Genomic DNA, 72,089 nt, shown 5'->3' with positions numbered 1-72,089 from the left:
TGTACATGTGAAATGTTCATCGCACATATGGCGGCCTACACGTGAATCTGGAACTAATCTAATTATGGGTATTGTGCTCAACAGCAGTTAATACAATATGTTTGATATATTCTTAATAACACATTGAGTGTACGTAGAAAAGATATATTAATTAGACTGGAAGATTGAATAGATATTATAACATGTCAATTCCTATATACGTCACGAACACGCAAACTGGAAAACGGGCTTTGATCCTGGGCATTGATCATGCACTTTAGAAATAATCAGGGTCATAGCTATAAGCTTACTACTTCGACTTCGAGGTGTGGAAATGATTGTGTCCGGGGGGGGGAGGGGGAGGAGAGTGATATAAAATATATAGACATGAATTCAAAATCAAAACAGAATTTTAAACCGTTTATACTGATGTGGAGGGTATGCCACTCTAACAACATGCTGTTACGTCACAGTTCGCTATCTGCGGTGACACAAATGTATACGTTTGAATATTAGTTTTCTTTCATTTTGGCGAGTCTTGTGAATTGATTTATATGTAATAGCCACGTTACGTGCAATATGTATAATGGTGTATATGTTGTTCAATATACCGTTCTCTTGGTGGAGAGACGTTCAGAAGTGATTCTAGATAGTTTTAAAAATCAGGGGGAAAAGTTTATATAACAAATTCTTTATCAATGACTAGAAAAGTCGACGACGGAGTTGTGAATTGATGCTTCAATTTCGATCGAGGTTGACGTGCATGTAATCGTATGATAAATCGAAGTGTATCAGCTGCAGTGGTGACTATTCTCCCAAAAATAAAAACAATGTTCTCAATATATTACATATTAACTGTCACGGGTGTGTACTGAAGTCGTTACAAAGGTACAAAGTGCACTTGAATTGATGAGATCACCGTACCAGGTTATCGCTGATAATAAGTAACCACGTAGGCATGCTGGCTGAAGCTCGATGAAACGTTAGATCACGAAGACGAAAAGTCGGGCCAACACCGCTCACTCATTATCACTTGATACATCGCCATCACTTGCTCTGCTCATGAGACCAACTTCGAGCTCTTGTTCGACAGAATACACCCTCTTCGTTCGCATGCATATTGAAACGATTCCATAGATACCGGCCATAACGAAAATATTGGCAGCTACGTGCCAACAGAACGCCATCGTGGCAAACATCACATTTGCATGGCTATCTTCGTCCCATTGGGCATTATTTGGTGGGTAAAGCATAAACCCAACATGCCAGAACCACGTTCCCTGTACCATCGACAAACCGCTACGAAGAAAGGGTAACAATTTGTCCTTTTTCTGCCAAACTTCTGCCAGTGTGACCAATGTGGTCATGGCGACAGCTATAACCAGCATATAGTGAACAGTAATATCGAGGAAGGTTCGCCCATGCACGTGAAAATAAAACAATAGTCCCTCGACAAAAAAACCTAGTGCAAGGAAAAATGTTTCATATTCCTTCAGACCTGTTACACATGTACGTGCCATGACAAGAACGGCTCCATAAATGCCGAAAAACACATACATGGTGCAGTGTTGCCATTCGGCTCCATGGACGAATCCGCTACCTGGTGGGTTCAAGTTGGTATTGTATTCAAACATCTTCCACTTCTTATACGGCCATGACTGTTCAGCAATAAAGCCAGTAAATGTCATCAAACATATTATTATGCCTTCTATCAGTTCGGGTGAGAGATTAAGCCTTGCAATCCTCCTCGCCCATTTACCGTGACTTGTCTTTTCCAGGTTTTTCCCCCTGTTATTGGCATCTCTTATGAATCGATATGAAAACTTGATAAACCACCAAATCCCAAATACAAAGAAAAAACTGCCTGGTAGGGCATGTCCTTCGAAAGTACCCATCTTTAGTATTACACGGTTAACTTATGAAGTCGATAAACGGAGGTAGAAATGAGGATTTAAAAGAGCATTGGTGGCACTGGTTAATTCGATGTGCACTGTTTGATCCAAGCCCTGTGTCACGGTTCACTGCCTCTGACAGATTCCCCCTGTCGTGCCTGTAGTATAGTACTACTGTACAGCATGCTAGCAGTGCTCGAACGAGCTGGTGCCTAATAAATATACATATTCATATATGCAAATACAACGTGTGGGTTATCCGCGCACAACCAATGCGCAGAAGGGCTAGTTTTGTAAGGTTTCACATTGTTCTTCCTGGTTCACAATCTAATTTCATAGACTAGATTTTCGCCGTTCTTTCCGTTATTTCCATTACCGAGTCTTCCATTTCACCATGTCAGGCACAATAACAGCCAAGGACGAATTCGTAATCGGTGGAAAGTACAAACTGATCCGTAAAATCGGCTCGGGATCGTTTGGAGATATCTATTTAGGGGTGAATATCCACAATGGCGAAGAGGTTGCTGTGAAGCTCGAACCACGTAAAGCGAGACATCCTCAGCTGTTGTACGAGAGCAAAATCTATAAAATCCTCCAAGGCGGTGTCGGAGTTCCACACATTCGATGGTACAGTCAAGAGAAGGATCACAACGTTCTCGTGATGGATTTACTTGGGCCAAGCTTAGAAGACCTATTCAATTATTGTTCGCGGAGATTAACTCTAAAAACAGTACTGATGTTGGCTGATCAAATGATCAACCGAATCGAGTACGTCCACAACAGAAATTTGATACATAGGGACATCAAACCGGACAATTTTTTAATGGGTATCGGTAGGCATTGTAATCAACTGTATTTGATAGACTTTGGTTTGTCCAAAAAATATCGCGACAGTCGTTCGAAACAGCACATTCCATACCGCGATGACAAAAATTTGACAGGCACAGCCAGGTATGCCAGTATCAATGCACACTTGGGAATTGAGCAGAGCCGCCGAGATGACCTCGAATCGATGGGGTACGTACTAATGTATTTTAACAGGACTAGTTTGCCATGGCAGGGATTGAAAGCAGCCACCAAGAAACAGAAGTATGAGAAAATTAAGGAGAAGAAAATGTCTACACCCGTTGAAGTTCTTTGCAAAGGACATCCTCAGGAGTTCTCCATTTATTTGAATTACTGCCGTGGGTTGAGATTTGAGGAGACGCCGGATTACATGTACCTACGTCAATTGTTCCGTATCCTCTTCCGCACACAGAACTTCCAGTACGACTACTCTTTCGATTGGACAGTACTACGGCAGAAAACACCACACCATTCAGCGACACACAAAGGTCTTAGTCACGTACACGTAGCAGCAGCAACGCCCATCCCTGCCACCACAACACGCAGACATTCTGGCAACCCAGGTAGAAGCAGCAAACGATAAACTGGTCATGAATGAGGACAGAGGGCGACAAAATGCCCCTCGTGTCATGAAAACATTTACACATACTACCGCAGGTGTTGTGAACTTTTGACTGCGATTACCACGGATTATATTCCAAACGATTTTTTCCTTCATGTCTATTGCCACGGGAAAGGGGAAGGGGTTGCCATGTACATAATACCATGGAGGTAAAGGATTGTACCGCCATGATAATACTGACCCCGGGATAGACAACCACCGGGAAAGATATGAACGTTTGAAAGTAATACAGTCTAGTCTGACTATGTTAAAGAAATCCGTCTGTTGGTTTGTGGCAAATAATGGTCACAATAACGCCATATCGTCCTTAGCAATGCTTTTGTAATGTTTTGTTTTGTTTTGTTTAATTCTTGTTCTATTTCTAATTTTGCATTGTTCATTGATGACGTCATAGTTTTTTGTTTATTTAATAACTAAAGGGGTTTACCTGCCAAGATGTAAAAAAGCTAGTCGAGGATTTGGAAAACTTCAATCAAATACTCAAATAGCCAATTGCAATTTTTGTACCTGTCAAATTTTTTTTTTTTTTAGCAAGTTGGTAACACAGCAACATGTAAAATATCATGCCGAAACAAAACTTAATATCTAACAAATCGAGTATGAATGTTATTTAACTTGAAACTGACACTTTACCTGGGACAATCGTGCCATTTGGTTTTTTATTTTGTGTGCTTTTCAATATATAGTTGTTAGTATGTTTTCATACATATGTGATATGGAAAAGAGTCACTTTATATGGCTCTCCAAAATGCTGCCATCTTAGGCTTCTTGTGTACATGTAAACCTTCATTGAATAAAACTACAGTACAATGTGGACGTTCCATATTACAACAGATTTGGGAGCTTTAATATGTATTTCCATACTAGGAAGGTGTAACGTTTCAATTGTCACAGATGGCCGAATACTTGCACAATTTAAAATATGTGTATTAGATGCAGTATAGCGTACCTATGTTCACCCAAACACAATGAAGCTTACAAATTTCTACACGTTGCTATAGTACGTTGGCAATATGTATTGTGTATTTGTACTTTGCCCTACACAATTTTACTGTAGAAGGTCGCTTGAATAGTTTCACAAGAGATGTAATCCACGCATCGCACAATAATTATTGTTTGAACTTACGTATTATTGGCTACTGACAACATATGACATGACCTGTGCAGCTGTTCCAAACATTGAACATACACCATAAGCTTGCTATCAAATATAGAGACCAACTAAATCGCCTGATTTCTTTGAATTATCAATGCAGTTCACCTGACTGAAAACGAAAATTACATAATAGTCGGTAATACCCTTCACGGATCGATTTGAGTATTAGAGAAGAAGAGCTTACAATTCATAAAAAAAACCGCCAATGGAACGTTAATACGACAGTGAATTGGACTGGGAACCCGCCTGACAGGAATGCATGACCCCGAAAAGTGATACGTTCCTGTCGTGTCGTATTGCTTGTCAGTATAGAATAATAAGTGTGAACATAATCTGATAACACTGTTATTGTCTCGTACTTTGATGAATCATCTATCAGGCCACACGCATATGAAACCGTGTTCGACATTACATTTTGACACACATAACCTCGGAGGAGGTTCGTTTACAAGCCATATTAATTATACATACACATGTATGCAAATTAAGTCGCTCAGAAGACAGGGTATGAGTCTGACTGTTGTGACCTTATTGACGTACATTGTATTTACATAGTTGTCTGAAGTACAATGTGATCCAATAACGTCAGAGTTACGTTATTACAATATACTCTTTGGCTACGCACATCTTTAATACCTTTTTGTCTTCTTTTTCTAGTCTTTTGTTTACGTTTTAAGTGCATGTATTGTGTGAAATTCTAGATTCATCTTGACTTGTGTTCTTGATGATCACGGTGTACCAGAGATCGACCGTGACAGTACAATCGTGACGTTGCAACGTCTATGGTGCAAGATAATGTATTGAAACGCACTGTTTTGAATGGGGCGACAACTATAGCAAAATAACACATTGAAATTACCTGTCTTCTTAATAATGTAAAACATATCTAACCATACTAGCCAAACCAATACTCATACAGGTACATATCTAACCATACTAGCCAAACCAATACTCATACAGGTACATATCTAGCCATACTAGCCAAACCAATACACATACAGGTACATATCTAACCATACTAGCCAAACCAATACTCATACAGGTTTACTATAAGTATCCGTTCAATTATTTATACCAAGAGAGACTTGAACATGCCTAAAATATTTCAAAATGATTTGGACGGTTTGAATAGTCGGTGTGTGTGGGACTGCTATCATACCAAGCTGATGTAGTAGTGAAAATAAAGATGTACACATTGGTAACACAGAGGGCAGGTTCATGGCACTTACACACATGCATGATTATATGCGTTGACTATCCAGTCGGACATTTACAGTGTAAGTTAGTATACGAAGAGGAGCCTATTAGTTTCCATCGATAGACGGTATCAATAGAGTAGTAATTAAAGAGCAGACGTCATGTGAAGAAATGATTATATCACTTGAATACATTTGCCAGGTGTTTATCACATATCAAAACAAACCCCTGTCTGACTTGCGCTTTTATATACATATAACAAATAAAACGGTATATACTAACACTAGATGGTATACACTAGTATCATGGTCAAGTAGAAGACAGGAAATAAATAAGTCATAAATGTAGGAATTGAGAGATCAAGATCAGCTGAAATTAATAAGACAATTTTGCCAGTAATGACTTAGTTTGCTCTGTGTTATTAAAGTTCAAGTTTATCCCAACTCCCAAAATAAGACTTTATTGCACAGCTATATGAATACTATACTAAAGAAGTACCTTGTTCAAAATACGAGGAGATTGTACATGTTTCAACACACAGACACACGCGTTCACACAAATGTAACTGTGTTGTTGAATGTGATTTTGTATCTACTATTTATTTGGGATGGATACACACACACACACACACACACACACACACACACACACACACACACACACACACATATATATATATATATATATATTATCATTCGCCTAATCAATGATCGCCGAAGAAGCTTGAAGCTACAAGTAACGACTTATAACATCGTTATTCTTTGGATTTAGTATATATAATTATATATATACCGATTGATTTCTTGAACTTGAATTCTTGAATTCTGAAAAGGAGCTCAGACGCTTCGAAATATTTTGGTGAGAACTGTATGGTTCGCGCTATTATTTATAGACAGAACCTCAATGTAAAGTTAAAATCAACGATGATCGATCGTGTATTAACAGAGGGTTCATTGGCTTGTAAATCATCTGTGATGTATAAGTATAAAACCCTGACAAAGGTTATAACTCATAGCCGAGGGTCCATTTTGGCCAATGTGGTATCAGGGTAATTACATTAAAATAGATTTACTGAGCAAAAGGTCGTGTCGAAACTTATATTGGCCAGGGAAATTACTAGTAATGCGCGATCGGTCATGTCAGACGAGTAAGATTACGTATAGCGTATTGATAGGGAGACCAAAGGGATCGGCCATGTCAGACGAGTAAGATTACGTATAGCGTATTGATAGCGAGACCAAAGGGATCGGCCATGTCAGACGAGTAAGATTACGTATGGCGTATTGATAGGAAGACCAAAGGGTCTCAGTTGATCAAAAACGAAAAAGTTTAAGCTATAATTGTACAACTGACTATATATATTTTTATCTTAGTTTGTAGAAGAAAAAATATATTTCAGGACATTTGTGAAATACCAATCGAAATAAAATAATGTCGAGGAAATATCGTTTTCTGGGGTGATACAAAATGCATGAAATCCTTCCCTCGCACGCTTTGATCAAAGCTGTGGTATGTTATTGAAACCAATATACAGGTACATGTAATGTGTATATGTCTACAGAACGATATATCGGCATCGTGATTTCGTATGTTAAAGTCAAGGTCAGTCGTGAGCTAATATTCTAGTAGTCCGGATACCAGCTGTGGTCTAACCACAGACCGTAGTTGGGGTCCAGACTAATGTTCTAGAGGTGGTCATATTAAATGCAAAATAATGGCGTTATTAGGCGTAAAAAATGTGTGGTTCCGATTACATTCAATTTTAAAATAGGTGGGGTAGGTAGATTTTTAAATTTTATTTTATTATATATTTTTTTTATGTGTGTGAGTGTTTAGTTCAAGTTTTCCATTTTTTCCCAAATGGTCTCTGTGTTATTTATTTCTTCCTATCAGATATAAGCTTACAGACATTACAGATTAGAAGAATAGTTTTATATTGACGCCAGTTTCCACACACACTATTACTTGCGAGAATTCACGATTTTTGCGATTTTATTATTATGTTTCTCGAATACGTAAAAAAAGTTTAGGGTCGGCATGAAAACTAGGTGGGGTCGGGTAACCGGAACCAAACAACTTTTTTTTATTTGGCCTTAGGTATTTCCAAAATATACCGTCACCGGTGAAGTGTCAGTGCAAACTCCTTTGACGATATGTTTTTGAATATTCGTAAATACCTAATAACGCCAGCATTATTTTAGAATATTAGCTCATAAGTGACTAGTACCTTGTTTAAAGTTCAGACCACAGTTTCTCTATCACTGTGCTCAAACCATCAACAAAAATTTAGGGTAAAAGAACAACATATTGAAGACGAACAACAGTGCCAGCTCCCCTAGGCTTGTCGAGGATAAGTATAATATGGCCTCTTTATATGGTCTACGTGAATCAAAACTTGAAAAGAAACGTATAAAAGAAACGGCCATGCAAAATGTTGAGAAATATCATAGAACTTGAATAAAGAGCTTATGAGTTTATTATCACGGATAACACATTTACTTTACGTGACAGTTGAATTGGTATACTGGTTCAGTCACCAAACAATGAAATAAAACAATAAACGCATGTTTTTGCCAGCTATGGTCAAAGCAATATCCCCCTGGAGGCCTTGGGAAACTTGAATCAACAAGCCCGTTTTATTGAACATCCCAGCTCCCCCCGATTCTGATTTCTTCCTATATGTGAAAGCCCCAGAATCAATGGTATAGTCTCGAACTCTGCCACCACATTGAAGGCATTGGTCGTTTCTAACTACAACCACCACAGCCTGTGACATTGTAAAAGACACGTGCGTTACATAAATAATTTCTGTGTTTGGATCTAGAGCTGAAGGCCAGAACTCCTGACGTTGCCTATTCTCGCAAACCAGATGTAATATTTCTTCCGCGGTGTCTCGGACGATGTCTTAAAAAGAGGCTGTGGTTTACGACGATGAACGTGACACTGTCGGGACCTATAGGCTATGTCAACATATCCCCATACCGTCACATTATCCCAAATATCTTAACAAAGTGTTCCCCTGAACACTCCTGTGAGACCCACTCTTCCCCCTACACCATGACTGATACGTTCTTAATAACAGTACATGGGATGTTTCAGCAGTGGAATGTATTATATCGGTGGCAGCGATTGGATACAAACCATAAAATAATAGTACAAACTTTAAGTTAAGTAAGACAATGAGTCAAAGTAAAATCTGCCCCTCCCCTATTTATATTTCCTAAATGATGGCCATTCCCACAAGAACCGACTGTATATTGTACAGAAATTTAAATCTTGAAACGAACAAGCTTCTTGATTCTTTTAGGTACTATACTGGTACTGCAGAATGGAACAGTTTACCAACTGTCACATAAGATAGTCTCGGTCTAAAAATGTATTCAAGAAATCGTTTAAAATCTAATGCTTACCAACAGTGAAAATACGTGATGTAAGCTTATATATTTTTAGTTGTATTATCGTTTTTAGAAGTTATTTTAATGTTTCTTTGTATATTTCAAGGCCTACTGCCATTTTGAAATAGAGGACCACAATGAAAGCAAATGTCGATTGCTTTCTTGTGTTATCCTCGGATGTACGTTTCTTTTGATTTTTTATACTATAATCATACTATTCACTTTATTTCTGTGTTATTTTTGTATGCTTTACCATGCTTAAGCTTGCTATGGCATGTTGTTATGCATTAAAGATTGATTGATTGATTGATTGACTATTGCCAAATAAACTAAATCTGAATTATAATTACTAAAGGCTACTTTAATATCGTTCAATTTCATGTTTCACACAATTATAACGAAAGCGGTAAAAATTGTCAGACTTTTATGATGATTAACGAAAATTCCCTAGTCAGCTATGTTTGTGAGTCATTATGTAATATTACCTCTGCTGCCGGGACAACCCTGTACAACCTATATTTAGAATATAGGATGACCGTCGTAAGGTATGCCATTGTTGATTGGTTTAAAGTAGTGGCATTGATTGGTATCAGCCAATCGGATGTAGTCTTGTTCCATAATCAGATAGTCCGCCATTTTGGGATTCCCATGAACAACAGATTGTCAGGTCCTCCCCTGCACATGTTGTTGTGAGCACCTTTACCGATACTACACCGATTTAGTATAAATATCCACGATGCTGACGAAATTCACATTCAGTTTGAGAGCAACGATACCACTCACACGAACTCATAACCGCTATCAGGATGGTTGTACAAAGCGATACGGATCAACAGAAGGGGTTACTTGAACTTTTCGCTGAACGACTTGTACGCGACTTGACACCATCTCAAATTCTCGATCGATTCACTGTGGGAATAACAGGGAGTGAAAAAGAACACATTCGAAAGGTAGAAGACCGGGAGTCACAGGAAAAGGCTGCAGAATTACTGGTGCGTATGGTCATCGAAAGCGAAGTACCGGGAATGTTTGCTGAATTTCTAAAAGTGTTGGAACATTCTGACGGTAGGTTTTGGATAAATAATTGACACACCGCCTCCTTTTACGAGTAACACGCCGGGGGGGGGGGGGGGGGGGGGGGGGGGGGGGGGGGCAAAGGTTAAGATATCTCTAAGTCTTGTCTTGAATGGTGATGTCGAAGGCGATTCGATGACAGAAGAGGGTAGTGCATTCCAATTGTTCTGGTAAAAAAATGAGTTCTTGACAATTTCAGTTTTTGAATCAAGGTGTTTATATCTAGCTGGAGGGGGGGGGGGCAAAGGTTAAGATATCTCTAAGTCTTGTCTTGAATGGTGATGTCGAAGGCGATTCGATGACAGAAGAGGGTAGTGCATTCCAATTGTTCTGGTAAAAAAATGAGTTCTTGACAATTTCAGTTTTTGAATCAAGGTGTTTATATCTAGCTGGATGGAGTCGTGTAGACAAACGTTTCTCACTGAGAGTGGTGAGAGACGTTTGTGCATTGACTTTTGACACGCGTACAGATCATCTTTTCTGATTTTGTATAGAATCGTAAGTCTAGCCGCTTTTCTACGGGTTTGTAATGTATGATTTTCAAGCATAGTTGTTACACTGCTATGTCGATTATAATCACCACAAACGAATCTGGCTGCAGACCGTTGTACTTTCTCCATCTTTGTTATGTTCTTTTGTATGTATGGATCCCATATTGAAGCAGCATATTCAAGTGTTGGTCGTACCTACAATTGATTGATAAGCAAGAACTTTGGTTTCTTTGGCGCAAAGTGGAGATTTCTTTTCACAAGGCCCATGACAGAATTTGCTTTCTTCACTGTGTTGTCGATATTAAGAAAGCTCTACGCAAAGGAATGGGTTTGAATCAACAGGTGTAATTTCTGGTTACATAACATGTAATCGAAAGTCTTTGGTTTGAGTCTTGGACTGGTCATTCTGATAACTGAGCATTTGGATGGATTAAATTGCATTAGCCATTTAGTCTTTGCCAACTTTCGAGTTGACGTAAGTCATCCTGGAGAATTTTATGATCATTTTGGCTATGAATAGTGTGATATATCAAATAATCATCTGCAAATAAACGAATTTTGGAATTAATCAATTGTGGCAGGTCATTAATGTATAGCAGATGTAGGTTTTTCTTTCCATTTACAAAATACAGACTGGTGTGTGTGTTCCCACAGACTACATGTACGGAGTACACACATCCATGTGTACGATTTGGCAAATCGAATGTGGCACGTAACATTTACGATTGGATGTAAAACTATGGTACAGGGTTGAACTTCCTTGTGACAGTGTGTCTGTGGTACATCACCACAATGACTAATATACACCCGGTGTCTGGCGGCGTATTTGCTGAAAGAAATAATTTTGAAATAGATTTGAAGAAATACAAACTTGCCACTATGATGCTTACTAAATGCATAGAGGGCCTAGGGAAGGACTGTGTTTCTACCTCCATGGTGAGCGTAATCCACAGCGAAACATTTTTTAAATTTCAACAACAGACATGTGAAAATGGTTGTAGCAGAGCCACTTTCTAAGGGTTTCTAACAAACTATTGACAGAAATTCTCACTAAAGTCCAATATTAGTCTAATTTCTCTGAAAAAAGGACCCCAAAGCTAAGTTAAAGTTGTGACTAAAGTGTCCGTTTTGTGGTTATGGTAATTGGTATAATATAATGCATTGCTCTAGGCCCCGTAGTCTTTGGGAACGAGTTGAAGATTGTAATATTGCAACAAATTTTCAGGTGCATATCATTGAAAACTTTTTTTAGGGACACACAAAGTCTCAGAATTTTTGTTCAATTTTGGTTTTTTTCCAGGACTTTGCAATCACTTTTAATCACATGGTTGTTCTTACAGGTTGTGACCATTTAGCCAGGTTATTACGTGGTGATGAAAATGTTGAAGAATTGCAACGATACCACTCACACGAACTCATAACCGCTATCAGGATGGTTGTACAAAGCGATACGGATCAACAGAAGGGGTTACTTGAACTTTTCGCTGAACGACTTGTACGCGACTTGACACCATCTCAAATTCTCGATCGATTCACTGTGGGAATAACAGGGAGTGAAAAAGAACACATTCGAAAGGTAGAAGACCGGGAGTCACAGGAAAAGGCTGCAGAATTACTGGTGCGTATGGTCATCGAAAGCGAAGTACCGGGAATGTTTGCTGAATTTCTAAAAGTGTTGGAACATTCTGACGGTAGGTTTTGGATAAATAATTGACACACCGCCTCCTTTTACGAGTAACACGCCGGGGGGGGGGGGGGGGGGGGGGGGGGGCAAAGGTTAAGATATCTCTAAGTCTTGTCTTGAATGGTGATGTCGAAGGCGATTCGATGACAGAAGAGGGTAGTGCATTCCAATTGTTCTGGTAAAAAAATGAGTTCTTGACAATTTCAGTTTTTGAATCAAGGTGTTTATATCTAGCTGGAGGGGGGGGGGGGCAAAGGTTAAGATATCTCTAAGTCTTGTCTTGAATGGTGATGTCGAAGGCGATTCGATGACAGAAGAGGGTAGTGCATTCCAATTGTTCTGGTAAAAAAATGAGTTCTTGACAATTTCAGTTTTTGAATCAAGGTGTTTATATCTAGCTGGATGGAGTCGTGTAGACAAACGTTTCTCACTGAGAGTGGTGAGAGACGTTTGTGCATTGACTTTTGACACGCGTACAGATCATCTTTTCTGATTTTGTATAGAATCGTAAGTCTAGCCGCTTTTCTACGGGTTTGTAATGTATGATTTTCAAGCATAGTTGTTACACTGCTATGTCGATTATAATCACCACAAACGAATCTGGCTGCAGACCGTTGTACTTTCTCCATCTTTGTTATGTTCTTTTGTATGTATGGATCCCATATTGAAGCAGCATATTCAAGTGTTGGTCGTACCTACAATTGATTGATAAGCAAGAACTTTGGTTTCTTTGGCGCAAAGTGGAGATTTCTTTTCACAAGGCCCATGACAGAATTTGCTTTCTTCACTGTGTTGTCGATATTAAGAAAGCTCTACGCAAAGGAATGGGTTTGAATCAACAGGTGTAATTTCTGGTTACATAACATGTAATCGAAAGTCTTTGGTTTGAGTCTTGGACTGGTCATTCTGATAACTGAGCATTTGGATGGATTAAATTGCATTAGCCATTTAGTCTTTGCCAACTTTCGAGTTGACGTAAGTCATCCTGGAGAATTTTATGATCATTTTGGCTATGAATAGTGTGATATATCAAATAATCATCTGCAAATAAACGAATTTTGGAATTAATCAATTGTGGCAGGTCATTAATGTATAGCAGATGTAGGTTTTTCTTTCCATTTACAAAATACAGACTGGTGTGTGTGTTCCCACAGACTACATGTACGGAGTACACACATCCATGTGTACGATTTGGCAAATCGAATGTGGCACGTAACATTTACGATTGGATGTAAAACTATGGTACAGGGTTGAACTTCCTTGTGACAGTGTGTCTGTGGTACATCACCACAATGACTAATATACACCCGGTGTCTGGCGGCGTATTTGCTGAAAGAAATAATTTTGAAATAGATTTGAAGAAATACAAACTTGCCACTATGATGCTTACTAAATGCATAGAGGGCCTAGGGAAGGACTGTGTTTCTACCTCCATGGTGAGCGTAATCCACAGCGAAACATTTTTTAAATTTCAACAACAGACATGTGAAAATGGTTGTAGCAGAGCCACTTTCTAAGGGTTTCTAACAAACTATTGACAGAAATTCTCACTAAAGTCCAATATTAGTCTAATTTCTCTGAAAAAAGGACCCCAAAGCTAAGTTAAAGTTGTGACTAAAGTGTCCGTTTTGTGGTTATGGTAATTGGTATAATATAATGCATTGCTCTAGGCCCCGTAGTCTTTGGGAACGAGTTGAAGATTGTAATATTGCAACAAATTTTCAGGTGCATATCATTGAAAACTTTTTTTAGGGACACACAAAGTCTCAGAATTTTTGTTCAATTTTGGTTTTTTTCCAGGACTTTGCAATCACTTTTAATCACATGGTTGTTCTTACAGGTTGTGACCATTTAGCCAGGTTATTACGTGGTGATGAAAATGTTGAAGAATTGCTGCCACAGAAGCAGCTACTTATTGTCCTAGCACCCGACTTAGGCAATGATATGGATGCTAAGACTCTCTGTCAGAAGATAACCTGTTTGACAGACGAAGACAGACACACAATTCGCAATGATTGTGAAAGGAATGATGGGCCCAAAAGAGGAGCAAACACATTGCTGTGCAGACTTGTAAAACGTGGACCAACATGGTTTTCTGAATTATTGAAAGCTTTGAAGGAAGACTCACCACATCTTTATCATCAGATTATTGGTCTTGAAAGTGATGGTAATGATATTGATAGTAAAGATGAGATAACTGCAGGTACGGAGTTTATCTGAATGAAATATTGACAATTCAATGTTTTCCGAGACCAAAAGTTTTAAAACTCTTGACACAAAGAGGTGGAATTCTTGTAATACTTGAATTTATAATTTCCTATATGTTAGATGTAGTGCTTGTGTGAACACAGGTACATGTAAAATGTCAAAGGAACTAGGGTACATTTTACATATCTCTATGTACCAAAAAAGCACACAATGATCTGTTGTTCACATTCACACAATCATAATCTATACATGTATAAAACTATCTGTATATCCTTCCTGAAAGCCATACAACACTGAAATTTAACAAATTTGTGTGCTTGAATGGTACACAGAAAAGGAAGGTAGTCATTCTTCTCTCTGTTAACTCACACACACACACACACACACACACACACACACACACACACTTCCACACACACATACATACATATACATACATATGATACATACATACATACATACATACATACATACATACATACATACATACATTGTACGTACAGACACAGAAACACACACACACACACACACACACACACACACACACACATAAACAAACACTTACACAACGTACACAGAAATACACCAGCCTAGGGCTATAGAGCTTACTTACTGATGGCTGATAATATTACAGCACATTCAACTTATATAGTGGTTGACATGTGTTACATCAAAGATTTAGTATAGAATTGTGTAAGGGCCTTACCCTATTAGACTTTAGCAGACAGATATGGTTTACTTGTTTTATGCATGCTTCATTCTAGTAAAGGAAAGTAGGTAAAGAACTCTCATAAGACTAATGACCTACACGTTTTAGCTAAATATGTCACAATGCAATTAGGCAAAACTGTATTCAAAGTAAAAAATTTGACCCCTGCAAGATAACTCATTCTCTATCAAGACTGTTTGTTGTTTAATCAGTATATTACTTTCTAATTCAGAGAAAGAACTAAATGCTGGCTTTGCTGCTATTCCTGTCAATGGGGATTCAAGTTCATCTCAGAATACATCGGGTGAGTCTTGCACTAATTAGGAACATTGATTCCACTTTTGTGGTGCAGATCAGAAAAATATGAGTGACATAAGAGGTCTTGTCTGTCTGAGTTAATGACAAGTAGTTACAAAAACCCCTTATGTCACTAGTATTTTCCTGTTGAAAGAAGAAAAAGTACATTAATTAGAGAATAGTACATCTATTACTATGTTAAGTAGACAGGGGTAATGATTAGTCAGGTATGTGGACATGATTTGACTAACGTATGTTTGATTTCCATTGTCCAACATCAGTTGCCCACTATGCTGCAGACATTTCATGAAATGGTATATAGCGTATTACTGGTATATTATCCTTAACCCCCTTACACCTCTGCCCCATCCCTGATAAAGAAATACACATCACTCCACCATACTGTGCCCTGGATTAAGAAATACATATCACTCCACCATACTCTGCCCCTGATAAAGAAATACACCTCATTCCACCGTACTCTGCCCCTGATAAAGAAATACACCTCACTCCACCATACTCTGCCCCCTTTAAGAAATACTTATCACTGAGTCATGCAGGTGTTGCTTTCACTTTTAAGGTTACACAAGTCATGCATTTAATACACTCCACCTGTGCAGTGTACGGAAGGCACAGGTATTATGTGTGAGCTTAGTAGAGATGCAATGAGTCATGATTCAGTAGTTGATTGTACTGCTATATATACATGTGTATGTCTGTCAGTTATGCTAATTATGTAATGTAGTATCATATCATATCGATGCTTTTCTGAATTTGTAGAACAGAAAATGAGAACTTGATATTAGTTTTGTTTTAATTAATAACATGCACGGTCATTTATTGGACTTTAATGTAACAATTATTTATCCAGCATAAGGATCTTGCCAGCTTTACCTACTGAAGGCAGCAGTGAATAATATTCGTACAAGGAAAGCAACCTGCCAGGTGTCTGGGTGTGGTCTGAGGAAATGTATCATTAAGAACTAGGGAAAAAACAGTGTGATGTTGCACTTACATGTATTCTATCCACTTATTCTCACTACTAGTTAGTGAATTTTACTTTAATTTAGGTACAATGTTGTCACAGTAACAGTGTGATCTTTCATTGTAGGACCATATTTTAGTACAAACAACTTGGTTCTTTACTTTATAATCAAAATTTCTACTCACATAGTCTGACTAAGTCAAATGATTTCTACTCACATAGTCTGACTAAGTCAAATGATTTCTACTCACATAGTCTGACTAAGTCAAATGATTTCTACTCACATAGTCTGACTAAGTCAAATGATTTCTACTCACAGTCTGACTAAGTCAAATGATTTCTACTCACATAGTCTGACTAAGTCAAATGATTTCTACTCACATAGTCTGACTAAGTCAAATGATTTCTACTCACATAGTCTGACTAAGTCAAATGATTTCTACTCACATAGTCTGACTAAGTCAAATGATTTCTACTCACATAGTCTGACTAAGTCAAATGATTTCTACTCACATAGTCTGACTAAGTCAAATGATTTCTACTCACATAGTCTGACTAAGTCAAATGATTTCTACTCACATAGTCTGACTAAGTCAAATGATTTCTACTCACATAGTCTGACTAAGTCAAATGATTTCTACTCACATAGTCTGACTAAGTCAAATGATTTCTACTCACATAGTCTGACTAAGTCAAATGATTTCTACTCACATAGTCTGACTAAGTCAAATGATTTCTACTCACATAGTCTGACTAAGTCAAATGATTTCTACTCACATAGTCTGACTAAGTCAAATGATTTCTACTCACATAGTCTGACTAAGTCAAATGATTTCTACTCACATAGCCTGACTAAGTCAAATGATTTCTACTCACATAGCCTGACTAAGTCAAATGATTTCTACTCACATAGTCTGACTAAGTCAAATGATTTCTACTCACATAGTCTGACTAAGTCAAATGATTTCTTGGAAACGAATCCCAAATTTTGGCTGATGTTTTGCTGATGTCTCATCACCATTATTAGGGGTGTACCGGTGTTTCAAATTTTGGATTTGCATCAATTTGTGAACTGTTATAGTAACTTTGAACTCCCAGTAATAGCAGGGGACAATGTTAGACTTCATTATTTTCAAGTTCGTTGTATGTGTGTATATATACCATTGTATATGTGTGTTTATGTTGGACAGGCAGTTGCAATGTGGTCATAGTGTACCCATTTGGATGATTAGAATTTCCTTAATACTTACATGTATGCAAAGCTTACAATATAATGTTACAAACTTGATTACGAAAAGTGAACATCTTGCATGTTAATATACCCGGTAACTTGAATATTTAAAAAAATTATATGTTATATTATAAGTTAAAATTTAGGGTATGGCAGTTTTTATCAACCGTTAAAGTGACCATATTGTTGACAAATGGGGTATTTATTTTGGATTTTTAATTCTGGTGTATTTTCCTAAACAATGTGAAACAGCATATGGCCATGTCCTTGTTTGTAACTTCATACAATTATAAAAAGATAAAAAAAAAGTGTGTAGAAATTTTTGTTATTGTATGTACAACAACAAACATTTTACATATTTTAAATTTTTTTTTTTACAATTTATTGTGTTACAAACAATAGATTTTGTATATGTTGTTTCACATTGTTTCTAAGTACATAAACAAAGTAGAGTTGTTTTATGAATTAAAACTCCAAAATAAATGCCCCATTTGTCACCCATATGGCCAGTTTAAATTTATTAACTAGTTTACCCTTATCCTAGTTCTGTGTATAGTTTTCTGTAAGTCAACGGTCACAGACTAGGATGTGAATTTTATAACATGATTTGATCCTAGGTTAGAGCAAAACTAATGATTCTGAATTATAGTGCAAGTTATATAACTGAAGACATGAATAGAAAACCAATACATCAGTTGTACATATTTTTGACTGTTTTGTATTCATGAAAAAGTAATAATAATTGAATAATATTACATAATAATTGTAATATTTATTTCTTAAAAAAACACCTTCCATGTAAAAAGACATCTCAAGGTGGTGTATAACCCAATCATAAATCATATGTAAAAAAAAAAAGGAGTACAGTAAAAATCACTAAAATCAGAACCCAAAAATGTGAGAAAAAATGAACAGGACTGTACCAATTTAAAAATGAACAGGACTGTACCAATTTAAAAATGAACAGGACTGTACCAATTTAAAAATGAACAGGACTGTACCAATTTAAAAATGAACAGGACTGTACCAATTTAAAAATGAACAGGACTGTACCAATTTAAAAATGAACAGGACTGTACCAATTTAAAAATGCTAAAAATTATTTACTCAAAATATCATGTTAAAAAAAAATGAGTAGCTGCTTTGCACAATATGAACTTTCTAGAAAAGATGAGTTTTGAGACCAGACTTTAATAAAAACATTCAAATTATTATTCTTGTGGCAGCAAAGTACAACATACAATATACTGCAGTCTGTATACCTATAATAGGAAACTACTAGGTCATATGTGTCCATAGACTGGGTTTGTATACCTATATATAGGAAACTACTAGGTCATATGTGTCCATAGACTGGGTTTGTATACCTATATATAGGCAACTACTAGGTCATATGTGTCCATAGACTGGGTTTGTATACCTATATATAGGAAACTACTAGGTCATATGTGTCCATAGACTGGGTTTGTATACCTATATATAGGAAACTACTAGGTCATATGTGTCCATAGACTGGGTTTGTATACCTATATATAGGAAACTACTAGGCCATATGTGTCCATAGACTGGGTTTGTATACCTATATATAGGAAACTACTAGGTCATATGTGTCCATAGACTGGGTTTGTATACCTATATATAGGAAACTACTAGGTCATATGTGTCCATAGACTGGGTTTGTATACCTATATATAGGAAACTACTAGGTCATATGTGTCCATAGACTGGGTTTGTATACCTATATATAGGAAACTACTAGGTCATATGTGTCCATAGACTGGGTTTGTATACCTATATATAGGAAACTACTAGGTCATATGTGTCCATAGACTGGGTTTGTATATCTATATATAGGAAACTACTAGGTCATATGTGTCCATAGACTGGGTTTGCATGTAGTATTATAAATGTAGGTGTAATCTATTAAATGCTGTGACTCATACCACTAACTCTGTAATATTGTATAACATAATTATTTTCATGAAATAAGAATACCATGTCATTAGGGTGAAATTTGGTGTTTATAATTTTCAATAATATCTTCTGTTCTTACATTATTAATTGCTCAATGACTAAGTAGTATCTAATGATGCATTGTATTATGTTGTTTATCAAGCTGGAGTTTGATATTATTCTGTTTAAAGCTAGGATGTGGTAGCCGTGAAAGGGGAAAATATGTGAATTGTAACATTCCAGTTAAAATATCACACTGGTATAAAACCTTGGACTCAAAGCCAGCATTAATGATTCAATAATGCTTAAAAATCTCACAAATAATCATGTGTGTAATTTAATACAAATGAAAATTTTTATTGTTCTATACTGTAGAAATGCAAGACAACACTAACCAAATATCACAAGTGGTCATATATAGTAGCAAAAATGAAATAGTATATTAACATACTATACTAGAAATGTAGGCCACCACTAACCAAATATTGCAAGTGATTATGTACATATTTTAGCAAAAATGAGATTTTTTTTGGGTAAAATATTGTAGAAATGTAGGCCAACACTATTCACATGACATCACAATTGATCATGTGTTTATTTTAGCACAAATGAAATTATGTATTGTACTGTACAATGTACTGTAGGAAGACAAGTTAACCCCTACCCACATATTACAAGTAATCATATCGTGTCTGTATTTTTTTTGTATTTAATAACATTTTTATTGGGCTTATTACAAAAATACAACTCTTTACATGGATTGAAATCTTTTACATGAAATATTCTACATTTTTGTGTATTGTAGAAATTGAGGTCAACCAACATTATCCAAACATTGCATGTGATCATGTGATGATGATCATATCTTAGCAAAAATGACATTGTACATTATGAAATGTATAGACTTGACATATACAATTTAATTCCCCTAGACTTTCCTTTAGTCACCACAGGAGATGATACGAAGGTGAACTCATACCACTAAAGTGATAATTGTTAGAAATTAAACTGTACTTGACTCTTGAGTTAAATCTAGATAGTCTACATAATTCTCTCCTCTTAGACAATCCAGATGACTAAAAAATTTAAAATTTATCATATGACTATTCCCATAAACTTGTTTAATTTTGGCATTCACTCACCCACTCCCCGCACCCCCTCCTCCTACACCATATGATTGTTTACCAGCCAATCGTGTAGTAAACTTACAAAATGTAAAATGATATAATTTCCTTTCAAAACTTACTAGGTATGCAGTTGTCTAATCTATGAGAGGCATTATACTAAGTGGCAGATAGACAGGTACATGTATATCAAATGTTCTCATATGTGTTTTCCAACTTTGTCACCTGTCTGCACAAAATGAAAGAAACATACAACATTTGAAATCTTGCAAATTCCAAAATATTATATATAGAAGTGTGACAAATCTGAGAACCTCTTTCGCTTTCTTAAAAACATGTTTTGTAAAGAGAAATGTCTGGATTGTGAAATAGATTACTAGGAGGGATTTCCCCAAAGTCAAAATGAAACTGTACTTTCTTAGCATCCATATATAAACATTACATACAGTAAATTTTCCCCCAACTGACTTGTCAATTTGTCACACGCTATAACTGATCACAAGTATTTTTTATATATAGACATGGGGGAATTGTTAAAGTTACAAATAGTGATTCACAATCTCACAGTTATTTTAGATGTAAGAATTTGTGATATTCTGCATCAAGTATGAAATCTGTGTAGAAAGCCTTTGAAGGACCCAGCCCAATTCTGTGACCATGCATACATGTACATATGCCTAATGAAAAAAAATGTGTAGTTCCGATTATGCTCAAATTTAGAACAGGTGGGGTAGGTAGATTTTTTATTTTTCATATGTATATTTTTTTTCATATGTGATTGTCTACTTCAGCTTGTTATGTTTTCCATTGTTTTCATATGGTCTCTGTGTTATTGGTTTCTTCTCATCAAATATACAGCCATTACAGATTGGAAGAACAGTTTTATATTATCTTTTTAAGTTGATGTCAGTTTCTGCATCCACTATTTCTTGCGAGACTTCACAATTTTCACAATTTTATTTTCTCTCTCTTGAATATGCTAAAAAAGTTTAGGGTCGGCGTGAAAAAACTAGATGGGGTTAGGTATCCAGAACCAAACAATCTTTTCTAGGCCTCAGTTCACAAAATAACAGTAAAATCTTCAAATAGTCCTTTACTGCAAACCTAGTGGATATAGAGATATATTAGTGATACACATGCAGGTACTTGCTTGAAAAATAAATTGTACTTATCTGATAGTTCTATCTATGTGATTTTATACTTTTGATCCATTTAGTCTCGCATTTATTTTCAGATCCAAGATGTATTGTTTGCAAAAATCCTAAAATATTTCTACAAATAGAAGTATTTTTAATACTTGATACAGTACATATTTAATCAATGGTACATTGTAGAAGACAAATATTTCTGTTATCAGACACCCATGCATAGATTGAAACTATGGTTTGCAGATTTTAATCTCAATAATATGCATCATATATTTTTCACAGTCACAGTCAATGAATTTATCAAAACTGACTTAATTTGGTCACAAAATAACATTTTATTTAATTACATTAGGTGTGTAGTAGTTTGGAAAGAAAAATAGTATGCGATTAGTTTTGTTGGTTTAAAGGTGAAACACAAAAAATCAAAGATCTGAAAAACAGTGCTGAACAGCTTGTCTCTCAGAGCCCTTATGAATATGCAAATCTATTTCATAGTTTAATAAAGGAAGAACACTATGCAGAGACAGGACACAGAACCCTTTTATACTGCTGTGAACAGATCATTCCTTTGTTATAACAAAGAGGAAATTCCACATAGGTTACCCACCCCATATTGTTATTCACAAGACTAGTGTGTCATAGTGGTAATTTAGAGACAGACATTGACCTGCATACTAAGTGCTATCTCCTAGTACAGTATGGCCAATCTGTATGATTGATTGATTGATCACTGGCATCATAGTGCTCATGATCACAGTAAAGAAAGCTATCTAGATTAGGTAGATAAGTTGCTTATTGGCTTTAATATTATATCAAACCTAAACAAGTCAGTGGAAAATCAAGCAAATTCAATGTTAAGATGTGAAATAAGGCAAAAGCATACCTTAAGGGTATTCTCATTGAATGTTGTAAAATGACCAGGCCTTGTTTATGTTACTGTCTGAGGTGTACCACAAAAAGGTGTTATTTTTCATTCCATTTTATGTCTGCCGGGGTTGCAAGAATTATGGAAAATCATAAACGTCGGAAGGGGCACATATATGGGAAAAGCAAGGCAATTTCATTCATTTTATTTGGTCAGTGTAATTACAATCATAAAGTTTGTGTAGTGTCTATAATACAAATATTGTATTAACAGGACATGACTACTAATATGATTACAATTACAAGCATAGCATTGATTTACATTTTAACCTGTTCCAGTTGACTGAGTCCATTGTCAAATTGTTCAAATTTACTTGCTGTACCCCAGCCTGCAAACAAACAGTAACTACATGTACTTATGTCTATCATAATGTTATAGTCAGACTTTGAATCAAAATCCATAAACTATCATTTTGTTCAAATATTGAATGACAAATTTCCACACAACTCTAAATACTTAACCCAGAGTATGCTAATGATTGATGTCATAATAGTAACATAAATGTCCACAAAAACAATCAATAGTATTATTTTCTCTCTAACCAGTCCCAGGGATATCAAAAGTGTCGTTGAAATCAATAAATGTGTAAATTTATGACATGTTTGTCAGTCCAAAAAAAAACATGTATATATAGCCTCAGACAAACTTTTTATTTTGGTAAAATCTATAAAGGCTAAGTTGTCTTCTGAGTCACCATATAATTATATAGATGTACATACCGGTACATGTGTAGCTGGAAGCATTTGGAAACATCAGTGGTGTGTAAAATTTGCCTCAAAGGTACATTGTTGTTGGTAGAGATAGATGTAAAGGTATGCAATTAGTATAAATCCATACATATACATATATACATGTACATGTACTAGATTGGATGCCAACATGGTAATGAATTGTCTCTAACTTCTAAGCCTGATCTTCAGATTCAAACCCAATGGATAGTGTCTAGACTATACTGTATACATACACCAATTTTATGGTGATGCTTTGCATGATATAGGATTGTTAAAAAAAAACAAATGAATTCTGTGACAAGTGAAGTCATGGATTTCATTATGATAATATATATCATTATTGATTTATACCAATTTACTGTGTATTCCTTTCCATAATCACAAAACATGTATTAGAAGGGAACTAGGATAAACAGGTGGACAATGTTTTGCTTTGTTGATGGCAATGCTAAAAAACTTTTGTATGAATAGATTAAATAAAAAATATGAATGAATATATTTGGAAAGGAGAATATTGAATTCTTTGAAACATGACTAATTATGATTTATTGAAATATGTTGATTATTACATCCATCAGAACCCCCCTCACCCACCCTCACCCCCACAAAGCAAAACAATCTTGAAATAACTGAATGTTAAGTTGTATATGACTAAAATATGTCATCAGAAAAGAGAAATTCATTACACAAATTGAATTTGGTATATTCATTTAACTTTGTCAAATGTCTTTGTGTTAACTAAACAATACCGGGTTTGTTAGTTAGCAAGACATCACTTCTATGGATGTCATTTAAAATCTTGAACAATACCCTTCTCCTTTACTTGAAAAAACCACCTTGAACTGAAATATTTTGAGCTAATGGTGACAGCACTCACAAGGTTTTACCTTTTATACCATAATGTAGTGTCCTCAACTAAAGTGACTAGTTAGTAGGTAATATGGGTGTACTTGAACTTCAGACACTAACTTCACAAAATATGGTACCTTGACATCCAAAACAACTATCTTAAAGAGTCAAGGATACTGAACTAAGTGATAACTATTTTACATTGGACAATGATAGTTACATTGACAATATATATGGACTGTATTAAACAGCCTTGCAATGTCAGAGTCTCTTTGAATCTGTGTTCATTTAAGTTAATGAGTTTAGAACACTTATTGGATTGGACCCAGTTTTCAGTAGAACCAGTAATTCACCGTCACAGCTTGAATCTTGGACTAGTGTCAGACCCAGTGAGTGTTCATGTAGTCTGGTTGTATACACTCTACTAATTACTATATACAGTAACATCCTTGTACAAATGTAATATTTGCCTTTAGAATTGTTCATAACATAGTCGTGTAAATAGACTGAAATAAATAGTTTATAAATTTGTCCCTGTGTCAACACCATCCAGTTGGACAATGAGTAACAAGTTGTTTTGTTAGCTGTGACATAATATGACCTTAAAACTAAAGGTCATGACCCTAGGTCAGCATACCTATGACAATGCACATCCATCCATGTCCATAGATTTAAAAACATTTCAAAATCTCATTTGTGATTTCACAGTTTCTTAAATTGTTTAAATTTCAGTATACTAAATATTGTAAACCCCAAGCAGTTATTGTATTGATACATCCATGGAATATCACTATTAAACCTTATTAACAGGGGCAATCCAAAGTAAACAAATACACCACACCAAAACATACCTACATGTATAAATACATGCCATTGTGGGGGTGAGTGTATATGAAGGCTGCATAACATCTTAACAATCAAACTGACCAAATAAATCAAACCAAAGCATTCTATAAATATGTGTGAGCGACACTCACATGAGTTTATGTGAAGGACATGTTACATTGAATTTTCAACAATCAAACCAATAAACCATATAAAAACATTCTATTGACAACATTGAGGTGAGTTTATCTGAAGGCCATTTCTACATTGGTACATGTATGTTGTTGACAGTTCCTTCATGCTAATGTACAAATTAAAATAACATTTCTCAAACATTACATGATAATAATCAATGTAAGACTAAAGGTCATGTATAATGAGGAAGCTTGCTTTCCCCATAATTCTATGGTTGGACTATTATCATACTGTATTCTGTTATCATGTGCGTCATCCTTAAAATCATTTAAAACAGTAACATATTAAAGTTAACTGCTGGGTGGAGTGAACTGTACACCAAATTGACCAACCTGGTACAAAAACTATTTGTTTGAACACTGCTACATCTGTGTATGTGTATAGCTGGTTTAGTTTTAGGTGACACAAATCTATGTACAGTGTATGTGTATACATGTATGTGTTGGAAACCACGTGTAGTTTAACTCCTCCCATCAATTGTCAATTATGTTAATTACTAGTTTAACGTCATATTCATTACTAATCATGCCACTCCCGACAGTATAGTTTGCACATGACATCATCTTCGGTTTATTATGAAGAGCTGATGATAGAAATGGCATTTCCTTTATTAACTATAATCTGTAGTCTATACATACACGTAGTTCCTTTGATTGACGCCGTGTATACAACCTCAAACATCCTTACAACGGATGTATCTAGATTGATTAAACAGATGTAACAGGTAATTCACTTCTTTATGAGAACTTGTAGATTAGAGCTTTTAACTTGTACAGTTTGTAATAAACTTCAGATGTGATTTAGACACTGAACTCAACGCATCTCGTCTCTTACTTGGGCCACTCGTCCTCTCTCCCTTTCTCTGACGAACCATTCTCTCAAGTGTACACGCTACATTTGTTGGTGCCGAGACCAGGATCTCAGAAATGGAGAAGGACAAGCAAAGCAGAAAGGGCCACCGCGGTCAGATGACCAAACTCATCAACAAAGCACAAGGAATTATCTCAACGGAGGAGATCCAACAACCCCAGATCGACGCACTCAGAGCAACGATCAGAAATATGACTACGAGACTAGACCAGATCAAGACTTTGGACGACAAGATACTCGACCACTTGGACGCAGCCGAATACGATCGAGCATTCGAAGAGGCAGATGACTACGACATCGAGATGACGGAAAACTTGGTGCGATTCGAAAGTTTTCTGGAGCGGAAATCAACTCCGACGACACCCGTACTCACAAACGAAACCGCAAGTATCTCTTCGGTTTCTACCCCACGAGCAACAGTTCGAAAAGTCAACCTGCCGAAACTGACGCTCACTCCTTTCAGTGGTGACATTCTTTCCTGGCCGTCGTTCAAGGATGGGTTCGACGCTGCTATACACAACGATACTAGCCTAGATGACGTCCAAAAATTCCAATATTTGAGGGCCCATTTAGAGGGAGAAGCAGCAAGAACAATCCAAGGATTACAACTTTCAAACGCTAACTACGCTAACGCTATAGAACTCTTAACAAAACGATACGGACAACCACAGAAAATAATCAGCGCCTACATGAAGGCCTTATGGCAACTGGAAAAGCCTACTGGAACACTTAACAGTCTCGTAACCTTTCACGATACACTTGAAGGTTACATCCGTGGTTTGAATGCACTCGGCAAATCGGAAGAGACTTATGGAGATTTGCTGGTCCCCATGATTCTAGAGAAGTTACCGGCCATGATGAGAAAGCAGATATCACGCGACAAAGGAGAAGAAGAATGGACACTGAAAAGTTTACGGGCGGCAATCCTACTCGAAATCAACGCAGACAGAGCTGGTGAGTCAATCGACGACTTCGTCATCGACCACGCCGGGCAACCACCAGCAACCGCCTCATTCCTGACAACAACCCACCAGAGAACCAACCCCCGACTGCTGCAATGTGTTTTCTGTTCGAAAGGAGGACACAAACCAGCGGACTGCAAAATTGTCACAGACAAAACCAAACGACTGGAAATAGTGAAAAGAGAAAGGTTGTGCTACAATTGTCTCGGTAAACACCGCGTTTCGGACTGCAAATCGAAATTCACATGTCAGATTTGCAAACGCAAACACCATACAGCGATTTGCAGGGAGACAACGGCAAACCAATCCCCGCCAACGAATGACGTCCACGCATGTGTATCATCGGATATCAGCCGCAATTCACCAGTACTACTGAAGACCGCCGTTGCAGACATCGCTACCAAGGGACCTACAACGTCTACATCGGCAACACTACTATTCGACGATGGATCGCAAAGAAGCTTCGTGACCGAAGGAACGGCAAAATCGATCGGAATAGACATTGACAATTGTGACTCAGAGACAATAAACGTTTCTACACTCGGAGCAAAATCTACAGGGCTGAGATCAATGAAGATCACAGATATTACGGTAATTACACCTAATGGTTTTAATGTCATTATACGTGCATTAATTGTTCCTCAGATTACAACACCACTTAGAAATTATTTAAGATCAAGTGCTAGCATTGCCAGATTACCATATTTGCAGGGATTAGAATTAGCACATCCAGTATCTAGTGAGCAAAACTTTGCAATTTCAATCTTGATCGGTGCTGATTACTATTATTCATTTGTTGGTGACCATGTCATCCGTGGTGAGGGACCCACAGCAGTGTCTTCCAAATTAGGCTATTTGTTATCCGGGCCCCTCCAATCACCAAATTCCAAACCCTCTCCCACTTCAACTGTGATGCATGTCGCCACACACACAGCGAACGAGGATTCTTTACTTCAAAGTTTTTGGGATGTTGAAAGTATTGGCATAACTGATGATTCGCAGCAACGCGAAATTACCTACGACAATTTTACTCGAACGCACCTCCGTTTAGAAAACGATCGCTACGTAGCGAAACTTCCCTGGCGCGACGATCACCCCCAACTACTTACAAACAGAAATATATGTGAAAAGAGAACGCGCGCTATGACCACACGACTGACTCCGGAGACTAGACAGGTGTACGATAGACTGATCAAAGAACAGTTAACACGCCATTTCATTGAAAGAGTACCTCATGATGATGTGACTTTAGGTCATTATTTACCACATCATCCCGTGAAGAAAAATTCCGAGACAACGCCTATTAGAATAGTTTACGATTGTAGCTGTAAAGTCGGGAATCATCCTAGCCTGAACGATTGTTTAGATGCGGGTCCATCGCTTCTAAATGATCTCGCTTCAATCATCATGCGTTTTCGTTTACATAAATTTGGCGTTTCCGCTGATATCGAGAAAGCATTTCTTCACGTCGGTCTCGATGAATCCGATCGCGATTTCACTAAATTCATGTGGATATCGGATCCACACGACCCACACAGTTCATTTGATATTTACCGCTTCAAGGTAATACTTTTTGGCGCAGCCTGTTCACCATTCATTCTGAACTCCACTTTAAAGTTTCACTTAGAAAATGATGGTTCCGAAATTGCCTCAGATTTGAGCAAGAATATCTATGTAGATAATGTTTTGAGCGGACAAAACACAGAACGGAAACTCATAAATTACTACACTACGGCTTTAAATCTCATGAAATCAAGCGGATTTAACCTAAGAGAATGGGCCACGAATAGCACAAAACTAAAAGAAATAGCCACGAAGGCAAATATTTCTTGTTCAGAGTCGATTACTAACGTTTTTGGTTTGCGATGGGATACAAATTCTGATTTACTTGGTTTCCCGAAGAAAGATTTAGCACAATCTGATTGTCTGCCATACGTTACAAAACGAGAAGTCGTTAGCGCAACTGCAAGTTTGTACGACCCCCTAGGATTTATTCAACCCGTACATATTAATGCGAAAATCTTTGTTCAGAAATTATGGAAGGTTCAACTTCAGTGGGATGAACCACTACCCGACAATCTCCGTGACGAATGGGTCAAGCTTTACCGCGAACTACACAACGTTACTCATACCCAAATTCCACGTCAACTATTTGATTCACCTACAGAGGAAGGATCATTTGAGTTACATGTATTTTCAGATGCCAGTGTAAAGGCTTACGGCGCTGTAGCATATTTACGCTGTGTAAAGTCAAACGAAACTGCACTTGTAATGTCTAAGAGTAGAGTGACTCCAATCAAATCGTTAACAATCCCACGTGCCGAACTTATGGGAGCATTGATAGGATCACGCTTATTGAAATTTGTTCATTCCAGTCTCAGCGAACAAATCAATATCAACAAGTGTTTTCTATGGTCTGACAGCCAAATTGTTCTACACTGGTTACAAGGCAACAAGAAACTACCTTGTTTTGTAAACAATAGAGTCACCGAAATCAAAGCAAACGAAATTATTAGTGAGTACAAATATTGTCCTACAGCTGATAATCCAGCTGATTTACTATCTCGCGGAATTCACTCAACCCAACTCACAGACAACAGTCTGTGGTGGTATGGTCCGGAATGGCTAAAATTCGGTGACTGGCCTGTTTGTGATACTTTCGATAGTCAAGTGTTACACATCGCTGATGAAGTCGTTTCGACAAACGACAACCAAATTACACACAAGGTTTCTACATACCCCGGTATAGCTAACGTTATCGACTCGCGCAAATATAGTTCCTTATCAAAACTTCTACGCATAAGTGCGTATGTCTTACGTTTCATAAACAATTTGAAGGTCACAGGACATGACCGTCGTCATGGCGACTGCCTGACTGCTCAAGAGATCGACGCCGCAGAAAAACTATGGATACATGACGTTCAAAATCGCGCATATACTGCCGAAATTACGGCGTTGAGTAAGAAACAGAAATTCGCAGGTCCGTTAGCCAATCAACTTCGCTTATTTCTAGACGAGGAAGGGTTTATCCGTGTTGGTGGCAGGCTTCATAACGCCCCTTTGAGTTGCGATGCTAAATTTCCAATACTTCTCCCACGAGAAAATCACTTCACAAAACTTGTGGTGATCGCCGCTCATTTACAAGTAAAGCATTCTGGATCACAGACAACAATCACACATATCCGCCAGAGATTTTGGATTACACAAATTCGACCGTTTTTGAGATCTTTGTTGAGAAAATGTGTTGTCTGTAAATTAGTATGTGGTAAATCGTACAAAAAACCCATTCCCGCACCATTGCAGAGTAGTAGACTACGTAACGCTCCACCTTTCACGGTTACTGGAGTGGATTTCACCGGCGCAGTTTATGTCTCGGTTGAGAAATCAGAACGAAAGGCATACATTTGCCTATTTACGTGCGCCGTAACCCGGGCGATACACTTAGAATTAGTCATGGATTTAACAACTGAAACTTTCCTTCGCGCCTTCAGAAGGTTCGCAGCTCGACGTTCTCTACCACGCAAAATTATGTCAGACAATGGGTCCACATATTTGTCAGCTGCTGATCAAATCGGAAAGTTATTGAATTCAACACCCGTTCAAAATTACTTAGCAAATCATCGCATTGAATGGTCCTTCATACCCAAACGTGCTCCCTGGTTTGGAGGATTCTGGGAGAGACTTATCGGTTTGACGAAAACTTCCCTCAGAAAAGTTCTCGGTCGCACCTTTGTGTCAGTTGACGAATTACAGACTGTTCTGACTGAAATTGAAGCGACTTTAAATGACCGACCGCTTACTTATCTTTCCGCCGACCCTAACGACTTACAACCCTTAACCCCTTCACACTTGCTACATGGCCGTCTCATCACACCTTTACCTTATTACACAAGTGATGAAGACGAACTTAATGACCCAACATTTGGTAATCATGAAAACCTCCAACGGAGGACTGAGCATTTGGCGAAAATTCACAGCCATTTTTGGAAGAGATGGTCTCAAGATTATCTTAATACATTACGTGAAAAAGATAGAATTTCTGGGAAGGGGGCCTTACAAAATCAAATTCGGGTGGGCGACGTTGTTCTTGTGGAAGACAAGTCTGTACCACGGTTGAGATGGCCACTTGCCTTAGTTGAAAAGCTTAATGTAGGAAATGATGGTTTAGTACGATCTGCTGTTATTAGAACACGCACAGGCAAGACTAGTAGACCAATAGTAAAGTTATATCCACTAGAAATAAATGTTGAATCTGAGAACAATGAATGTACCGCAACTACGAGCGATACAGATTGTGATACTACACGTACTAACGACAATGCTACAACGAGACCAGTCCGTGCAGCGGCTGTTAAAGCCCGTCAACGTCTCCAAGATTGGTCGACAATTCTGTCATCATGAACTCTATGAACATTTAATGAACAGTCATCAATTTCTATCTCACGATTTAAATTTCTATTTCAATCTGTAATGTATGTTTATTGTTATTACGAGATATTTTCATTTCCATTACCATTTGCTGCTTTGGTTATAACTGTGCATGTAACAGTTTCTACAATTTTGAGAGTTTTTTGTATTGTATTCTTTGACTGATGTAGCTTAATCTTCGCGGGCGGGAGGATGTTGGAAACCACGTGTAGTTTAACTCCTCCCATCAATTGTCAATTATGTTAATTACTAGTTTAACGTCATATTCATTACTAATCATGCCACTCCCGACAGTATAGTTTGCACATGACATCATCTTCGGTTTATTATGAAGAGCTGATGATAGAAATGGCATTTCCTTTATTAACTATAATCTGTAGTCTATACATACACGTAGTTCCTTTGATTGACGCCGTGTATACAACCTCAAACATCCTTACAACGGATGTATCTAGATTGATTAAACAGATGTAACAGGTAATTCACTTCTTTATGAGAACTTGTAGATTAGAGCTTTTAACTTGTACAGTTTGTAATAAACTTCAGATGTGATTTAGACACTGAACTCAACGCATCTCGTCTCTTACTTGGGCCACTCGTCCTCTCTCCCTTTCTCTGACGAACCATTCTCTCAAGTGTACACGCTACAGTATGTGCAAATGTAGCTTGTCTAGTTTTATAAAGTGTAGGTGGGACAAATCTGTGTATGTGTATAGCTGGTTTAGTTTTAGGTGACACAAATCTATGTACAGTGTATGCCCTGTGTATACATTGTATGTACAAATGTAGCTTGTCTAGTTTTACAAAGTGTAGGTGGGACAAATCTGTGTATGTGTATAGCTGGTTTAGTTTTAGGTGACACAAATCTATGTACAGTGTATGTGTATACATTGTATGTACAAATGTAGCTTGTCTAGTTTTACAAAGTGTAGGTGGGACAAATCTGTGTACGTGTACGTGTACCTGTACCTGTATGTGTATTACTGTATACATTGTAACTTGTTTAGTTTTAGGTGGGACAAATTTATCTATAGTGCACGTGTATACATGTAGTGTGTTTAGTTTTACAAAATGTAGGTGGGGCAAATATGTGTATGTGTATAGCTGGTTTAGTTTTAGGTGCACGGGCAAATCTATGTACCTGTATGTGTATACAAGCTAGTTTAGTTTTAGGTGGGGTAAATCTGTTTATACTACAGCTAGACCAACTTGGCCAATCAGAGGCCTTGATTTCGGTTGGTTATATGGAGCCATAACCCACTCTTCTTAGGGGTGTGATCTATATATCCATTTGAGCCTATCACGCCGTAGTATAAGTAAGATAGACTACTCGTTTGGTAAGGTTACGTGCACATAACCCTCTCGAACTCATTAACTATCTAATACATACAATGTACCTGTATGTGTTTAGCTGGTTTAGTTTTAGGTGGGGCAAATATGTGTTTAGCTGGTTTAGTTTTAGGTGGGGCAAATATGTGTTTAGCTGCATAGTTTAGTTTTTACAAAATGTAGGTGGGGCAACCCTGGTTTAGTTTTGGATTGTGCAAACCTAGACTGTAAGATACTAGTATGTTGTGTTGTTCAGCCCTATCAGGCATCGTAACCATTGAGTGTTGGCTAATAGTTTGGCACAAATGGTCATGTCTATCTATGTTTTATTTTGGTTGATTTCTGTAATTTAAATGAAATGCCCGGCCATGACAGACTGTTATTTCTTTATTTAGTAATGTGTGTCCGTTGTAATTATCCTTCCTTGAATGAGATACACATTGAACAGCTAACATCTCTAACAAAATAAAATACTCCATATTTTCATAGATGTCAGAGATTTGATTGATTCATCATTTGTACATTATGTACAGTTATTGTTGTACTATACTATAATTGTATACTTCCATAGAGCTGTCACAGACGTCACATTGTATACTTCCATAGAGCTGTCACATTGTATACTTCCATAGAGCTGTCACATTGTATACTTCCATAGAACTGTCACATTGTATACTTCCATAGAACTGTCACATTGTATACTTCCATAGAGCTGTCACATTGTATACTTCCATAGAGCTGTCACATTGTATACTTCCATAGAGCTGTCACATTGTATACTTCCATAGAGCTGTCACATTGTATACTTCCATAGAACTGTCACATTGTATACTTCCATAGAACTGTCACATTGTATACTTCCATAGAGCTGTCACGTTGTATACTTCCATAGAGCTGTCACATTGTATACTTCCATAGAGCTGTCACATTGTATAGAGCTGTCACAGTGTATACTTCCATAGAACTGTCACATTGTATACTTCCATAGAGCTGTCACGTTGTATACTTCCATAGAGCTGTCACATTGTATACTTCCATAGAGCTGTCACATTGTATAGAGCTGTCACAGTGTATACTTCCATAGAGCTGTCACAGTGTATACTTCCATAGAACTGTCACATTGTATACTTCCATAGAGCTGTCACATTGTATACTTCCATAGAGCTGTCACATTGTATACTTCCATAGAGATGTCACAGTGTATACTTCCATAGAGCTGTCACATTGTATACTTCCATAGAGCTGTCACATTGTATACTTCCATAGAGCTGTCACGTTGTATACTTCCATAGAGCTGTCACATTGTATAGAGCTGTCACATTGTATACTTCCATAGAGCTGTCACATTGTATAAACTTAGATCATAGTAATGCAATCTGTATACATGCAACTAGTCTAGTAGAGATATAATTCAGTTATAAAGTTTATGTAAATTTATATTTACCCATTATATTTGTCGAGTCAGTGGTGTCATTGACTATATTGATATTTGTACTGTGTCATTAACTATACTGTTATACTGTGTCATTGACTAAACTGTTATACTGTGTCATTGACTATACTGTTAAGTGTTATACTGTGTCATTGACTGAACTGTTATACTGTGTCATTGACTATACTGTTATACTGTGTCATTGACTATACTGTTATACTGTGTCATTGACTACACTGTTATACTGTGTCATTGACTATACTGTTATACTGTGTCATTGACTAAACTGTTATACTGTGTCATTGACTATACTGTTATACTGTGTCATTGACTAAACTGTTATACTGTGTCATTGACTATACTGTTATACTGTGTCATTGACTATACTGTTATACTGTGTCATTGACTACACTGTTATACTGTGTCATTGACTATACTGTTATACTGTGTCATTGACTATACTGTTATACTGTGTCATTGACTGACTATACTGTTATACTGTGTCATTGACTATACTGTTATACTGTGTCATTGACTATACTGTTATACTGTGTCATTGACTATACTGTTATACTGTGTCATTGACTATACTGTTATACTGTGTCATTGACTGACTATACTGTTATACTGTATCATTGACTATACTGTTATACTGTGTCATTGACTGACTATACTGTTATACTGTATCATTGACTATACTGTTATACTGTGTCATTGACTGACTATACTGTTATACTGTGTCATTGACTATACTGTTATACTGTGTCATTGACTATACTGTTATACTGTGTCATTGACTATACTGTTATACTGTGTCATTGACTGACTATACTGTTATACTGTGTCATTGACTGACTATACTGTTATACTGTGTCATTGACTGACTATACTGTTATACTGTGTCGTTGACTGACTATACTGCTATACTGTGTCATTGACTGACTATACTGTTATACTGTGTCATTGACTTTTATCACTATACACCCATCATGGCACACCTTACAGACTAGCTGTTATATGGTGTTCAGGGCACCCATCATGACACACCTTCCAGACTAGCTATTATACATGTATGGTGTTCAGGGCACCCATCATGACACACCTTCCAGACTAGCTATTATACATGTATGGTGTTCAGGGCACCCATCATGGCACACCTTACAGACTAGCTATTATATGGTGTTCAGGGCACCCATCATGACACACCTTCCAGACTAGCTATTATACATGTATGGTGTTCAGGGCACCCATCATGGCACACCTTACAGACTAGCTATTATATGGTGTTCATGAATACAATAATGTAACAGTTGTTTCTATTTATTAGCCATGTCCAACTCCCAAACTTGATACATTTCATGGCAAGTGTAATTTGAGATCAATGTTTCATGTTTCCTTTTACAGACACATTTAATGAAGACAATCGTGAGGAAGATACAGTTTGTGACAACACCCAGAGATGTGACTCCCCAGTCTCCAATGACCTGACCAAGCCTGCATACAATAAAGGATGTGAACTTGTAGTTGAACTTGATGATAACATTGATGGTGAAAATGATGAGACCAAAGTCAAGTCTGTCTCTGAAGAAAAGAATGTGTCTATGAATATTGGTATGGCCAATGTTGTAGAGGAAAATAGTCCTGAAGATGAAACACAAAAATCAATGGAACCTGAAGAAAAACAAAAAGAAGGTTGGTGGAGTGTTTAGAAATACTGTACTGTACTGTACTGTACTGTACTGTATTGTACTGTACTGTACTGTACTGTACTGTACTGTACTGTACTGTACTGTACTGTAAGCTATATGTGTATAGCAACAAGATAAAGAATTGAGAATGACCAAGTTGTGATATTTAATATATTTGTCATACTATTATAATGTTGAATATAAAGAAAGCAGGATTCACAAAGGAATATGATGTAGTGCCTGTATGCTAAATAATTTCAATTTGTAAAAGAGAGGTCATAGTTCAAAGGTGATAGTGCATAATGTTGTGTATGATCAAGGATTTAGCTAAATTAAAAGTAGCAGGAAAAATGGTGGTAATATGTAGAAGTGGAGTGGCCGAGTAGAAGGGGAGAGGAGGTATAGAAGAAGGGCTTACCCAGTCCCACTGCTGGAGTTTTGAAGATGTAAGCATTTCAAACTGTTACTAAAGGGATCATACCTACATTATTGTTGTACACAAAGGCTGTGAACAAGAATCTTGCCCAACAATGAAAATTTAATGCCTGAAACAAAGAATCTTTTAGAAAATTCTTGAAAAAGTAGCTTTCAAAAAAATTACAAAGTAGCAGGTTGTTTTAGCTAGGTACCAACCCTTATCTACATCCCTGATAATGTATCTTTCCTTGTGCTAAGTTGAGTCAACAACTATATTATATAAAAGGCCACAATGAGTTTTGCACCTCAATGGGTTTTCTCAAATACTCAAAAGAGAATGATTCAAATTTAACAATTCTAAAAGAGAAAAAAATGCATACGAAGCAAATTGAGCATGAGTTATAACTAATACAAATACTGTAGATCATAAGACCGAGAGCAGCTTAAAATTAGAAGTTGATTTTAATAATTGTCATAATATTTATTATAATTACATTTTAAAAGAAAAAGATGTGTAATAAAAAATGGCATCATAAAGTGGGAAATTGGGGCTGGATGGTCACTAAAAGTTGAAAAAAATCTAATTATACAGCTTTCTTTTCAGTTTGTGTTGTATATTGAGCCATGCTAGTAAGAATAAACTGTCTACTCAGACCCTACATACATGTACTGTGTATTTCCCTGCTAGGCTTCCTAATGCTATATACATTGTACATTTGTATTTACAGTCTGCAAATAGAATGTGCAGATTATGGTAGACCACCAGAAAGCTTTAAGTTTTGACCTCCTATGGTGTGTTGTACAGATGATGACTTTGGACTATTTGTCATAATTCATGAAACCTTATACTTCCTGTACTACATGCTAGGATTATATTACCCCCTGGAGAATTAAAAAAAAAAGTGGAAAGAGGAAGTGAACATTGTATCTGTAATGCACTAATAAAGCTGAAAATTCTGAATCATTTGATAGCAGCTGCTATGAATTATAATTACCCGATGGCAGGCAAAGACAGACAATAATTTCTGTATCAGCCACACACCATGGCAAATAAATACAAAAAAAAGCCATCTGGTATCAAATAATATGTAAGAGGGTTGGGATGATAATTTTGGGTCAGTCAAATTGAACTTGTAGGACAATTATGAAATATTATTACATACAATTGATATAGAATAAAGGAGTGCCAGCCCATTAGATACACATTTGTAATCGAACTAGGGAGTCAAGATTAGGGTTACATATAGTTGTGATATATTCCTGAGTTGAGCACCCCTGGGAACACTAGACGTTAGAAATCAGGTTCTTTGGTTTTGGTGAGATAATCATGGATTGTAGCCTTTCCAGTAAATTCTGGATCCCATGCATAGCCAACAACACAACTATACTGCCAAGACTTTCCAGTAAATTCTGGATCCCATGCATAGCCGACAACACAACTACTGCCAAGACTTTCCAGTAAATTCTGGATCCCATGCATAGCCGACAACACAACTACTGCCAAGACTTTCCAGTAAATTCTGGATCCCATGCATAGCCGACAACACAACTATACTGCCAAGACTTTCCAGTAAATTCTGGATCCCATGCATAGCCGACAACACAACTATACTGCCAAGACTTTCCAGTAAATTCTGGATCCCATGCATAGCCGACAACACAACTACTGCCAAGAGTTCTAGGTCGAATAAGTGCACATTAGACTGAATATTTCAGGAACAAGTCAGTGGCATGCTAAATCTGATTAAAATCTGATGTTGTGAAAGTGGCTAGATGTCTTTATTTACCTCTATTTCCATCATGTTGTTTTGTTCCAGGTGATCCAACAGCTGACCCTTTGTATAACAATAATTGTGTAATAATAGTAATAGAATTATGGGTGACATCCCTCACTTAAGCTGGCTAAAATCAATATTTTTTTTAACTTAATCTACAACAATTTACTTTCAAATTTATGTTGCACAAGTTCTGATGAAAACACAGGCTACTATTTCAATGATAGTAAAAGTACCTCTTGTTGAAAACATTCATGTACAACCTTGGAAAATTTTGGCTTTGATAACTTTAGAAGTTTTTATTAGATATAGCTTATTTTGGTTGACCCCTCCCTCAGCAACCCCCCCCCCCCCAACTAAAGGTTTACCCTACATTGATTGTTAGTCCCTGTCGGACGAAGTCCGGGACAGGGACTTATGGATTATGTTCCGTCCGTCCGTGCATCGGTTCGTCCGTCTAGAGCCGTTTCTTGGAGATGCCTGGACCGATCTTTTTCAAATTTGGTACAGGGGCAACATACTATGACATATATATGCACGTCAATTTGTTTCATGATACGATAAAATATGGCCGCCTAGCAGCCATTTTGTTTGCGAATTTTCCTTGTCCAAAGCCATAACTCAGACATGCTTGAACAGATTTCATTCAAAGTTGGTATTAGGACAGTGTTCTATGAAATATATGTGCATATCCATTTTCGTTGTGGTACGATCCAATATGGCTGCCTTGCAGCCATTTTGTTGGCGCAGTTGACAACATAAACTGCCAGTTCCTTAAAACCCAGTCATAGCGGGGACTATGTCATTCTCAATGACTTGTTTGATATCTACTTTTAATAACTGCATTCCAAGCACTGATTTCAGTATATATTTTTGTCTGTTACAGATTCTGAAAAAGAGAGAGGTGATACTACAGGAGTTGAACCAGATATCTCATTGCGAGACTACCAGGCTGAATTAGCTGAACCAGCATTAAGTGGTAAAAACACCATAGTGTGTGCACCAACAGGTAGTGGTAAAACAAGAATAGCAGCCTTCGTTACCTATGAACATCTGAAATGTCACCCTGGTGGTAAAGTTTTACTTCTTGTCAACAAAGTACCATTGGTGGAACAACACTACAAGAAAGAGTTCAGTCAGTTACAGTGCAAGTATAGAGTCAATAGAGTGTGTGGAGAAACAGCTGCAAAGTTATCCTTCAAACAGTTGATAGAAGATAACGATGTTGTCATACTTACAGCTCAGATTTTAGAGAATGCTCTGAAAGGTGCTGAGGAGAATGATGACAAAGTCAACCTTACTGGTAGGCACATTTGTTATCACATACATGTATCATTATATATAAGGACAATTGCATAATGTCACACAAGCTCAATAAACAGAGTGACTTAATTCATTTAGGCCAAAAGCCCTCCCCCTCCCCCTAAATTGAACATTCACAGGTGCAACATCGACATGTTTATATACATATTATATGGTGTAAACCATGGTGAAAATCACAACAGTCACACCACTATGATCAATAGAATTATGTAAAAATGATAAACAAAGTCATGTTAAAATATTGACTAGAAAGCCATCACTTTACATGTATATCACATTAGCACTATTGGTAATAATAGTAAATTTTAATCAACTTATCAACATATCAGTAGTAAATACAGAACCTGTTGTCGTTGAAGGCATGAAAGTTTTCAAAATGTGGTTAGACGTGCAGACAGCAATCACATTGATGCCAGACCCCCTCCCTCCCATAGTGATAGATACAAAACCAATCTTTCCATCAAGATTTATACTTTATTGACACTAATTAACAGATGTAATGTCTTTTCTTATAAGTAATTGATCAATTTCTAGTATTAAGATATATCTTTGGTTATTTGATAAACAAAATTGTTTTCTTATTGTTTTCTGACTGTGTAATCAGTGTTAATTTGAGTAACTACAGTCACAACATTTTTTTATGATATGCAAGTCGATGCTTTTGAAATTGAGTGGCTAGACTCGATTAGTTTTCCGAAAACTATTTTCTAGTCTCTCACCCACAACTTGAAATCATTTTCCTTTTGGATGTTATCATTTATTTCTTTTCTGTATGTTTATTTCTTGTGGGAAATAAATTTCAATTCAATTCAATTCAAAATATGCCAGTTGCAGCTAGTGCAGGTTTAGTCATGACATGATATATTCTATTCCTTGTACTACAGATTTCAGTCTTCTGATCTTTGATGAATGCCACCATACACAGAAAGGTGAAGTTTATAACAACATAATGAGTCAGTATCTAACATTGAAGATAGAGCAAGGAGTGACAGGTTTGCCACAGATCTTAGGTCTTACAGCATCTCTTGGTGTTGGTGGTGCTAAAGACAAGTACAAAGCTATTCAACACATTCTACAGGTGAGGAAACCTATCACTAGAATTTTTATGGTTTTGGTAATCAAGCCATCTCTTGAAAAAATTCAATGAGGTGCAAAATTAGTCAAACACCCAAGACATCCAAGCCATTTTCTACTCGTTTATATTAAGTGGATCTTATATGTAAACCTCTGATGGTAATCATGACCCTACATGACTTTAATTAGTAGGACAGTCAATTAATATAAGATATTGTTTTAGATTTTTAACGTACATTGTAGTTGTTGGTGGTAATGTCAATTTCAAAACACATTTCTGTGTTTCCAAGGGTATTTGAATTCAAATGGCTGCAAGTTGGCTTGGTGGTGTAGAGATCTTCTTGAGATGGTAACATCAAGACAAGTCCCTGGGTTTATACAGTTGGTGGAAAAGATATAAATGAGTAATACCAATAAATATACTTAATAATGTTATGGCCACAAGGAAAGATATGACATTCAAACTGTATACATACTTAGCTACCAATTTGTCTAGCCTGTTTTTCATTGATGTACATACAATGTACCATGATACAATTCAAATTGTTGCTTTTTTATCTAACAGTTGTGTGCAAACATGGATACATCAGTTCTGAAAACTGTCACACGTCAGGAGGAGGAACTAGAGCAACACAACAATGAACCTAAGAAATGTGTAGCAGTAGTTGCTGACAGAGATACGGATCCCTTTGGTGACGACTTGAAGAAGATCATGAAAGAGATTCAACAAAAGTTGCCAGATGAATACAAAAACAGATCTGATTTTGGTACTCAGATGTATGAGCAGTATATTACTAGTCTGAACAGTATTGGTAAGTATCTAGTTACTACTAAACCAGTAGTATCATTTTGTGAATAGAAATATCAAATCATACAGATGTTGAAAATATCTCAACTCATAGTATGTGAGGTAAACATGTGTGACACTGTCAGTGTTTGAATTGTAAGGCTAAATCCTAACATTTGTTCATCAACTCAATTTAACAGAGCTCACTGACTTGATATGAATAGGGATGGAGGTCATATCATTTTATCACTTTACAAAAGTACATTTTTAAATTCTAATGTTAAATAATTGCAAAAAGAAAATTACAGTCTTGCCATTAAACACACATACTACAAAGTGGTGCTAGGTTATGAAAAAAAGACAAGAGATGTCATTTAGTTCAGTGGTGATGATTAGATCACAGCTCACCTTATATTTAACCCTTGACAATGCTATACATTCACATACAGTCACCCCTCCCTGCCTGTAATTATCAATGGCAGTATATACAGTCACCCCTCACTGCCTGTAATTATCAATGGTAGTATATACAGTCACCCCTCACTGCCTGTAATTATCAATGGTAGTACATACAGTCACCCCTCACTGCCTGTAATTATCAATGGTAGTACATACAATCACCCCTCACTGCCTGTAATTATCAATGGTAGTATATACAATCACCCCTCACTGCCTGTAATTATCAATGGTAGTACATACAGTCACCCCTCACTGCCTGTAATTATCAATGGTAGTACATACAATCACCCCTCACTGCCTGTAATTATCAATGGTAGTACATGCAGTCACCCCTCACTGCCTGTAATTATCAATGGTAGTATATACAATCACCCCTCACTGCCTGTAATTATCAATGGTAGTACATACAATCACCCCTCACTGCCTGTAATTATCAATGGTAGTATATACAGTCACCCCTCACTGCCTGTAATTATCAATGGTAGTACATACAGTCACCCCTCACTGCCTGTAATTATCAATGGTAGTACATACAGTCACCCCTCACTGCCTGTAATTATCAATGGTAGTACATACAGTCACCCCTCACTGCCTGTAATTATCAATGGTAGTACATACAGTCACCCCTCACTGCCTGTAATTATCAATGGTAGTATATACAATCACCCCTCACTGCCTGTAATTATCAATGGCAGTATATACAATCACCCCTCACTGCCTGTAATTATCAATGGTAGTATATACAGTCACCCCTCACTGCCTGTAATTATCAATGGTAGTATATACAATCACCCCTCACTGCCTGTAATTATCAATGGTAGTATATACAATCACCCCTCACTGCCTGTAATTATCAATGGTAGTATATACAATCACCCCTCACTGCCTGTAATTATCAATGGTAGTATATACAATCACCCCTCACTGCCTGTAATTATCAATGGTAGTACATACAGTCACCCCTCACTGCCTGTAATTATCAATGGTAGTACATACAATCACCCCTCACTGCCTGTAATTATCAATGGTAGTACATACAGTCACCCCTCACTGCCTGTAATTATCAATGGTAGTATATACAATCACCCCTCACTGCCTGTAATTATCAATGGTAGTATATACAATCACCCCTCACTGCCTGTAATTATCAATGGTAGTACATACAATCACCCCTCACTGCCTGTAATTATCAATGGTAGTATATACAGTCACCCCTCACTGCCTGTAATTATCAATGGTAGTACATACAATCACCCCTCACTGCCTGTAATTATCAATGGTAGTATATACAGTCACCCCTCACTGCCTGTAATTATCAATGGTAGTACATACAGTCACCCCTCACTGCCTGTAATTATCAATGGTAGTACATACAATCACCCCTCACTGCCTGTAATTATCAATGGTAGTACATACAGTCACCCCTCACTGCCTGTAATTATCAATGGTAGTATATACAATCACCCCTCACTGCCTGTAATTATCAATGGTAGTATATACAATCACCCCTCACTGCCTGTAATTATCAATGGTAGTACATACAATCACCCCTCACTGCCTGTAATTATCAATGGTAGTATATACAATCACCCCTCACTGCCTGTAATTATCAATGGTAGTACATACAGTCACCCCTCACTGCCTGTAATTATCAATGGTAGTACATACAGTCACCCCTCACTGCCTGTAATTATCAATGGTAGTATATACAGTCACCCCTCACTGCCTGTAATTATCAATGGTAGTACATACAGTCACCCCTCACTGCCTGTAATTATCAATGGTAGTACATACAGTCACCCCTCACTGCCTGTAATTATCAATGGCAGTATATACAATCACCCCTCACTGCCTGTAATTATCAATGGTAGTATATACAATCACCCCTCACTGCCTGTAATTATCAATGGCAGTATATACAGTCACCCCTCACTGCCTGTAATTATCAATGGTAGTACATACAATCACCCCTCCCTACATGTAATTATCAATGGCAGTACATACAATCACCCCTCCCTGCCTGTAATTATCAATGGTAGTACATACAATCACCCCTCACTGCCTGTAATTATCAATGGCAGTATATATAGTCACCCCTCACTGCCTGTAATTATCAATGGCAGTATATACAGTCACCCCTCACTGCCTGTAATTATCAATGGCAGTATATACAGTCACCCCTCACTGCCTGTAATTATCAATGGCAGTATATAGTCACCCCTCACTGCCTGTAATTATCAATGGTAGTATATACAATCACCCCTCACTGCCTGTAATTATCAATAGTAGTATATACAGTCACCCCTCACTGCCTGTAATTATCAATGGTAGTATATACAGTACCCCTCCCTGCCTGTAATTATCAATGGCAGTATATACAATCACCCCTCCCTGCCTGTAATTATCAATGGTAGTATATACAGTACCCCTCCCTGCCTGTAATTATCAATGGCAGTATATACAATCACCCCTCCCTGCCTGTAATTATCAATGGCAGTATATACAGTCACCCCTCACTGCCTGTAATTATCAATAGTAGTATATACAGTCACCCCTCACTGCCTGTAATTATCAATGGTAGTATATACAGTACCCCTCCCTGCCTGTAATTATCAATGGTAGTATATACAGTCACCCCTCACTGCCTGTAATTATCAATGGTAGTATATACAGTCACCCCTCACTGCCTGTAATTATCAATGGTAGTATATACAGTCACCCCTCACTGCCTGTAATTATCAATGGCAGTATATACAATCACCCCTCACTGCCTGTAATTATCAATGGTAGTATATACAGTCACCCCTCACTGCCTGTAATTATCAATGGTAGTATATACAGTCACCCCTCACTGCCTGTAATTATCAATGGCAGTATATACAATCACCCCTCACTGCCTGTAATTATCAATGGTAGTATATACAGTCACCCCTCACTGCCTGTAATTATCAATGGTAGTATATACAGTCACCCCTCACTGCCTGTAATTATCAATGGTAGTATATACAATCACCCCTCACTGCCTGTAATTATCAATAGTAGTATATACAGTCACCCCTCACTGCCTGTAATTATCAATGGTAGTATATACAATCACCCCTCACTGCCTGTAATTATCAATGGCAGTATATACAATCACCCCTCACTGCCTGTAATTATCAATGGTAGTATATACAGTCACCCCTCACTGCCTGTAATTATCAATGGCAGTATATACAATCACCCCTCACTGCCTGTAATTATCAATGGTAGTATATACAATCACCCCTCACTGCCTGTAATTATCAATGGTAGTACATACAATCACCCCTCACTGCCTGTAATTATCAATGGTAGTATATAAAATCACCCCTCACTGCCTGTAATTATCAATGGTAGTATATACAGTCACCCCTCACTGCCTGTAATTATCAATGGTAGTATATACAATCACCCCTCACTGCCTGTAATTATCAATGGTAGTACATACAATCACCCCTCACTGCCTGTAATTATCAATGGTAGTACATAAAGTCACCCCTCACTGCCTGTAATTATCAATGGTAGTAAATACAATCACCCCTCACTGCCTGTAATTATCAATGGCAGTATATACAATCACCCCTCACTGCCTGTAATTATCAATGGTAGTATATACAGTCACCCCTCACTGCCTGTAATTATCAATGGCAGTATATACAATCACCCCTCACTGCCTGTAATTATCAATGGCAGTATATACAGTCACCCCTCACTGCCTGTAATTATCAATGGCAGTATATACAATCACCCCTCACTGCCTGTAATTATCAATAGTAGTACATACAATCACCCCTCACTGCCTGTAATTATCAATGGTAGTACATACAATCACCCCTCCCTGCCTGTAATTATCAATGGTAGTATATACAATCACCCCTCACTGCCTGTAATTATCAATGGCAGTACATACAATCACCCCTCACTGCCTGTAATTATCAATGGCAGTATATATAGTCACCCCTCACTGCCTGTAATTATCAATGGTAGTACATACAGTCACCCCTCACTGCCTGTAATTATCAATGGTAGTATATACAGTCACCCCTCACTGCCTGTAATTATCAATGGTAGTATATACGATCACCCCTCACTGCCTGTAATTATCAATGGTAGTACATACAGTCACCCCTCACTGCCTGTAATTATCAATGGTAGTACATACAATCACCCCTCACTGCCTGTAATTATCAATGGTAGTACATACAATCACCCCTCACTGCCTGTAATTATCAATGGTAGTACATACAATCACCCCTCACTGCCTGTAATTATCAATGGTAGTATATACGATCACCCCTCACTGCCTGTAATTATCAATGGTAGTACATACAGTCACCCCTCACTGCCTGTAATTATCAATGGCAGTATATACAGTCACCCCTCACTGCCTGTAATTATCAATGGCAGTACATACAATCACCCCTCCCTGCCTGTAATTATCAATGGTAGTATATACAGTCACCCCTCACTGCCTGTAATTATCAATGGTAGTATATACAATCACCCCTCACTGCCTGTAATTATCAATGGCAGTATATACAGTCACCCCTCACTGCCTGTAATTATCAATGGTAGTATATACAGTCACCCCTCACTGCCTGTAATTATCAATGGCAGTATATACAGTCACCCCTCACTGCCTGTAATTATCAATGGCAGTATATACAATCACCCCTCACTGCCTGTAATTATCAATGGTAGTACATACAGTCACCCCTCACTGCCTGTAATTATCAATGGTAGTACATACAATCACCCCTCCCTGCCTGTAATTATCAATGGTAGTATATACAATCACCCCTCACTGCCTGTAATTATCAATGGCAGTACATACAATCACCCCTCACTGCCTGTAATTATCAATGGCAGTATATATAGTCACCCCTCACTGCCTGTAATTATCAATGGTAGTACATACAGTCACCCCTCACTGGCTGTAATTATCAATGGTAGTACATACAATCACCCCTCACTGCCTGTAATTATCAATGGTAGTATATACGATCACCCCTCACTGCCTGTAATTATCAATGGTAGTACATACAGTCACCCCTCACTGCCTGTAATTATCAATGGTAGTACATACAATCACCCCTCACTGCCTGTAATTATCAATGGTAGTACATACAATCACCCCTCACTGCCTGTAATTATCAATGGTAGTACATACAATCATCCCTCACTGCCTGTAATTATCAATGGTAGTATATACGATCACCCCTCACTGCCTGTAATTATCAATGGTAGTACATACAGTCACCCCTCACTGCCTGTAATTATCAATGGCAGTATATACAGTCACCCCTCACTGCCTGTAATTATCAATGGCAGTATATACAGTCACCCCTCACTGCCTGTAATTATCAATGGTAGTACATACAGTCACCCCTCACTGCCTGTAATTATCAATGGTAGTACATACAATCACCCCTCACTGCCTGTAATTATCAATGGCAGTATATACAGTCACCCTTCACTGCCTGTAATTATCAATGGTAGTATATACAGTCACCCCTCACTGCCTGTAATTATCAATGGTAGTACATACAGTCACCCCTCACTGCCTGTAATTATCAATGGTAGTACATACAGTCACCCCTCACTGCCTGTAATTATCAATGGTAGTACATACAGTCACCCCTCACTGCCTGTAATTATCAATGGTAGTACATACAATCACCCCTCACTGCCTGTAATTATCAATGGCAGTATATACAATCACCCCTCACTGCCTGTAATTATCAATGGTAGTATATACAGTCACCCCTCACTGCCTGTAATTATCAATAGTAGTATATACAGTCACCCCTCACTGCCTGTTATTATCAATGGTAGTATATACAATCACCCCTCACTGCCTGTAATTATCAATGGTAGTATATACAGTCACCCCTCACTGCCTGTAATTATCAATGGTAGTACATACAGTCACCCCTCACTGCCTGTAATTATCAATGGTAGTACATACAGTCATCCCTCACTGCCTGTAATTATCAATGGTAGTACATACAGTCACCCCTCACTGCCTGTAATTATCAATGGTAGTACATACAATCACCCCTCACTGCCTGTAATTATCAATGGCAGTATATACAGTCACCCCTCACTGCCTGTAATTATCAATGGCAGTATATACAGTCACCCCTCACTGCCTGTAATTATCAATGGTAGTACATACAGTCACCCCTCACTGCCTGTAATTATCAATGGTAGTACATACAATCACCCCTCACTGCCTGTAATTATCAATGGCAGTATATACAGTCACCCTTCACTGCCTGTAATTATCAATGGTAGTATATACAGTCACCCCTCACTGCCTGTAATTATCAATGGTAGTACATACAGTCACCCCTCACTGCCTGTAATTATCAATGGTAGTACATACAGTCACCCCTCACTGCCTGTAATTATCAATGGTAGTACATACAGTCACCCCTCACTGCCTGTAATTATCAATGGTAGTACATACAATCACCCCTCACTGCCTGTAATTATCAATGGCAGTATATACAATCACCCCTCACTGCCTGTAATTATCAATGGTAGTATATACAGTCACCCCTCACTGCCTGTAATTATCAATAGTAGTATATACAGTCACCCCTCACTGCCTGTTATTATCAATGGTAGTATATACAATCACCCCTCACTGCCTGTAATTATCAATGGTAGTATATACAGTCACCCCTCACTGCCTGTAATTATCAATGGTAGTACATACAGTCACCCCTCACTGCCTGTAATTATCAATGGTAGTACATACAGTCATCCCTCACTGCCTGTAATTATCAATGGTAGTACATACAGTCACCCCTCACTGCCTGTAATTATCAATGGTAGTACATACAATCACCCCTCACTGCCTGTAATTATCAATGGCAGTATATACAATCACCCCTCACTGCCTGTAATTATCAATGGTAGTATATACAGTCACCCCTCACTGCCTGTAATTATCAATGGCAGTATATATAGTCACCCCTCACTGCCTGTAATTATCAATGGTAGTACATACAGTCACCCCTCACTGGCTGTAATTATCAATGGTAGTACATACAATCACCCCTCACTGCCTGTAATTATCAATGGTAGTATATACGATCACCCCTCACTGCCTGTAATTATCAATGGTAGTACATACAGTCACCCCTCACTGCCTGTAATTATCAATGGTAGTACATACAATCACCCCTCACTGCCTGTAATTATCAATGGTAGTACATACAATCACCCCTCACTGCCTGTAATTATCAATGGTAGTACATACAATCATCCCTCACTGCCTGTAATTATCAATGGTAGTATATACGATCACCCCTCACTGCCTGTAATTATCAATGGTAGTACATACAGTCACCCCTCACTGCCTGTAATTATCAATGGCAGTATATACAGTCACCCCTCACTGCCTGTAATTATCAATGGCAGTATATACAGTCACCCCTCACTGCCTGTAATTATCAATGGTAGTACATACAGTCACCCCTCACTGCCTGTAATTATCAATGGTAGTACATACAATCACCCCTCACTGCCTGTAATTATCAATGGCAGTATATACAGTCACCCTTCACTGCCTGTAATTATCAATGGTAGTATATACAGTCACCCCTCACTGCCTGTAATTATCAATGGTAGTACATACAGTCACCCCTCACTGCCTGTAATTATCAATGGTAGTACATACAGTCACCCCTCACTGCCTGTAATTATCAATGGTAGTACATACAGTCACCCCTCACTGCCTGTAATTATCAATGGTAGTACATACAATCACCCCTCACTGCCTGTAATTATCAATGGCAGTATATACAATCACCCCTCACTGCCTGTAATTATCAATGGTAGTATATACAGTCACCCCTCACTGCCTGTAATTATCAATAGTAGTATATACAGTCACCCCTCACTGCCTGTTATTACCAATGGCAGTATATACAGTCACCCCTCACTGGCTGTAATTATCAATGGTAGTATATACAGTCACCCCTCACTGCCTGTAATTATCAATGGTAGTATATACAATCACCCCTCACTGCCTGTAATTATCAATGGTAGTACATACAATCACCCCTCCCTGCCTGTAATTATCAATGGTAGTACATACAATCACCCCTCACTGCCTGTAATTATCAATGGCAGTATATACAGTTACCCCTCACTGCCTGTAATTATCAATGGCAGTATATACAGTCACCCCTCACTGCCTGTAATTATCAATGGCAGTATATACAGTCACCCCTCACTGCCTGTAATTATCAATGGTAGTATATACATTCACCCCTCACTGCCTGCAGTGTTCTCTGTTGTCATACTTTCATAAGCATATATAGTCAGTGAAAGTGCAGCAGAAAACATTGCAAGCATGAGTCAAACTACCCCTGAGTACCCACTTTGGAACTCATGTGGCATGGGGTTTTGTTGTTATTACATAATGCATACTATGTACATGTATATCTGAAACAGCAAATTTCTACAAAAATCATTGTATGATCACACTTTAGTGTACAAGAAATGAGTGCACCATCATTTGTATGTAGGTATGCAATAATGTTTTGTGTATTACACTGCAATGTAAAAACCACAAGTATGCACATGCAGCAGTACAAGTAATCTTTGATACATTCAATTTGATTTCTTTGGTTTGGTTACAGCTGTCCAAAAAGAAAACCGCTCCATGATGACTGTATCAGAACACCTTAGAAAGTACAATGATGCCTTGTTGATTAATGACAGTGTTCGTATGGTAGACGCCATCAAATATCTAGAGGAATTCTATGACAGCGAAGAAGAACGCAGACAGGGATTTGATGCAACAGATGAAGCTTTGATGGACTTGTTTGAAGGTGACAAGGATTGAAAATAAAATGACAAACACTGTTTACTAAATACAATGTAGATATGTTATAAAAATAAAATGACAAACACTGTTTACTAAATAGATATGTGTTATAGAAATAAAATGACAAACACTGTTTACTAAATAGATATGTGTTATAAAAATAAAATGACAAACACTGTTTACTAAATAGATATGTGTTATAAAAATAAAATGACAAACACTGTTTACTAACTAGATATGTGTTATAAAAATAAAATGACAAACACTGTTTACTAACTAGATATGTGTTATAGAAATAAAATGACAAACACTGTTTACTAAATAGATATGTGTTATAGAAATAAAATGACAAACACTGTTTACTAAATAGATATGTGTTATAGAAATAAAATGACAAACACTGTTTACTAACTAGATATGTGTTATAGAAATAAAATGACAAACACTGTTTACTAACTAGATATAAGCTATACAAGGATACTATGAATTGAATTTCCATACATATGGAAAAGGTTATAATGGTGCACGCACACCCCCCCCCCCCTCCTGTAACCATAGTAATGGGCATGTCTGCATAACAAATGAATTAACAAACATACATGTGTACTGTGACCTATTTAATCTCATATTTTGACTTCTACAGGGAATGATATAAACATTTACACTGTAGAGGGATAGGCTTACAATGAAACAAAAAATGCACATACAGACTAATATTCTCATATTATCTGATTCATTACACATAAATATCCTACTTTTGCTGGAGCACAAGAAAAAATTGAATGACTTCCCTATTTCCAATTACTCGGTAAGGCAAATGCTTAATAATGATACATTATGTATGTTTTTGGTAACGAAGAGCAAAGTTATTGTATTTTGACTCTGAAAGTCATGTCAAAAATGAAATACACCAGATCATACATGATATATACAGTCATGTAGATGTATAGCCAGTTGTGGGAAATTAGATAACTAAACTTACAGGTGACTTTGATGTTGGAGTACAGATGACAACTCTATTGTTTTCTGTTTGTAGGACGTCTTGTGAAACTGATGAAACTGAGCAAGAAGAAGGAATTTGAAAACCCAAAGTTGTTGAAGTTAAAGAATCAAATCTTGGAAGAGTACACAGACAAGATAAATGCTCGCTGTATTATTTTTACACGTACTCGTCAGTCAACCAAAGCACTCGTTTCATGGATTCAAGACACACCAAAATTGAAGAAGATTCTGAAAGTTGAGAGATTGACAGGAACTGGTACAACAAGTAGTAGTAAAAGTGCTGCAATGACACAGGTAAATGAATATTTCCACAGAAGTACCTTGACCTATCATACTGCCCTCATTAGTTTGATTGTAGTGAGTGCTGGCTCATATAGCTAGGTGGTATCTATGGAGTAAGAATTAATATAACTCAGTGACTCCTTATTTGTATTTATTGTGTCATTCTTTGTGACATGTCCACTGTCATGAAAATTGACAGAGGTGTGTGTGTGTGTGTGTGTGTGTGTGTGTGTGTGTGTGTGTGTGTGTGTGTGTGTGTGTGTGTGTGTGTGTGTGTGTGTATTTGGGGGGGGGGGGGGACCAAAGTTGACCACTTGTACATGTAAAATTGTAATCCCCTAATCCTCCTTTAATTGAAGCTCATAAACATTCAGTGTGTGTGTGTGTGTGTGTGTGTGTGTGTGTGTGTGTGTGTGTCTGTCTGTCTGTCTGTCTGTCTGTCTGTCTGTCTGTCTGTCTGTCTGTCTCTATGTATGTATGTCTGTGTGTGTCAAATTATGGTAAAAAAATCATAGCCAATTTGTCTGTTATATTTTAGGATTTGTACTCTACATACTAGTTTGATTGCTGCAAAGTTAAAAAGTAGTACAAGTATGTTTTTCCAAGTTGATCTCATTTTGAACAGTTGGGTTTCACACTGGTGTGGGTTTTTCTTTGGAGTTTCAAGAAATAAAATGTATGCTTGATACTTTCAGTTATATTGTATAACATTGCAAATTTTATTCTTAATTTCAAATTTAGAAAGAACAACAAGATATCATTCGTAAGTTTCGAGATGGTGAACTGAATTGTCTGATAGCAACAACTGTAGCAGAAGAAGGACTTGACATCCCAGAATGTAACATTGTGATCCGATACAATCTTGTCACCAATGAGATAGCAATGGTACAAGCCCGTGGAAGAGCTCGTGCTGAGGATAGCTCTTACACCCTTGTTGCTGGCAAAAGCTCAGGGGCTGCAGAGAGAGAACTGAGTAACATGTACAAGGAGAAACTGGAAAAGAGTGCAGTAGACTCGGTCCAGAAATTCAAAAAAGAAGAATTTATGAAGGATGTAAGTGTAGAAATAATCTGTTGTGACCATTACTTTAATTCTTTATCCTTTACTTTATTCTATGCTGATGTCTGTTAATATGAATAAAGTTACAATACAGTTATTACTATTATTATTACATGATTTTGATATGTCAATTTGGATGTGAAAATCACAAAACATCTTGTACATATTACAGATTTTCATATGGCGATAATTCAAAGATCATCTTAACTCTTAAACCAGAAGAAAATAAGATGGATTGTCAAATGTCAGAAACTAGGATATGTACAAAGTTATCCAAACTAAAAACTCACATTCCACCAAATGTAGAATGTGTCCAAAATAATCTTTTGTAACTATTCTGCAAAAGTGTGCTAAATATAAACTTACTTCTGTAAAGGTACAGTTTTCATAGACTTTAGTTATTGATGGAACACGTCATGCAGTTCTCAAGATTAATTAAAAGTGTGTCTGACTTTCATAAACATCTTATGATGGTTTTACACAAAAAATATGCTATAACATACAAAATTGGACTGGATTTCTCCGTTATGCTATTAACATGATGTTAACGCCTGAACAAAAACTGCACATGAAGGTTTAAAGATCAATGAATACTTGTATAGTCTTTGGAAATGCTTAACTAAAATTTGATAAATCTGAAGATGGGTGACTGACTGTTTTTGATACTATTGAGATAATTAGAATTTTTTGAAGTGTATTGTTCATTCCAATAAGAGAGAGCTGAGAAATTAGGAAAGTGTTCTATACTTTTATTACCTTAATTGGTTAACGGTCGATTGCACTATGTCACACAAGCCCAAGAAACAAACTTTGTTCATTTAGGGAGGGAGGGGGTCTGGCATCAATGTGATTTGTTGAACTTCATTTTCGTACTTTTTTCAAAAGTTAATAGGCAATTATCACTCCTTCAACGATAACAGGATCTGCATTGACTATTGAGATGTTGATAAGTTTATTAAAATTTACTGCTAATATGATATATAGTGCTGGGTTTCTAGTCGTATTTGGTTTCTACATGTTTACATTGCATCAATCCTAGCTACATTTTGCATTATGGTTTACATCATGTATAAAGTGTGATGTCATACTTGTGATTGTTTGTTAAGAGGAAGGGTTTGTCCTAAATGAACAAAGTTTACTTGTGGTGCTTGTGTGCTAGGTTATTAAATCATTGAATATAGCAGTGAATGATGGAAACAGTATGGGACAATTATCCTTCACCAAGGTATGGATCATTCTGTCTAATGCTATTAACAATGATTACTTTTGATGGCTATAAACATTCATGCAGTGTACATCTTCTTTTTTTTCATTCTCAGATTAAAAAACTACAAGTAACAGCACTAAACAATCGCAAAATCCAAGCAGCATCAGTGCGGGCAAAGAAGCGAGTAAGTCTCGTAGCAACAGCAAATCTCCATTGCCGTAAGTGCAACACCATGGCTTGTAGTGCTAGCGAAATCCGTAAAATTGAAGATATGCATCATGTCAACCCAAATGAAGAATTTCAAGAAAAATTCACAGTGAAAGAATTTCCAGCAATGGAGTATGGTCAGATCACATGTGTTGGTAAAATATTATGTAAAAAGTGTGAAAAGGATTGGGGTTCGATGATCTTACACAAGGGAGCCCTGCTGCCTTGTTTGAGTATCAAATATTTTGGTCTAAAATTCCAAACAGGCTTTATTTTAACACCTAAGAAGTGGAAAGATGTACCCTTTGACATTCAAGCTTTGGATTTCATGGAGTTCATAGAAAAGAAGTTGAATGTTCCTTTAGCTGATATCAAGCAAACCGAGTAAAATAAACTGTACTGGTCAGCAACAATCTCGTAAAATTTACAACTTTCCATCTAACATTTCATTCAGAACATAAACAGTTTTGAAGTATTAACAGTATGTACTATAAACCAACTTTTGAATGAGAATTTAAAATCCCCATGACATTACCATTTACTAGAAATGAGTACAATGATGTAAAAACTCAGATCCTCAGAGCTGTGTAGATGAGCATTGATGGCTATAATAATAATAATGTACTTCTGTCAATACATTAATATGCCCACACTCAACAACAGCCCAAAATTTTCAAAAGTGTTGTGACGTTCTTGTTTGGGTCTACTGCTTTCACTCTCACACTGTGAATGCAGTGCAGTGGACCCACAGAAGAAGAATCACAGCACTTTTGAAAATGTTTGGTCGTTTCTCAGTGTAGACACATGAATATTACTGAATGATTAAGACTTTGATAATGATGTCTAAATATCATAAATTCTCCATACATTAAAAAATTGATGAAGGGGTGATATTTTGATTTAAAATATTACTAGTATGTATGTAAACATTGACCAAGTTTGTGATGAAGGTGATAGTGGTAAAATGAAGTGGTTGGGTCTCAATGTGCCCTGTATTGTTTTTTGTTGTTTTGATTTCATGATGTGGTGCACTTGGCAGTTTTTTATGTATTTTTTCTTTTGAATCATACTTTTAAATTTTGCAATCTGTTATGTGAAGACGTTGTGGCATGTGTTATGTAATGGTTAGACTGTCGACAGTCGCTTGCGCCTTTTCCCCAAAAATTTCTATCTAAACTTAAGTTGTTGCCACACTCCGATCCGGCGCAATACTACTATAAATTATAATCGCATACTGATATCGAGGGTTGAAGGCTCGGGTCTTCGGCCCTCGATCACTCAAACATTGACCAAGTTTGTGTACTAGATTGTTATGGATTGGGTTCCGTCTGTCCGTGCGTCCTTGCGTCCATCCGTGTATCCATCCGTCCATCCGTCCGTCCATCCCCAGCCGTTTCTTGGAGATGCCTGGACCGATTTTTTTCAAACTTGGTACAAGGGCAACATGCTATGGCATACATATGCACGTCAATTTGTTTTATGATACGATCCAATATGTCTGCCTGGCAGCCATTTTGTTTGCGAATTTTCCATGTCCAAAGCCATAACTTAGACATGTTTGAACAGATCTCATTCAAAGTTGCTATTAGGAGAATGTTATATGACATGCATGTGCATGCTCATTGTTGTGATATGATCCAATTTTGTTTGCGAATTTTCCATGTCCAAAGCCATAACTCAGACATGCTTGAACAGATCTCATTCAAAGTTGGTATTAACACAGTGTTCTATGACATACATGTGCATATCCATTTTCGTTGTGATACAATCCGATATGGCTGCCTGGCAGCCATTTTGTTTGTGAATTTTCCATGTCCAAAGCCATAACTCAGACATGTTTGAACAGATCTTGTTCAAAGTTGGTACTAGGACAGTGTTCTATGACACACATGTGCATGTTCATTGTTGTCATGATACATACATTGGACAATTGATATTATGTAGTGTTACCTTTTATTGGACAATTGATATTATGTAGAGTTACCTTTTATTGGACAATTGATATTATGTAGTGTTACCCTTTATTGGACAATTGATATTATGTAGTGTTACCTTTTATTGGACAATTGCTATAATGTAGTGTTACCTTTTATTGGACAATTGCTATAATGTAGTGTTACCTTTTATTGGACAATTGATATAATGTAGTGTTACCTTTTATTGGACAATTGATATAATGTAGTGTTACCTTTTATTGGACAATTGATATTTTGTAAGGTTTTTTAAAGTCCTTCACAAACAGAACTTATCAATACTTGAAAATAATAATAATTTGATTTAATTATAGATATACAGTGATGAACACTCATCTGTGCAGATGTTCAGTCTATGTTCATAGATTTCAATTCTGTGCAGACATTCAGTCTATGATCTTAGATTTCAATATGTTTTGCATCAAGATATACTAGTAACTCGCTGAAGCTTTCACCAGGTATCTGCCATGGCTTTGTCATCCACTATGTCAGGTGTTGTACACGTATGCGTGCCTTCAGACAATTATTCCAAAATCTCATAAACTGGCAAGATCCTCATCACAGTTCATTGAGGGTTGTAAAGTCCCTATAAACAGATGACCAATGAGGACATTCATTTGACCCAAACAATGTGAAAATTACGGATTGTGAACCAACCTGGTTTTAGGAGGAGATGAAGGAAACAATTCATATAGGGACTTTACAACCATAAATAAAGCATGATGGGGGATGTTACCAGCTTCTGAGAATTTGGAATAATTGACTGAAGGCACGTAAGCATGTACAACAATTAAGAAAACAATGATGAAGCCATGGTGGATACCTGAAACTTGTATATGTTGGTGGAAAATAAATTTAAATTTAATTATAGATGTATTCAGATAATGTGCCAGCTAGATTATTTAGAACATTTCTCGTCTGTGTCAAGGGTTTGGTATATGTAATGTGTTTTACTACCAACCTCTCTGTAACCACCGTTATGATCCATAGCAAATGATTTCACACACAGTAGTTATAACGTCATTTATCTGCTATTGTAGGATTCAGTTGTTGTCCAACAGCTTGTTAGATTGTGTTCAGTAATCACCAATAGGATTAATACCCAACACTTCCAAACCTCTAGTGATGTGTTTTACCTACTGGGTACCCAGAAACCACTTCTACCCCAAAGAAGTAAATATATTTCAAGTGTATGAAAAAGAAATTCATTCTCTACTACAGAAATACTTCAAGACCAGCTCATCAGCCCCAAAGATGTTGTGTGGGTGATAACACGACTTGCGGACAGAAATACTTCAAGACCAGCTGATATAAAAGTCAGGTCTTGAAATAAATTTCTTTCCACTAGACTTGTTTTCAGCTCCCAAGAAAAACAAGAATGAATTTCTTTTTCATGCTATACAAATTTCAAATGCATGAAAAAGAAATTCATTCTCTTCTTGTTGTGTGGGTGATAACACGACTTGCGGACAGAAATACTTCAAGACCAGCTGATATAAAAGTGAGGTCTTGAAATAAATTTCTTTCCACTAGACTTGTTTTCAGCTCCCAAGAAAAACAAGAATGAATTTCTTTTTCATGCTATACACATTTCAAATGCATGAAAAAGAAATTCATTCTCTTCTTGTTGTGTGGGTGATAACACGACTTGCGGACAGAAATACTTCAAGACCAGCTGATATAAAAGTGAGGTCTTGAAATAAATTTCTTTCCACTAGACTTGTTTTCAGCTCCCAAGAAAAACAAGAATGAATTTCTTTTTCATGCTATACAAATTTCAAATGCATGAAAAAGAAATTCATTCTCTTCTTGTTGTGTGGGTGATAACACGACTTGCGGACCGAAATACTTCAAGACCAGCTGATATAAAAGTGAGGTCTTGAAATAAATTTCTTTCCACTAGACTTGTTTTCAGCTCCCCAAGAAAAACAAGAATGAATTTCTTTTTCATGCTATACAAATGTGACCTCTTTTGGGTAGAAGTGGTTTGTATAGACCCCAAGTCAGTAAAAGACAAGACTGGAAGTTTGATTCCGTTGTCATGGTATTCTTCTTTTAATACTTACATGCATGGCCCCTACCGAAGTGTTCTCCACTTTAAACTGGTAGTGTGTACAACTTTGTTTTGTCTATTGAAAACTTAACATACAGCTACCAACTAAATGAATATGAAACTAGTATGATTTTATAGTTGCAGATTGAAGTAGTAAACATGTACTGAATTATCCTACTATTGATAAACAATATGCATTTACTGATTTAATTTCTCTACATTTACATATTGCTGTTAGTTGTGAAACCTAATCAATTTCAAGTTCTAATATTTATAAAATGTACTTTCACATACTTGTGTAATGAAATAGTATGATATATTTAGCATCAATAATTTAAACAATGTTTATATATGTATATGTATACTCAGATGTTTATATATGTATACTCAGATGTTTATATATGTATACTCAGATGTTTTTGCCAAAAAATGAATAAAGAAATGATGATAGAAATAATATTGGCTGGTGTGTATGTGGATGTCTTAATTCAGCTCATTTTTGCTGATATGTATATGGACGTCTTCTTAATGTGCATGCAGCTCATAGGATGCCTTCAATACAGGGAGGTTATTTTTTAACAAGTTCTCTGGCGAGGTTCACATGTTATAAAAATGGAATAGAGTGTCTGATTTGACTTTCAAACTATTGAGTCGTATTATCTAGCTTTGTATAATTTTGTGATTTTGACATCCCACTGCTGCCACCATTGTAGTGTAATGTTAAAACATACTGTTATGTAGTTAAATAATTGCTGCTGGCAATTATGCAGTAAATCAGTTGTTAGTTGTGAGGAGAGGAGTTGGTCTCACATGAGTGTGGGTTGAACAGTGTGGTGAGGTATTGGGGATAATGTGGTGGAGTAGGTATGTTGACCTCGATCCGAACATTGCCAGTAATGTGCCCATCTGTGGGAGTTCTGGCCTTCAGACTTATGGAAAGTCATCTTTGGCATTTATATTAATTGCATCACATGACCTTGATCTTAGAGAAGCAAGGTGATATACTCATTGTATAGATATATATTGAAAACCTGTAAACATTTACATGGTGCAAATTGCTAAAGATATTGACATTTATAACAAAAACAGGTTTGGTAAAATTGAAGATTATTTCCATGGTAACTAGGTTAAAGGCCTAAAACTATGTTAAGTTTTTTTTAAGTCTAGCAAAGATTTTCATAAAGTTCTACTCAGAGAGCTTTCAGAAAACATGTAGCAAACATTGCTCCGGAGTGGTATCGACCAACTTTCCCAGCTCATGGACTGTAAGGGACAACAATGACATGAAATATCCATTTTTTAGTCCTCCAAAAGGGGTGCTATTACAATGGGCTCCATCCATCCATCTATCCATCGAGCTATGCATGTGTGTATGTGCATGTGCGTGTGTGCGTGCATGCATGTGTCAGTCCATCGTGCATGCCAATTTCTGTTTTGATATAGTATTATGCAACTTTGACTGAATGTCAGCCACATTTGTAGTTAAAAATCATTGTTTACATCATAACACCAAAACGGTAATACATGGAGACCCCATTAAGTGTCTACCCCCACATTACCAGATGCAAGCTATCTTGGAAACATTGTCTACCTAACTTTAACACTGTTGGTTGGTTCAAGGTAAAATGCCTGTCTGTCTGTCTTGTAGATGATGCAAATGATTTTGGTATTGAACTTTACCTCTCAAACTACTGGGGATGAAATTTGGTTATGATGCTAAAAGCTAGTCTCAAATTGTGAGTGTGTCATACTTACGTAATTGGCCCTAGCAGCCATGACCATGCCCTTGGCAACAGTCAAATAACGTTTTTTTTTACAATTATAACTACAGGGATGGGTAAGCATATTATTCTTAAAGTATGTTAATGCCTTTAGCAACAAGACCCACCCATAGCAACAGGTAAACAATGATGTATAATGCCAAAATGACACCGGTGATGGGAAGGTAAATGAATAAACATTGCAAAATTGTATGTAGATATGCCTAGCAACAAGACCACGCCCATAGCAACATTAAATGAGGGTGTATATTGCATACTAGTATATAACACCATGGATGGATAGGTATGAGAATAAATCTTCAGAAAATGTATGCAAATGTGTCTAGCAACAAGACCACATACTAATTACAGAAAATTAAATTGTACTGTCAACAGCTGTGATGCAACGCCATTGTTGCTTTTATTACTCAATGGCAGCCATATTTGTAGTGAACACTGATGATTCACCAATTAACTCAAAAGACCTTAATACATGGAGACTACATTGACGTGTCTAACACTATATTGCCAGGTTTAAACTTTAAAAGACGCCTTAGTCCTTGTCAAGGAGCCACTGAATTTACAGCACTATCCAAGTAAACTATGAAACTTTTTATCAGATCCAGAAGAATCGGTTGTAATGAATTTTATTTGTCTTATTGTTAGAAGACACATTCATTATAATAAGATGGCGGGAAAAAACCGTGCTTTGATAGTTTTCTTTCATTTCTGAAGAAGATATATCAATGTGAGTACTGGATAGCTGTACAAAATAAGAAATTAACAACACATGTGAAAAAGTTGGTCCGGCTTATGTGAATTATTTAAGACCTTGTAATGTCTGTCTGTCTGTCTGTTTGTCTATTAATTAATTAATCAATCAATCAATCAATCAATCAATCAATCAATCAATCAATCAATCAATCAATCAATCAATCAATCAATCAATCAATCAATCAATCAATCAATCAATCAATCTATCTATCTATCTATCTATCTATCTATCTATCTATCTATCTATCTATCTATCTATCTATCTATCTATCTATCTATCTATCTATCTATCAATTAATCAATTAATCAAGTTCTTTATTTATTTATTTATTTATTTATTTATTTATTTATTTATTAATTATTTATTTATTTATTTATTTATTTATTTATTTATTTATTTATTTATTTATTATTTATTTATTTATTGTTAACATGTTCCTGAGATTTCTGTCGGTTAACCCTCCCTTCTGCCAGACTATTAAATGATATTGTTTGTAATGGAAGATCCCAATGTTGACGACTTTACAGTGAATGTTATAAATGACATGTTGTGATGATTTTTATAGTACTGAAGTTGTAATAGATCCGCCATGATGTTTACTTGTGGTATATGTTATACAGACTACGTATTCACCTTGTGACTGCTAACGAAACATTAGTGTACAACGTCACACCTGCCAAGTTAATAATTACAATAATTGGAGTCTCTTGAAGATATCTGTTGACACACCAGGCGTGGACCTAATCTGTATCTGTGATCGTAATACTGCTCAACAAAATATCGTACCAGCGGTCTTCGTACCAGTCACCTGATGTTTCCCCTAATCAGTTGCTGTGACCGTTGAGCCTGGATACCCTGCCTGCCGCGCCGTAAGTGGTCCTCGCAGTAACGTCACCCATTTTGAATGTCGTTATTTCGTGACCTAGCTAACGCAACTCTGATGCCGACAGTGTAACGGTATAGGTAGTTCGTCTCTCATTGATGTCAGATCAACGAATCATTGGACATTACACAGCAGCTAGGTACAAAGTCTGAACACAAACTGTAAAGACTGAATGTGCTTGCTGACAGCTCTCTGAAGTCCAAGATCACAACTACCCATTGTCTTTATCTGTTATCCAACGTAGCAGTATATAAGCTATAGGAGACTATGGGGACCTTTATTGGCCATATTTCACCAGGACTTGCTTTTCTCAGTTTTGGTTTTCTATGGGCTTTCAAGTACTCATACCTGTACCAAAAAGACAAGTATATAAAACGAAAATCAAGTGAACCACCTGGACGATGTATGCGAATACTAACCGTGATTCCATGGGAAGCAATCATGAAGTTGGTGTACGGAACTCTTGCTGCCCTGGCGGAGTTCTTCTTTCCGTTGGGCGTTAACAAGTTGGAAATGTTCAAGAATGGAGAACTACAACATCCAAATGAATGGCAACATTTCACAATGTATTCCTACTTTGCAATAAGTGGAATTGTGGACATTATAAGTCAGAAGGTGCTGAAACGACGTGCACCATCTCTAGAAAAGTTGTTCCTTGCACTAGCATTTGGTGTGGAATCTCTCTTGCTATACAACCATCGCCATGGCAAAGACATGATGGAAAATAACATCCACATACTAGTATTCATAGCAGCATTTGGAAGTACTATAACAACTGCTCTAGAAATATGGAACCCAAAAGCATACATTCTCCCTTTCATGACTGCTGGTTTTGCGTTACTCCAAGGATCGTGGTTTTTCCACGCTGCTTTCATCATTTACAGACAGGAATGGGATCCATCAGACCATAGTGGTGTCATGTTTGTCACAATGGCGTACTGCTGGCACATGGCCATGGACATGTTAATCATGGCCATTGTTTATGGACTGATGTATGTGTTTTTCGGCAGAAGATGGCGGAAAAGGTACCAGGCAGATTCACGTTTCTCAGATTTATCTGAGCATAAGATTAACGGGATCAATCAGTTCCAAGAGGAAGAAACAGAGTTTAAATTAATGGGACAAAGTGATGAAGACTGAGCCTCGCAATATGTAGTCTGGATGCCAACGTGGTTTTTAACTAAACTACGGTGTAAATCGTAACGATGCTGTATAGGAACTGGACTACGTCATTCTACTGACTTATGGTTCGAACTTCAAAGCTAAATGTGACGATCATTTGTGTAGCAATTATCGTTTACCGTTCTTGATATAGAAAAACATCGCGTCTTGAAAACTTTGTCTATTTATGTAATGTATATCCACGGCTTTGTTTAGGGATCAGTCCACCATATATGACACTCTTTATAAAGAACCTACTCCAAATACGGTTACAAGTCAGAGAAGAATACTTGGGACCATAGCCATATTTCTTATGTGATTGCGAGATTTGAATAATTTTACTATGTGGTACAGGTTATTTTGTAGAATGAACTGTAATTTCAACGTGAATTCTGGTCTGAATTCACAAAAACCTAGAGTGTTATTCGTAGCATGTTTATAACACGACCTAACACTATAAGATAAGATAAGATAAGATAAGATATAGCTTTATTACAACCGCACAGAAAATTGGCAATTCTATTTGGCTATAAGTGTCATGATGGTAACAAAAAGGTCACTGTAACTACGTAGAAACGGCGGAATTCACTGAGTCACACGTTTACTGAATCGCACGTCAGTTATTGACTTTACTTAACTGTTAATATAAACCCGACTTATGGGCAGTGGATTCGTTGTTTAGAGCACGTAGGCCCAAGTTAAAATTATAACAAAGGGGCGGTTGAAAAAAAAAACTTTTGTATTTAGTCGCTTATAGATAATCTCTTAAGGTCTTCCATTTTGGTTTTAACTGAGTATTACAATACGTCTTGAAAATATAGGGTCACATTTGCATGATACGTCTTGACCTGAATTCGAATCAACAGGTGTGTTGTGGTCTTGGTAGTATGTACACTAGTCTAGCTGCTAGACCTCGGATGCTCTGCTGATACAATACGACACACGACCGAACATCGCTATCAAGGATGGAACATCCGAACTTCGTTCGCTTATCGTATCGGAAGAAAGCCCGAACGTCTAGCAGCAAGACTATATGTACACGTCATACATTCATATGTAGACTGCATATAGTCTGTATTCGGACCTTTCTCAGCAGTAGTTCATACACATATCAAGGACATACAAATGATAAACGTTGATCAAGTTACAGATAAAAGCCTTGGTGACAGCTTAAGATTAATAAGGCTTAATAAGGCTATCATGAATAAACCAACTAAAACGTTTCATTCCACTAACTAAATAACTAGCAAGTTGTGTTCTAGCCTGGATGCCAATGTGGTCTCTAATGAAACCACGTGTAGGTGGAGGTGTAAATGGTAACGATACCGTATAGGAACTAGACTATGTAAGTGGAGGTGTAAATGGTAACGATGCCGTATAGGAACTAGACTATGTAAGTGGAGGTGCAAATGGTAACGATGTCGTATAGGAACTAGACTATGTGAGTGGAGGTGTAAATGGTAACGATACCGTATAGGAACTAGACGAGTTATATTCATAAACCTTGACCTTTGTATTTCAAATTAATTTTCTTTTTTATGAGTTCATTCATGTCTTTCGTCGAATGTTGGCATTTTATTGATTGTATTAAATTCATGATATTCGAAACTTGTCTAAGTTTATATATATATTAATTGCCCCTTTCAGTGATTGAAATATATATATGTATTACAAATATCACGTAGGTGGCAAATGAGTTAATATTAGATGATATAATAGTAGAGTCGAACTCTTGTTCAACTGCCCATTTTTATGATATTGAAAATTTAACATTGGAAACCCAACAAGATTTATGTGTTTCATAATTAGAACTGTAAAATATATTTATTTTATGCAATTTAAAGTCATATAAAATGGATATGATCACCCATAATTCAATCTTCAAACTTAATCAAATAGGTAATCGAGATGACAACAGTGGTTTATCTCTTTATAGGAAGCTCGCTATTAATTATTTAACGACACATTTTTTTCTCAAAATTTGCACAGGTGTAATCAAAGACTTGCAAAATCAAAATATGAAGAAGAGAAATTGGTGGGTGGGTATAGCGCCCTCTAGTGACAATAGTTTGGTGTATCTGATTAAAATACGATGTGGTGAAAGCGTCTAAATGCTTTATTTACCTCTATTTCCATCGTTTTGTGTCGTTTGTTTTTGTATCGAGTGATTGCCGTGGGAAAGCGGCGTAATATCGCGTATTGACTGAAATTAAATATAATATTATAGGACTCGATTTTCTTATTAATCTTGTCATTGATAATCCTTCTAATGATTGGCTAGTGTTTAGTATAACACATCCCCTAATCAAATCTAGTGATTACGCCCCCACAGTATTGGAACATGACACTGTTGTATATGAAAGCTTATTATAAATAAGCTATGGGAGTATTACAACATAAAAAAGAATGGAAGAAATTAGTTCACTGCAGTTGGAGTCAATTCCATCCTTTCTGTTGTCCATCAATATTCATTTTTTTTGTTACCATTATTTTGTAATCATTGATACGTTTGGGTGAATACACCACTTACATACTATTCATGACATGTCCCCTAGTACCTTGTACAGCAAGATAAGGACAGTCATAAAAGAAACCACACATTTATGGGATCGAGTTTCTGTTGGGAAGTGTCACGTCGACGCCAACGTGGTATACAGAGATACTCTTATCAGGTGACAGTTTCATTTCCATATACCTATACCTGTATAGGAAGTCAGTGGTAAGATTTGTCCGTAGTACAGTGCTCGATACGTCTGCACGCAGAGCGGAGTATATGTTGAGGGTAGAAGAAAATCAACTCGGGTTTTTCGTCTCTACAAGCCTGTTTCGTGAGTAAATCACTCGTCAGGAGATGTTGATGTACATCCATCAACATCTCCTGACGAGTGATTTACTCACGAAACAGGCTTGTAGAGACGAAAAACCCGAGTTGATTTTCTTCTACCCTCAACATATACTCCGCTCTGCGTGCAGACGTATCTGGTGTGTAGAGTTTTTCAATTGCTATGATTCTGAAGTGTTTTATTGAGTGAGATGGTCCATTGAAGTGAATTGGTACTGGTTCGTATCTATTGTTTTTCCTAATTTGTGATAGGTGGTTCTGCATTCTTGTGTATATTGTATAGCCGGTTTCTCCTACATAGACTATTTTTTCGCAATATGAGCAACGTATTGCATACACTAGGTTTGCTGATTTGCAGTTGATATGGTGTATTATTTTATTATATCTACACACCAGATAAAACCTACCGTCAACTACGTGAATCATTGTGGATAAAAAAAACTAGACACACTCACCAATGGCATCAATAGAAAACAGTAACATAGCAACCAGTAGTCACCAGTACTCCACAGCTGGCTGAGTGTAATATTCATACCATTCCAAGACAAGAACATTAATTTGCATGACAATAACCACTGTCTTCAGTATTTAAAGTGTAACAGAACTTGACTTGCTTGACAGAACTGGAGACCCACCGATGAAGAGGAGCTCAGTCTCTTCGAAATATTTGGGTTAGAACTGTATGGTTCATGATATTATTTATATATAGAAACTCAGTGCTAAGTTATATATATATATATATATATATATATATATATATATATATATATATATATATATATATATATATATATATATATATATATATATTTTAATAAACATTACCTCAGAGTGTATTTAGAAGGTTAATAAAATACACGTACTACAACTTGTACTTGCAAGGTGGACGGTATAATGGCAGGGAGAAAGCGACGGTTTGCTGTTATGACAACTGAGGACATATAATAGTTCAGAAACTGACGGCAATTGTACTGAAAAATACACAGAAATACACAGAAAAAAATACTAGCTCATCATGCAAAGTTTGGAATAGTTGGGCCGAGGAGAGTAATGAAGAAGGAATGGACAAAAAAGTCAAAATAATTGTGGCCGGTATTGCATTGTAGATTGAATGGTGTATTTTACTACAACTTGCAAGAGGTAGAAGGTACTACTATTGCTTCGTTATACACGACATTTCAAAAGTTTGAATCGTGTATTTCATTTGCACATAATCAATATGCTGTTTCTTTACGCTAGTCATGTTTGATAGACACAGATACACAATTTCGCTGAATTGTATTTTTGATGTCAGTAGCGATGTTTTGTTTTATCAGTGGCGATTAAATTTCATGTCACTAGTTGCATACACATGAAGGATGTGATTGTATTGAGTAGTTTGTAGTATGAATGTCCTGCATAATAATATCAAGCAAATACACAGTGGTATGAAATACACTGACACTGTCCATTGGGATGTAATTGCTATTTTCGTAGTGCAACATAGCGATATACATGTCTGACATTGAATGTTGACACAGGCGTGTATCCAGTTTTTTGACACGTGTCAGCTTCGATTGGAAGTCACGTTGGCGTCAGGGTGTCTTGTCGAAAATCAAAACATAAACAATGGGTGTATGAAGTTCTTCCTGGGAAGAATATGACACCATCGAATTATTAGCCGGGGTACAAGATAAATGCCATCCGGGCAATACACGCCTCCTACGTCGGCGTGTATTTACCCGGACGGCATTTATTACTTGTGTACATACATACATACATACATACATACATGCACACACACACACACACATACACACACACACACACACACACACACACACACACACACACATACATACATACATACATACATACATACATACATACATACATACATACATACATACATACATACATACATACATACATACATACATACATACATACATACATACATACATACATACATACATACATACATACATACATACATACATACATACATACATACATACATACTGTACATACATACATACATACATACATACATACATACATACATACATACATACATACATACATACATTTCTTCTACGTGAAGATAACATCATCTGAGTATCCTTCAATTTCATGTCTGACACTTTATAACTTATTGCTTGGTTACACTGCCACCAGGCTTTAATACCTCACAAATAGAGAGGTGTACAAAGGCAAAAGTGATTACACATGAATTGTTGTTGCAACTGAGAGACAAAGTCAGCCCTGCTTGACCTCGCACTAAAAAACATAGATTAAAAAAACCCTTCCTAGGGGAAAATATAGCTGTGGGAAAGCGTAGGCCCTACCCTTTAACGGTTTAAACCTGACTAAGTAAACACCCATAAAACATCTGCATGATGTGTTGCTCTGTACCTCAAACGTAACTGTGAAAAAGGGAGACTTGCCTAAAATGCACACACACACAAAGCATTAATAAACAAAAGTCGATGGTCATTCCTTGGTGACAGAGCTTAGACTGTACTAAGGCTGCTTTCACAAAAACTTGTTAGGGGGGGGGGGGGGTCGGGAGATTTTTTGTAAAACCCTAATTTTTTTTCAAGTACCCCCCCCCTGCTACTAGTATATTCCAAAATTTTTCAAGTACCCCCCCTGCCAAAGCTCCAAAAATTGCAAGTACCCCCCTACCCAAATAAATTTTCAAGTACCTCCCACCCGAATAAATCTTTTTTGGAATACTATTCCTGTGCGTTAACATTCCATACCAAGTACAAAACTGTACATAATACACTTAATACCAACTTTGTCCATTATATATATAATCAATTTGTATATTGTGTGTATATATATACACAAACACCAGTTAAAACAAAATGTTAACCAGTGCATTGCCTTTCCAAAAACCAACATATACGTACTTGTAAATGAATTACACTTTGAAAAACTCTTGTAAAATGATCAGCAGACCAACCGAGTCTTTGTTTTCTGTTCAATATTGTATTAGTACATTATACTAGTAGTGTTACAGTTGAATGTCATTTTAGTTGTATTTGCAAATATTGTGATGCACATGTTATCTAAAGAGAGTTTTATACTGTATTGTTCCAGTTCAGTTTCCTAAATGTGTGCTAAAAGAAATCAAATTGGTCTAAATAACACTGAAAAAACTCTTAATAAAATGCATTGCCATGTATCCCGTTCTTGTTTGATGTAAATTAGCTCAATATAATGTCAAAAGAAAATAAATGTATGACTCAAAAATGCCAGCCACATTTCATCTAACAGAAATCAAGTGATATATATTAGTGGTAATGATAATTAAGATGGCCCTATTATCATAGTAATTGTATATCTTAATGAACCTGGTAATACATTTACCTTGTAAGAGCCTGATTACTGGACTGGTTTTGACGTTAGATTACAAAGGTGAATGCAGGATTTTAAACAAAGTCTCAGAATGTGTTTATTTAAATTTTTGATTTCCAAGTGGTAGCTCTCCTTCTAGATCTTGTGTATATAAACATGGCATTGTCATCATCATCATCATCATCAGACCCATTTCTCCTTCAACTTCATCAGAGTTGGAACTAGCTGTATCATCATTCTCACTGTCACTGTCATCAGATGACAAATCACTCTCACTTTCTTTAGATTGATAATAGTGGCATCTTACAGCCTCAACTTTGTCTATTTTGTGCATTCCTGCCACAGCTGGAATTTCATAGTTGGAAAGGTACTTATCAAGTTCTTTCACTTTCAATTTGGAAATGTCACCGTTTCTGACAAGCGCATCCCAGTCATATTCATCAATTTTTTTTCAGCATGTTGCTCCCTTTCTTTCATTCTTTTTCTTTCCCTCATAGAGGCAAGTGTTCTCTGTTGTTCTAAATGAAGGATTGCTCCCTTTAATATCTCTTTCTTGACACACAGTTTCTTGCTCAATTCGTCAAGTTTCTCAACATTTTTACTTGACACTAACCCTTTACTATACAGGTGTTTTAGTTGTGCACGGGGTTGGAAGTCATCTGGTGGTCTTTCACTACCATCATCTCTTTTTAATGGTGTTGAGAATACATCCATATAGTGTCAAAGTTTATTTATTTATCTTTATATTTACAAGTAATAGTATATTCATGCAAAGTTGAAAAGTATGTGCAAAAAACTTATTTTACTTTTTCTCTGTTAACTCAGCTTGTGAGATATTGTCTTCTGTTTCACATGTAGCAGACGTTGACAATATGCTAATTTTAGGAACTATTTAGAATGTGTTATTAAAAGTTTGTGTTGAAAATTATAGTCGTATCTATAGGATGAAAAAATACCTTGCACAGAATTTTTTGATACTTGTCAAGTATGTTTTAGTGCAGGTGCATCTTTTACATTTCACTGAGATGAACCTTTTCCAACTCTTTTTTTTTTTAACTTCCAAGAGCTGCAAATGTAAAATGTTGTCTGTCATATTTGTCTGTCATTTAATACTAGTAAGAATTTACATGAAAAAAGTTACATATCATTGTGATAACCACAAACCAAAACACAGTCATGTCACAAAGAATATCTTCAGTACAGTGTAAAGGTAATTTCACACATTAAATGAACCAAATTTCAGTAGATAGTAGTGTACATGAAAGACACTGGTATTTTCAGACAAAAAATAATCTGCACCACTCAATTCGCCCATTTCAATTTATCATTACATTAACAGTTTATTAAAAGAAAATTAAAATTTGACTGTTTTTGTTTTTCATTTTACTAACTTGTGAGCAACTGTTGTTTGTAGCCGCCGCCGCCGCCGCCGCCGCCGCCGCCGCCGCTGTTGTTGTTGTTGTTGTTGTTGTTGTTGTTGTTGTTGTTGTTGTTAAGTTGTTGTTGTTGTTGAAAAAGGAAGACCAACATTTTAAAAGCTTATTTTCCCATGTTTGAAAACTCATGATGTCAATTTATTTTCAGGTACCCCCCCTACAACCCATAACATTTTTTCAGGTACCCCCCCACATACTATCCATATATTTTCAAGTCCCCCCCCCTAAATCTCCCGACCCCCCCCCCCAACAAGTTTTTGTGAAAGCAGCCTAAATCCAACTTTACTTTACAGCTCTCTACAAGAGCGCCCTCAACATGCCACAAGAACATATTACTTTCTGTCTATACGTTGTTCATCTAGAAATTACATTTTTTTTCTATAAACTTTGTGATGTAATAGACACATTGTATTTTGGCAAACCAGAGTTGTGTATTTCTTCCGCGACACTGCGAAATGACGATAAACGAAACAACCTCTTGGTGGTGTCTTGTCTTGGACAGTACTGTATCAACTAATCATCCGTAATTATAATGCTCTAACTTTACGTGCTGAATAATTCTAAAAGCTCTCTTTGAACACTTTCTATCTGTGATCTGTAGTCTCAGTGTACGGTACGCGGTGATGGGGCACCCTCACACATCGGTGAGGGCGGAACGACACTGTGTATCCTTGGTACAGTCTATGATTTGTTTTTTAGTTAAACTTCCTTACCATAAAGCACCACTGACACTGAAAAGAGCATATGATAATTTGAATTTTTTTTTTACTAACAAAAGTGACAAAACTAATGTATTCGTTCTTTTGTTACATACTCACACAGAAAACAACTGAACCGAGTAATTTTCACTCAGTTCTTTAGTTCCTAAAGTTATATTTATTGTTGGGTACTTATGAATAGTAAAATAAAATCCCATCCGTAATTGTAATTCTCTAACTTTACGTGCTGAATAACTCCAAAAGCTCTCTTGTGAACACTTTCTATGTGTGATCTGTAGTCTCAGTGTACGGTACGTGGTGACGGGGCGCCCTCACATATCGGTGAGGGCGGAACAACACGTATCTTATAGTCTATGATCTTTGTGTTTCAGTTAAACTTCCTTGCCATACAATACATGCATATTCTAAGGCTGAATGAACTGAAGACACATAAATACATTTTAGACCGTATGCAGTTGC

The 72,089-nt window shown here is 36.9% G+C and overlaps 4 protein-coding genes and 1 pseudogene across 4 annotated transcripts; 4 read left to right on the top strand and 1 right to left on the bottom strand.

Annotated features, from left to right (window-relative positions):
* Positions 1-998: 998 nt before the first annotated feature.
* On the bottom strand, positions 999-1,874 carry LOC144446836 (transmembrane protein 45B pseudogene; annotated as a pseudogene).
* Positions 1,875-2,155: 281 nt separating this feature from the next.
* Positions 2,156-4,170, top strand: LOC144446165 (casein kinase I-like). Its single transcript, XM_078135899.1, has one exon. It carries the CDS (start codon positions 2,266-2,268, stop codon positions 3,298-3,300), a length of 1,035 nt encoding a protein of 344 aa, XP_077992025.1. The 5' UTR covers positions 2,156-2,265; the 3' UTR covers positions 3,301-4,170.
* A 22,272-nt stretch (positions 4,171-26,442) lies between these two features.
* On the top strand, positions 26,443-31,749 carry LOC144446835 (uncharacterized). The gene has a single exon (XM_078136677.1). It carries the CDS (start codon positions 26,443-26,445, stop codon positions 31,747-31,749), a length of 5,307 nt encoding a protein of 1,768 aa, XP_077992803.1.
* Positions 31,750-36,042: 4,293 nt separating this feature from the next.
* Positions 36,043-55,071, top strand: LOC144446834 (interferon-induced helicase C domain-containing protein 1-like). The gene is made up of 8 exons (XM_078136676.1): positions 36,043-36,229; positions 39,304-39,720; positions 40,625-40,818; positions 41,380-41,626; positions 50,739-50,930; positions 51,963-52,222; positions 52,952-53,263; positions 54,589-55,071. Exons 1-8 carry the CDS (start codon positions 36,139-36,141, stop codon positions 55,069-55,071), a joined length of 2,196 nt encoding a protein of 731 aa, XP_077992802.1. The 5' UTR covers positions 36,043-36,138.
* Positions 55,072-62,394: 7,323 nt separating this feature from the next.
* Positions 62,395-63,267, top strand: LOC144446833 (transmembrane protein 45B-like). The gene has a single exon (XM_078136675.1). The coding sequence runs from the start codon at positions 62,395-62,397 to the stop codon at positions 63,265-63,267; it is 873 nt and encodes a 290-aa protein (XP_077992801.1).
* The last annotated feature ends 8,822 nt before the right edge of the window (positions 63,268-72,089 follow it).

This window comes from Glandiceps talaboti, chromosome 15, assembly GCF_964340395.1.
Source record: "Glandiceps talaboti chromosome 15, keGlaTala1.1, whole genome shotgun sequence".
Classification (NCBI taxonomy): Eukaryota; Metazoa; Hemichordata; class Enteropneusta; family Spengelidae; genus Glandiceps; species Glandiceps talaboti.
Note: the sequence above shows the minus strand (reverse complement) of the source record. Positions and strands in the feature narration are given on the sequence as shown.

Bases quoted from the DNA above. Each gene is read 5' to 3' on its own strand.
- LOC144446833 (XM_078136675.1), top strand. From the start codon at position 62,395: ATGGGGACCTTTATTGGCCATATTTCACCAGGACTTGCTTTTCTCAGT.
- LOC144446834 (XM_078136676.1), top strand. From the start codon at position 36,139: ATGAATATTGGTATGGCCAATGTTGTAGAGGAAAATAGTCCTGAAGAT. The intron at 36,230-39,303 runs GTTGGTGGAGTG...TGTCTGTTACAG, and splicing joins TGAAGAAAAACAAAAAGAAG to ATTCTGAAAAAGAGAGAGGT. The intron at 50,931-51,962 runs GTGACAAGGATT...TTCTGTTTGTAG, and splicing joins TTTGATGGACTTGTTTGAAG to GACGTCTTGTGAAACTGATG.
- LOC144446835 (XM_078136677.1), top strand. From the start codon at position 26,443: ATGGAGAAGGACAAGCAAAGCAGAAAGGGCCACCGCGGTCAGATGACC.
- LOC144446165 (XM_078135899.1), top strand. From the start codon at position 2,266: ATGTCAGGCACAATAACAGCCAAGGACGAATTCGTAATCGGTGGAAAG.